Consider the following 72,089-nt stretch of genomic DNA (forward strand, 5'->3'; position numbering starts at 1 on the left):
CACTGTCACTGTCACTATCATCCCATCGCTCATCGATTTGTTCGAACGGGCACCAGTAATGTCTCCATTGTGAGACTTATTGTTACTGTTTTTGGCATATCCAATATGCCACGGGTAGCTTGCCAGGCTCTCCGAGAGGGGCGGAGGAATCGAACATGGGTCGGCCGCGTGAAAGGCGAATACTCTACCACTGTGCTATAGCTCCAGCCTATGCAGGAATATAGTACAAATATTCACTGAATGAGTACCTCACCAAGAATACTCTATCAGCTAGATTATCATTCATGTTTGAAGGAATGATACAAAACGTTATGGACAGGCAAAAGTTCAGGAAATTCATAACCTTGCAACTAATTTTGTAAGACGCGTTAAAAGAGTTTCTCTAAAGGACAAGACAAATTTTCCAACATGTGGCACTGAGTATGGCACTCACTAATGGTGCATATGGTTGTCCTCTACACGATTAAGAACAAACCAATAGTTTGCTGCCCACAAGAGACTCACTTTGACATTGGTTGATGCTATTATGGTAGCGCAATCTGGTTACTGATCTCAGATAGTCAAGATGGAAAGCAGAGAACCAAAGGCGAGATGACCAAATTCAGTAGAAACTTCATTTGAAAAAAGGAAAGGAAATGGTAGGGAAGTTGGAGGCATACAGTTTGGGTAAGAATGCCTGGAAAAGGTAAAAAGTCTTCTTCTTTAATATCTTCTTAACTAGAGGAATAGAGAGATGGATGAACATCTGTACATTGGGTTTAAGATGTCATACTAGAAAAATCATAGGAAAAATTGAAAAGGGGGCTTTTACTGGCAATGAAACAACTGAAGTTGGAAGGATGTCCACCAGCACAGGGTGAAGAACTGCTTCAAAGAGAGGGAGCAGGGAATCTGCTTCTGTGACCAGCGGAGATAGAGTGATGTTAGAACTTATACATATTCTAGTAGGTTTTCAAGAAACTCATACATATTCATAAGGAATAAGAGTAAGCACACATAACTGAGGAATAGACAAAGAACATATGTCACATGTACAGAAACATCCTCTCTCAGAGGTTTAGTTTAGCACAAGAAGATTAGCAGTTGAAATGGGTTCTATTGCACAGTCTCCACCGGCAAGCACTGTCAGGGCCAGAGTCCTGGCATCCTTAATCAGCACAAAGTGTTCTTAAAGTTCCACTTTGGGGGGCTGGAGCTATAGCACAGCGGGTAGGGCGTTTGCCTTGCACGCGGCTGACCCGGGTTCGATTCCCAGCATCCCATATGGTCCCCTGAGCACTGCCAGGAGTAATTCCTGAGTGCAGAGCCAGGAATAACCCCTGAGCATCGCTGGGTGAGACCCAGAAAAAAAAAGTTCCACTTTGGCTCCATCAGAGCCAAACAGAGCCAATGAATGCAAAGGGGCAGCTTTTCCCAGGAGATATTGTCACACCCGCCAAACCGCAAGCCTCAGACTAGTCCATTTTAGCTTTACTAACCCAGAGTGCCCTTCTAATTTTGGTGGGGGCAAGATAAAGGACAAAGTTGGACAAAAGCTTTGAAAAAAATATATACAAAGTGGTTAAAAGGGGTTGGGGAAAAGCAAGATGCTTGAGAGACTGAAAGAAAAGATGAAATTGTGAAACTTGCTGCTACATGGTTGGATCTGCAGGGTCTGTGCTGAGTGAAGTTAGGAGAGTAACAGACATATATTGATACCTCTCACACGCAGGAATATTAAAAAATGTACACTGGTGAAGGTGTTGGAATACTGTCTGACTGAAATACAATCGAGAACATTGAAATGACTTAATTTTTTTTCTTTTTTGGGGGGGGTCACACCTGGCGATGCACAGGGGTTACTCCTGGCTCTGCACTCAGGAATTACTCCTGGCAGTGCTCAGGGGACCATATGGGATGCTGGGATTTGAACTCGGGTCGGCCGCGTGCAAGGCAAACGCCCTACCCGCTGTGCTATTGCTCCAGCCCCTGTAATGACTTAATTTTAAAAATTAAAAAAGAAACAGTCTCCAAATACCTAAAGGCAACAGAAATTGGAAACAGATTGTCTAAAAAATATCAAATAAATTAAAGTTACATAGTGTTGGGCTGGAGCGATAGCACAGCGGTAGGGCGTTCGCCTTTCACGTGGCCGACCCGAGTTCGATTCCTCCGCCCCTCTTGGAGAGCCTGGCAAGCTACCGAGAGTATCGAGCCCACACAGCAGAGCCTGGCAAGCTACCCGTGCATGTTGGATATGTCAAAAACAGTAACAATAAGTCTCTCAATGAGAGACGTTACTGGTTCCTGCTCGAACAAATCAATGAGCAACGGGATGACAGTGAGTGACAGTGACATAGTATTAGTGTAAAAGCAGATTTTCCTGGGTTAGTGGTTCTTGAGAATTTGGTGAATTATTTGCATACAGAACTCAGAAGGTTAATAAATAAGTTTATTGTACAGTTCAAATAGATGGGTTTGAGCATCACTCCAGTGTCCAAGCCTCTTCTTTTACCCGTGGACGATGTCACCCATCTTGTCCCATGGTGCCCAGTCCCTTGTATGGCCCCTGTTCCTATCATCCCCTTGCCGTCTTTGGCTTGTCTCCATTGCATGATGGTCTTGTCCCTGTTCTGTTCTCTGTCCAGTGTTTGCTCTCCTGGTATTCGACCACAGCCACTGTGCATCCAGGTGATTCCTGTGCTCAGTACCTGTCACAGGCCTCTCTCAAACTGTCCCCCAAGAGTTCCTACTGCCCCAGCTTTCCTAACTTCTGGCTATGGTCATGGTGCTGGAGGCTGAGACTCACATGCTCAGGACCTTGTCATCCTCCGGGCATCCAAGCCCTGCCCGATCCCACTGCCTGCCCGGGTGCCCGAGCCCTGCCTATCACCTGCCTTTTCTCTGGGCACACGAGCCCTACCTGATCCTGCAGTCCAGAGATTCTGGCTGGATGCTGCCTTTTCTCTGCTCTTATTTCCCAGCCTGGAGTGATAACACAGAGGGTTGGGAGTTTGCCTTGCACACAGCCTACCTGGGTCTGATTCCTCCGTTCCTGTCGGAGAACCCAGCAAGCTACCGAGAGTATCCCGCCCGCACGGCAGATCCTGGCAAGCTACCCGTGGCATATTCAATATACCAAAAACAGTAACAACAAGTCTCACAATGGAGACATTACTGGTGCCCGCTTGATTAAATCGATGAACAATAAGATGACAGTGCTACAGTGCAGTGCTATATCCCAGCCATCCCGTTATTATTTTGATTTGGATATCTTTTCAATGGTGAGATTTAAACTGACCAACTAAATTCACCTGGCGCCCCACCCTCCACTCCAGTTATATCAGTGTTAGTGTGAAAGTGAATTTTTTCCTTCTTGTCTTCTTTTCTTTCTTTTTAAATTTTTGGTGTGTGTGTTGGGGGGGGGGGTGCGTCACACCTGGCAATGTTCAGGGGTTACTCCTGGCTTCATACTCAGGAATTACTGCTTGGGGGACAATATGGAATGCCAAGACTCGAACCGGGGTCAGCAGTGTGCAAGGCAAATGCCCTACCCGCTGTACTATTGCTCTGGCCCACATCTTACATGTTCTTGACCTGGTATCTGGCTAGCGGAGAGGAACGCTACCAGCGAGCAGGGGCTCTGGGTCTCTCTAGGACTGTACCTTCACTGTTCGCTACTGTTCTGGCTTTCCTGAATCTATGACCAAGGTCATGTGCATGTAGATGAGGTTCCTGTGGCTTCGTACCTTGCCACTGTCTGGGCCTGTTTGGGTTCTGCTGTGTATCTGGGTGTATGAGCCCTATCTGGTCGGCCCTGCCAGCTGGCGAGGTGTGGGAGAGTGGGCGAGGAGAGAGCTTTTTCTTCCTGTTATTTCTGTGTGTCTGTGTGCTCTGTTCCTGAGTTCCCTTCTCTAGCTAGAATTTTCTTTCTTTTTTTTTTTAACAATGTTACTCATAATTGAATTTGACTTTTTAAATTTTTAAAAATATTTTTTAACTGAATCACAGTGAGACACGCAGTTACGAAGTGGTTCATGACTGGGTTTGAGTCATATAATGCTCCAACATCTATCCCTTCGCCAGTGTACATTTCCCACCACCAATGTCCCCAGTTTCCCTCCCACCTCAACATCCCACCCCGCACCCCCATGGCATACCGATACTGAAAGGTTATCAGGCATATCCCTTTACCTACTTTCAATACTCAGTTCCTGTCCATAATGATCATTTCCCATTATTATTGTCATATTGGTCCCTTCACTGTCCCAACTACCCTTCATCGCCCATATACTTTTGTGAACATTCTTTTATCTGCTGTTTTGTTTTGTTTTTTCCCCCCACTCTAGTCACCCTATCATCTATTCTTGATTAAATACCTTTTTGGATAGTGAAATTAAAATTACTGGCTAGATAGGTTAACTAGATAGATTAATGAGCTTATCTGGGGCTCCACCCCTCCGCCCCCATTGTATCAAGAGTCAAGGGAGCTACAAGTGGCCGAAGCTAGCAGAACTGGAAAGTTGGTCTGCAGAACTGAGCTTGGGGGTGGGGCAGAGGGATGGGAGTGAGTCTTGGGGACATTGGTGGAGGGAAATGAATGCTATAGTGGTGGGTGTGGTGTTGGGACAAGGTACGCAGGGAACTATTAATAGCAGTGCTGGAAATCCTGGTACCTGGAAAAAAAAAACCTTTTTTTTTTTTTTAAAGATGTTTGAGAATATTGTGTTCTGCATATCCCAAGTCCACTATCCTGACATTTCAGACAGGGAAATTCTTTCTTTAATAAGGCCATATATTTCTACTCTTACCCTATGGGTCTTCTTCCTGTCCCTGTATCTCTCCATCACTATCAACTATGAGTGTCTGTGGCCACTCACTTGGGCCTGTACTACTTGTGATTTTCTGACTAGGCCTAATGTTGTGGACGAGACTTGGAAGGCTCTGGGGGATGGGGAGATCAGGGAGATGCTCCCAAGCAGTGCCAGTGAGACTAGTGATGCTTAGGCATACTGGGTGGGCCCGATGGTTAAATTCTCAGGCCTGGCAATGCATCACTGTTTGTGCTTCACCGTGTGGGGCCTAAGTGTCACCCTGGAGATGTTTGGGAGACACTAAGGCCACATGTGGAAATACTCTGGGCATCATGTGGTGCTGGAGAATAAATTTTAGGCCTTGGCACGCCAAGCATGTACTCCCAGACTTTGAACTACCTCTTGGCCCCTCCTGGTTACTATTATTACAGTAAGGAGCATTTCAGCAATGGCAACAACCATCAAGCAAGAGAGACTGCGAGGACACATCTAAGATTCTGCCTTCATAGGTGCAGAGTGTCTAGAGTTTCAAAGATTCTACTTTTATTGATGATTTTGAAACCTAGCAGTGAGAAGTAAAGTGCAGAAAGGGAGAAGCCAAGTTTCTGAGTTACTTATCTGGGTGAAATGGGGCGGTCTTTCTAAAAGAGGAACTCCATGGGTGGGGCTGCCCGGCTCTTTTATCTAGTCCTGGAGCTGGCAAAGTGTTTGTGTCTTTGAAATGGATAGCTTAGAAATCAAAGGCTTAACATCAGACACTTACACTACAATGAGAAAAAATATATAGCTGCCAGGGACTTAAAGCACAGATATAAGGGAATGAAAGTAGAAAAATATACTCCAAGAGAACGAGGCGGGGGAGGGGGCTGGATGAGGAAGTAGGAATAGTTATGTGTAATTAGATTTAATCCAAAGATTGTTATAAGAAAAAAGGAAGGTCATTATGCCACAATAAAGATGCAAACCCACTATCGGATATACCATTTATAAATATTTATGCACACAACATAAGCACATAGGAATATATAAAGCTATTAACAGACCTGAAGGGAGAAAGAGAAAGCACTACAATAATAAAAGGGAACTTCAATATCCCACTTTCAACAATGGATAGATCACCCAGACAGAAAATCAATAAGTAAAAATTAGAGTTGAGCAACATGTTATATCAGAAAGACTTAACAGATATTCATAGAACACTCTACCCAGCAGTAGCAGAATACAGATTCGTCTTAAGTGCATAAAACAGTCTGTGATATGCCACATGCTAAGCCACAAAACAGTCTCGATAAAGTTAAGAACATTAAAGCATGCTCTTTTCCAGCCACAGTACCATACAAATAGGAATAAACTACAAGAGAAAAAGTAGAAAACATGAGAAGTATATGAATATTAACATTAAGCTGAACATTCAATGGATCAAAGAACAAATCAAAAGAGAAACTAAAAAAAAAATCTTGAGACAAATAAAATGGAAACAAAGCATACCAAAGCTGCAGCAAAAGTATATTAAGTGGGTAAGTTTATAATTTAAATGCCCACATCAAGAAACAAAAAAATTCTCACATGGCCAATCCCAGTTCAATCCCCAGTGTTCATATGGTCCCCTGAGCACAAAGCCAGAAATAGCCCCTGAGAACTGCCACTGTTAGGTTTAGACACTCCCCCAAAGCCCCCCCAAAAAAAGAAAAAACAAGAAAAATCCCAAACAAGCAATAAAACTTTCTACAGCAAGGAATGAGAAGAAAAATTAGCAGAAGGAAAGAAAGCACAAAGATCAGAATAGAAATAAATAAAATATAAACTAAAGGGACAATGAAACTGAGAACTTTTTATTTCATTTCATTTTTCCTTTATTTAAATACCGTGGTTTCCTCTTACAGGGTATTTTGGAATTCAATGCTCCATCACCAATACCACTGCAGTGGGACCGTCACTCCACCACTGTCTTCAGTTTCCCTCCTCCCCCCACCCCTAGGCCTGCCCCCTTGTCAGGCACAAAATAATTTATTGTATATTGTTTGCTACATCAAAATAATAAGTGGAATTACCAAAACCTAGTTCAGTAAAAGAAAATTTGTGGAAATTGTTATAGCTCACAATGGTGTTATTAAAGTCACTATCTGAAGATTTATTGAGCTGTTTGTTGCTAGTTGTGCCCTCTGAGTTATTGTTTTCGCTTATTGAGTTTACAGGGATTCTGTGCGACGTTCCCACCAAATTTCTTGTTCTCCTACTGTGATGTCAGTAGTGTGGAATTTCGAGGTGTTACGGGATTGCATCTGGGCTTCAGGAGCTCCAGGAATCATAGAACTGGGATGATTCTTGACCTGCTCCCTTCCCTAGGGGGCCCCAGAATTTTCGTCCCCAAACCGGGGTACCCACGAGTTTCATCAGCTTGGCATTTCTCCCAAGATTACTTGGTGAAGCTGAGAAGCTTGACCATCTATATAGCAGCAGCTGTGTGATGTGGTTGTGACTGCCCAGGCATTGGTAGGGCAGGGACATAGCTGGCCTCCTCCCAAGCCCCACCCCTTATTTCCCGGAAGTATTTATTTATTTATTTATTTATTGCTTTTGGGGTCACACCCCATGATGCTTAGGGATTACTCCTAGCTCAGCACTCAGAAATTACTCCTGATGGTGCTCAGGGGACCATACGGGATGCTGGGGATTGAACCCAGGTCGGCTGCATACAACGCAAACACCCAACCTGCTATACTATGGCTCTAGCCCCCGGAAGTTTTTATTTTAAAGATAAAACATCAGATAAATCTTTCGACTATCAAGGAAAAGATGGAGATAACTCAAATAAAATCAGAAACAAAAGAAAGATCAAATGAAAGATACCAAAGACAAAGGCTTATTGGTGATTACTACAAATAATTATTCACCAAAATTGAACAAATTAGAAGACAAGAGGAGAGGGGGGGTGCATGTCAGTGTTAGAGATCATAGCTTGCACATAGGAGGCTCTAGGTTTGATCCCTGGTACCCCTTCCTGCCCCCTCCAAAATAAGTAATTTCTAGAAACATACAACTTACCAAAACTGAATCATGAAGAACTAGACAAGCTGAACAGTAAATTATAACTAAGTTGGTTAAATCAAACCAAAACACTCCCAATAAACAAAATTCTAGGACCAGATGGCTTAATGCTCAATTCTACCAAACATTTAAAGAATTAATACCAATCCCTCTTAAATTTGTGCAAACAATAAAAAGAGGGTATTCTAAACTGATTTTGTGAGGCTAGCATTACTCTAATACAAATAATAAAAAAAAACATAAAATTGTAAATATTTCTGAAGCTTATACATGTGATATCTCTAAACAAACTATTAGCAAGTTAAAAGCAACAATCGACTTAAAGGATCATACTGTGAGTAAGTGGATTTTATTCCAAGGATACAAGGAAGGTCCAACAACTGCAGATCAGTTTACATAATATACAATGATATAACAGACCACATTAACAAAACAAAGGATAAAATCATATAATCAGTTCAATAGATGAAGAAAAAAAGCATTTGGTAAAAATTACCTACTCTTGATAGAAATTGGTATATGTTACAAAATGAATACAGACATAATGGAGGCCACATAGGACAAGGCCTAACATCTAACACTTAACTACCATGATACTTAACAGTGAAAACTGATTTTCCCCCCTAAAATGAGGAGCAAGACAAGGATGCTCAATTTTATCAGTTTTATTCAACATTGTATTGGAAGCCCTTGAGAGAGCAATAAGGCAATACAAAGAAATAAAAGGCACTCAAATTAAGAGGAAGGAATCAGCTTAACTCTCTATTTTTCTCTCTCTATCTATATATATAAAACTCCACAGTTTTACCAAAACAACTATTAGTGCTAATTAACCAAATTCAGCAAGTTATAGTATATAAATCCAGCATACAAATATCAATTAAATTTCCATAAATTATTAACTATCTATTTAAAAGTACCTCAGAGAACAGCTCTATTCACAATTATATCTTTCAAGTATAAAATAGGAATAAATTTAACTAGAAGGTGAAAAATCTATACACTGAAAATATAAAACATTGATTAAAAAACTGAGTGCATAAGTAAATAGAAAGTCTCTGCTCACGGACCAAAAAAATTTTCTTTATGTTAAAATTTCCATACTCTGAAATTAGTCCTATATTGAGTTCCCTCCAGGCTGTGGAATTTTTTTTCTTTACTTTCTTCTTGTCAATAAATCTTTCTATTTAAGATCCCCCCCGATATTGCATAATGCATTTGCTCAAGGCTTACTCCTAGCAACTGTGTTCAGGGAATCACTCAGGAGAGGCTTGGTGAACCATATCGGGTGCTGAGGATCGAATCCAGGTCAGGCTTTGAGGATCAAACCCAGGTTGATTGCATGCAAGGCAAACATTCTAACTGCTGTACTATCATTCTGATCCTCTTCCCCCATCCAACAAGCAGTATTATAATCATAGCAATCAAAATAGTCACTGTCATCGCTGTCATTCCGTTGCTCATTGATTTGCTCGAGCAGGCACCAGTAACGTCTCCATTGTGAGACTTGTTGTTACTGTTTTTGGCATATCGAATATGCCACAGGTAGCTTGCCAGGCTCTGCTGTGTGGGCGAGATACTTTCGGTAACTTGCCAGGCTCTCGGAGAGGGGTGGAGGAATCGAACCCGGGTCATCCGCGTGCAAGACAAATGCCCTACCACTGTGCTATTGCTCCAGCCCATCAAAATAGTACAGCATTAAAATTAAAACATGCTCAGAGAACAATGGAAAAAAAATGCATTGGGCTAGTCTCCTTGATATTAGTCTTAAAAGGAGTTTTTGTTTTGTTTTGACACCGAATGCAAAAGCAAGAAAAAAATAAAGAAGCAAAAAAAAAAATGGAATAGCTTTTTCTCCAAAGAGGATATACAAATGGCCAGCTGCTTTAATGGGTGATCCTTAATCAAGCAGGCTGAGACAGTCTATGGTGGAAGAACAAGGAGGACTTTATTTACACCGATTGATCAAACTGGTGGGTCTAGGCTAGGAAAGTACCTGAAACCTTAGATAAAGGTCAAGGTTCTGAGCTCTGATAAAAACATGATAACTGCAAATATTCATCAGAAGTAAGTTTTATCTGTTATTGTGATTGTTTCGTGAATTGCCAGTAGAGGAAGAGAGAGAGAGCAATCTTTCAGTAATTAGCCCTTTTGTGTAAATTAGAGTCTTTAGGAACAATTAAACAGATGTGTCCTAGTAGGTTCATTTAAAGGCACCCCATGGGGTCCCCACTCTGGAGTTGCTTATTTCTGAGGATCAACCAGAGTGAGCCACAACACCAAATCCATAGCATCTCCTCAGTCTTGGAATAGCCAGATGCCACAGAGGTCACATCCCGGGAGCTGCTCAGCCTTCAATGCACAAGCTTGAGGAAAGAAGCAAGTACTACAAGCCAAGAAGTGGTGCATATCTCTGCAGCGCGCCGGCACTGACTGGGGCTGTTACATTAGCCCCACTGCTGGCGCACAGGACTGGTGGCTGATGCCCCTGAGAGTTTGAACTGGGTAGAAAAGACTGAGTCATGACCTCATGTCGTTAGCCCCCCAGTTTCAATTGACGTGGACTGGACTAGCAAGCTCCTTAGTTCTCTGACTGCTTGACTTTCTGGTTAGACCCTATGCCTTCTGTTAAACTGGTGCTTATGCAGAATCATTACAGCTCTGTTTTGTTGGCCAAATATGTTGAGGAATTCATGATTTGATATCTTCCTAAAAAGAGGGGAATGTTAGGATGGTATCTTTGGTTTTCGTAATTGATTTATAGCATGTACTCTAAAGACATGACTTTGCTTGTGGGTGGAAAGCTTTAAAAGATGCCCACCCTGTCTGCACTTGCCATGAACTTCCTGAATTCAAGATTTTTAAAAAATGCTGATTGGAGGAAATTTCTGCAACCATACTTATAAGATACCATGATGTGTGTGTGACCCCGTGTTGCTTTGAGCATGAGGCAAAGTAATGTTGAGTTTGCAGCCACGCCCTGTGAAAACAGCCTCTTGGAAACCTGAGCTTTGGCTAAGCTTTCAGGAGTTTGCCCAGCCTAGACCCACTGGTCCGATCAGCTGGTGTAAAAATGACTTCCTCATTGTTCTATCACCACGAACTGTCTCGGTGTGCTTGATTAAGCAAACATTCATTACAACACAACAGATAAACCAAAAGGTGCTCAACATCACAAATCATCAGGAAAATATAAGTCAAAATCACAATGTCTCACATCAGTTAGATTGCTTGTCATAAAACAGCAAAAAAAAAAAAAAGTAATTAGAGTGACCAAGGATGTGAAGAAAAGAGAAATCTTTTACACTCTTGATGGGATTGAACTATTTATACAGGCACTATGTAAAAGAGTATATGGTCCTTCAATAAATAAAAATAGAACAAACACAATACAGTAATGGTACTTAAGGATATTATTCAAAGGAAATGAAAACAGAATATAGAAGTACTTGTATTCTCATATTAATTGCAGTGTTATTCACCATAGCTAATATACAGAACAAACCTAAATATCCACCAACAGATAAATGAATAAAGAAGATATATATGTGTATATCCAATGATATTCAGTGATGAGAGGATAGGAATTCATAATTGTACCAACAACATTGATAGACACAAAGGCATTATACTAAGTGAATAAACTATAGAGAAATGCTATATGGTATCACTAATGTGTGTGCACGCATACTATATATATATTCTCATAGAAATAAAGAACTAAAAAGCAAATTTCAGGGGCTGGAGAGTTGGGAAAATAGAGGTTGGTAAATGAGTATGAATGTATAGCTATAAGTACAGCTATAATCTAAGTGTCCAATGTAAATGTGGTAACTCTCGTTACAGCATTATATCACTGTCATCCCATTGCTCATCGATTTGCTTGAGCGGATACCAATAACATCTCCATTGTGAGACTTGTTATTACTGTTTTTGGCATACCAAATATATCACGGTAGCTTGCCAGGCTCTGCCATGCAGGTGAGATACTCTCGGTAGCTTGCTGGGCTCTCCGAGAGGGACAGAGGAATGGAACCCAGGTCGGCTGCGTGCAAGGCAAACACTCTACCTGCTGTGCTATTGCTCCTAATTAAAATTTTCTATGGGAGTAGAGCTTACATATTTTCACACAAACAAAAGACAGTACCCTTGACAATGGGCAAGGAGACACCTCATTGGTGTTGTTGCTCTTATGTCAGTCAGGAGCAAAGCAAACGGTCCTTTGTTCATCTTAGCTCAATGCCCAGGTTGGTAGCCAGAGCCGTTTCATGCTTAGGGCACATAAGTAAAAAATTTTAAAAATAAATAAAAATCAGGAAAAATAAAAAAGAAACAAACATATAAAAAGAATCAAAAATAAATATGCATCAACTAGGTGAAAGCAAATTCAGAATGTATACATTTATAAAACTGCCACAAAGGAGCAGAGAGATGGCTCAGTGGTTTGATGCTCTATTTTTCAAGGGAGGGCCCAGGTTGGTCCCCAGACACACATTGTCCCTGCACACCACCAGGAGTAACCTTCCATGTCCACAAGCACAAAGCCAAGAGTGGACCCTGAACACCAAAAGGTAAGGCCCCAAACAAAATCAAACAAAAAAGTTCCCCCAAATTATATAATTTTAATAGCTTAATATTTTTTCTTAACAGTTTTATCCCAGTCACTGTCACTGTCATCCCGTTGCTCATCGATTTGCTCAAGTGGGCACCAATAAATTCTCCATTGTGAGACTTGTTACTGTTTTTGGCATATGGAATATGCCACAGGTAGCTTGTCAGGCTCTGCCCGTGCAAGTGGGATACTCTCGGTAGCTTGCTGGGCTCTCCGAGAGGGGCGGAGGAATCAAACCTGGTCGGCCGCGTGCAAGGCCAACACCCTACCCACTGCACTCTCGCTCCAGCCTTCACCAGGATGGCTGAGTGGTTAAGAGGTTGGACTTAAGATCCAATGGACACATGTCCACATGGATTCGAACCCCACTCCTGTAGTTGCCATATATCCCAGTAAATTTAAAAAATAATCATGCATTCATGATGAATAAGTACATTCAGAGAAAAAACAGAAACATTGACAATGAAGATTACTCCAACGAATGACCACTGGTTGTCAAAGTGAAGAGAATCATAAAGATAACAAATAATAATATAAAAAGATCTCAGTGAAGTCTTTCACTTTTCAAATGAAGATCTGTGGCTTTGTTTCATCCAAATAACATCAAGGCAGTGCTATATATTTTATTATTTTATTCCTTGAATGTGTAGATTATCTTTTATTTTATAATTTTTTAGTATCTACCATCTTGATAAGATTTACCATATTTAATATATACGTGTATATATACATATATATACATATGTATATATATATATATATATATAGGGGTGGTTGGGCCACACCTTGCTGTGCTTGGGGCTTATTCCTGGGCTCTGTGCTCAGAGATCACTTCTTCACTGCTCAGGGGACATATACGGTGGTAGGGATCAAACTCAAATTGGCCACATGCAAGACAAGTGCCTTAACCCTATCGTATCTCTTTAGTTCAAACATTAGACTTGAACCAGGTACATAGCACAGTGGATAGAGTATTTGCCTTGCACACAGCCGACCCGGGTTCGATTCCTCCGTCCCTCTCGGAGAGCCCAGGAAGCTACCAAGAGTATCCCACAGGCACAGCCGAGCCTGGCAATCTACCCATGGCGTATTCGATATGCCAAAAACAATAACAAGAAGTCTCACAATGGAGATGTTACTGGTGCCCACTCGAGCAATAACGATGCTGGTGCCAGATGTTACTGGTGCCCGATGAACAACGGGACAACAGTGCTACAGTGCTACAAGTAACATTATATTTTCCTTATATTCAGATAATCTGTTAACACTGGTGCCTTTTATTACTCCTTAAAGATAAGTCATTTCTTAAGTTGATGAGATATTGTACTAGGACAATGAAATAAATATCTGCACCTGTGTTTCACATTATAAGCCATTATAAATTTCAATTTGCATGAGAGCATTTGGATTGTAAATAGTTGTAACTAGGGATGTAGGATTGTGGCAAAAGTTCCTGTTTCATAATTCGCCTTTGCCCATTACCAACTTGTAGAAAATAAGGTTTAAAGAAATCAGCTGGCGTGGCCTGCTTTCCACAAAGAGAACTAGGGAGGCAAGGTCGTATGAGCTCCAACCAGAGATTCCTCCTCACTCTGGGGCACTCAAGGCAAGGAGCTACAGACTGAGAGCAACATCTGTCAGCTTGGCCAAGGTCTGCTCAACAGTAAGATCATCTTCCTCAGAAAAGGAAGGGTCCCTTGGCTCTGACATCCCGGCCCAGACTTCAATCTGTTTTCACTGTAAGTTCATGAAAAAAGAATTCATCATTTAAGAAGCATTTGTTTTTTGAAGTACCAACACTGTACTTACTAATTAATTTTTAAATTTTTTTTAGAATCACAGAAGTATGCAGGCCATGATCTCAAAGACATTTTGAAGCACCTATAGGAAAGCTATCAGCCCTCAGGAAGAGTGTGTTGAAGGGGAAAGTGAGACCAACGCAGGAAACTGCGGCCAGGGAATAACATGGATGAAGAGGAGGAAAAGGAGAATATCCAAATCAGTTCTCAACTCCAAAGTAAGGATGGTTTTTTTTGATGTGAAATGTGGTCATATATGGTTTCTAAATAGATGACATAAGAATGAACAAACTATGGATGTAAAACAATTTAGCTTATGACTAAACTATTGTCTTTGTTACTATATGCTTGTGTTTTACCATTTCACTTTTGTGAGTTCCTCAGAACAGATAATGGTGCAAAAGTCCTTACCCAGAAGTGACTATTGAGTAATTGTATTCATTTTAAAATACTTTTGCAACTTGTTATGTGAAATCACAGTTGCATAAAAGTTGCAGAAAAGTCCATTTAAAGCTATTAAAGAGATCAATTATATTATCTTCAGATTGGAGTTTTTTTAGACCCTTTTACTGTTACAGAGAATATTCTGTTTATATGCTTTAGAGTGACCAGTACATGATAAACTCCAGGCCTCTTAACAGCAATTATGCCAATATGTCAGTGAAAAGTTTCCACTTAATTAAAATGTGGGCTAAAATAAAAATGCAACTGAGTCATCTCATGAATGTAAGTAAGTAGAGGGAAATTTAGCTAATACAAAACAGTACAATTTTCATAACTTATTTTCTATACCTGTGAGCCATGCACAGAAAATATGTAAGCTTATAAGAAACCTGCTATTCTCCGAGTTATTTGTTGCATTTTTCTGTTATTTTTTTTTATTTCTGTATTTATTTATTTATTTATTTTTCAGTTTACTTTTTTTATTGAATCACTGTGAGACAGATCCTTACAAATCTGTTCATGATTAGATTTCAGTCATACAGTATTCCAACATCCATCCCTCCACCTTAGCACATTTCCCAGCACCAGTGTCCCCAGGTTCCCTCCCATCAACCCTTCTCCCCACCCCCAGTCTGCCTCCATGGCAGGCGCTTTTCTTCTGTCTCTATCTCTGTCTCTGTCTCCGTCTCTACTTTTGGGCATTGTGGTTTGCAACATTGATACTGAAAAATTATCAAGAATATCCCTTTACCTACTTTTAACATTCAGTTCTCTTCCAGTGTGATCATTTCCAGCTATTATTGTCATACTGGTCTCTTCTCTGTCTTACCTACCTTCTGTCCCACACACAATTGTGGTTGATTCCAACCATTGACCAGTCCTATCCTCTGTTTTCTCTGGTCATGGGTCTTAGTCTTCTACTATGTATTTTTCTCATATATCACAAATGAATGCAGTCATGCTATAGCTGTCCCTCTCCTTCTGACTCATTTCACTCAGCAGGATACTCTCTGTGTCCATCCATTTATAGGCAAATTTCATTGACTTCATTTTCCAAACAGCTGCATAGTATTCCATGTGTAGAAGTACCATAGTTTTTTTTTTTTTTTGGTCTATTCTTGGGCACTCTGGTTGTTTCCAGATTCTGACTATTATGAATAGTGCTGCAACGAACATAGGAATGCAGATGGTGTTTCTGCTGTGTGGTTTTGGGTCCCCAGGGTATGTTCCCATAAGTGGTATTGCTGGGCCAAATGGGAACTCAATTTCTAGTTTTTTTTGAGGAATGTCCATATTGTTTTCCAGAAGGGCTGGACCAGCCTGCATTCCCACCAACAGTGAAGGAGAGTCCCTTTTTCCCCCCACATCCTCACCAGCCTTGGTTGCTCTTATTCTTTCGGATGTGTGCCAGTCTCTGTGGTGTGAGATGGTACCTCATTGTTTTGATCTGCATCTCCTTGATGATGAGATACATCAATACACCTTTAAATACACCTTGATACAGAGCATTTTTTCATGAGCCTTTCAGCCATTCAAATTTCTTCTTTGTGAAAGTTCCTGTTCATTTCATCACCACATTTTCTGATGGGGTTAGATGTGTTTTTCTTGTAGAGTTCAACCAGTGCCTTATGTATCTTTGATATTAATCCCTTATCAGAAGAGATTTGGGTGACTATTGTTTCTCATTCTGTAGGCTGTCTTTGTAGTCAGTTTCTTTTGAGTGCAGAAGCTTCTTAGTTTAAGGTAGTCCCATTTGTTTATCTTTGCTTCCACTTGCTTGGTCAGTGGTGTTTCATCCATGAAGAAACATACCTTTAGCTTCAATGTCATAGAGGGTTTTGCCGACCTTTTCTTCAATGTACCTTATGGATTCTGGTCTGATGTTGAGGCCTTTAATCCATATTGATCTGACTTTTATGCATGGTGTTAGATAGAGGCTCATTTTTTTTTTTTGCATGTAGCTGTCCAATTTTGCCAGCACCACTAGTTAAAGAGGCTTTCCTTGCTCCACTTCATATTTCTTGCTCCCTTATCAAACACTAAATGAACATATATTTGAGAGTGTGTGTTAGGATATTCAAACCTATTCCATTGGTATGCAAGTCTGTTTTTATTCCAATTACATGCTGTTTTAATTATTCCAGCTTTGTAGTACAGTTTGAAGTTGGGGAAGATGATACCTCCCATCTATTTTCTGCCAAGAATTGCTTTAGCTATTCATGGGAGCTTATTGTTCTATTGCTTTTCTACTATTAACTCATTTTGAGTACATCTTTCTAATTAATTCCCAAGGCCCACACTTTCTAATACCATAAAATCAAAGAATTTTAATATGACTTTCGTGGGATACAAACTTTTGGTCTATTACAAAGGGTTGGAAACTGAATTCACTGGTGATCTCTATCGAGTAATCATAAAGACTTTGAACTATCTTTTAAATTTTACTTTATTTAAATATCATTGTTTGCCAGGTTGTTCATAACACACTTGTTACAGTCATTCAATGATCCAGCACCAATTCCACCACCAGTGTGACCTTCTTTTCCTCCCGTTGTTGCCATTTTCCCAAACATCTCCCCAAGTCTACCCTTTTAGCAGACACAAAACAATTTATTTTATATTGCTTGTTACAACTAAATGGCTAATGGGATCCGTCACTCTTGGATCATTGAGTCTTGTCCAATGGCTTACAAAGTTGTTCCTTGCTTGTTGAAACTTTTGTGCTACTGTTTGTGTTTATTGAGCTTAGTTGGTTTCTATGTTACTTCACATCTAATCTTAGGTGGCTCCTACTGGGATAAAACTTTGCATTACTGAGGTACATATTTTCTACCTAGAAGTAATTTAATATTTAATATTAATATTTAATATTGCTATATTAAAATACTAAAATCTTTAAATTAACATATTTTACTTTGAAAAGTCATATGCCTCCATAAATTATATATACATGTATGTATATATAATTGGTTTCGGGCCCACACCTGGCTGTGTTCAGGGATCACTCCTGGTTCTGTGCTCAGAGGACACTCTTGTGTGCTTGGAAACCATAGACAGTGTCAGGGAACAAGCCTGGATAAGCTATATGCAAGAAAAACACCTTCACCCCAATACTATCTCTTCAGACCTATAAATTATATAAATACTGCTTTTTGGGTCACATCTGGTGATGCTCAGGGGTTACTCCTGGCTCTGCACTCAGGAATTACTCTTGGTGGGGCTTGGGTGACCATATGGGATGCTGGGAATTGAACCCATGGGTCGACTGCATGCAAGGCAAACACTCTAAATGCTGTGCTTTCACTCTAGCCCCTATAAATTATATTTTATGCAGAGAAGTCTTTTGCATAAGTGTTTGCTTATAATCCTGAAAATATTTTTCTCCCTTATAAACTAGTTAGACTGTTAATAACATTATGGAATTTCACTGGTATAATTTAAGGTTTCTATATGTATATAACATGTGCTACACCTATTACCAAAATTCTATTAGGCACCTCACCAAAAAGACCCCTCTCTGTTCCTTTTTTCCGGCTGTTAGCCAACCACCAGAGAGGAGTTAGGGTTAGTTTTACAAGTTAGTTTTGTTGTTTCTTGCAAGGTTGGCTTGCTTTGGTCCTTCATATACTATATATATTACCTTCCTGTAATTTGTCTTTTGGGACTGGAGCGATAGCACAGCGGGTTGGACGTTTGCCTTGCATGCAGCTGACCAGGTTCGATTTCTCCGCCCCTCTCAGAGAGCTCAGCAAGCTACCAAGAGTATCTCGCCCGCACTGCAAAGCCTGGCAAGCTACCTGTGGTGTATTTGGTATGCCAAAAAACAGTAACAGCGAGTCTCACAATGGAGAGAATCCATTACTGTTGCCCGCTTGAGCAAATTTGATGAGTAATGGGATGACAGTGACAGTGAATTTGTCTTTTACCTCCTTATATAACTTGGGATAATTACCTCAGGTTCTATCTAATTTGTCCCAAATGGCACAATTTTATCTTTCTTTGTAGTAGAATAATAATGCACTGAGTACCTTATTCAATAAGGGATCTAACACAGTCTTCTTACTCAGTTGATGAATACTTAGGTTAATTTATTTTGGGGTTATTTTGAACAACGCTGCTAGAAGCAACAGAATGACATGACCTCTGCAAGTCCTGATATAATATTGAAGCAGAAGAGAGCTTATAAGAGAGAACATTTATGTGTTAACTAGTCACATGCTTTTTAAGAAATCATTTTATTCCTTCTTAAAGGGATTTTTAACTTAAATTTTAAGTTCTCCAGTTCTGTAAAAGCTTATCCCAACAACTTAATAAAAAAAGCAGAGTCTGTCACTGTCATCCCGTTGCTCATCGATTTGCTCGAGTGGGCACCAGTAATGTCTCCTTTGTGAAACTTGTTACTGTTTTTGGCATATCAAATATGCCACAAGGAGCTTGCCAGGCTCTGCCATGTGGGCAAGATACTCTCGGTAGCTTGCCAGGCTCTCCAGGAGGGGCAGAGGAATCGAACCCAGATCGGCCACATGCAAGGCAAACGCCCTACTGCTGTGCTATTGCTAGACTATAGTGATCAAAGAATTATTTGCAATGATGGAAGAATTCTATTTTGCACACTGTCCAATATATTGCACACCAAGAAATATTAGTTGTAGCAGCTATCAGGCATTTAAGATGAACTCATGAATCAAGGAACTGAATTTTAAAATTTTATCTAATTAATTAATCTTTTACACACAAATTCAGCTCAGGACATACTTCTGACTCTGAACCTGAGAATCACTGCTGGTGATTCTGGTACTGGAGATCGAATGTGGGTCAATTGTGTGCAAGGCAAATGCCTTACCTATTGTGCTATTTCTTGCATGAGGAACTGCATTTAAATGTTTGTTTAGTTTAAAATAATTTTAGCTTAACTACTATATGTAAGGGCTGGAGCGATAGCAGAGCGATAGGGCATTCGCCTTTCACACAGCCAACCCGTGTTCCATTCCTCTGCCCCTCTCGGAGAGCCCAGCAAGCTACCAAGAGTATGGCGCCCACGTGGCAGAGCCTGGCAAACTACCCGTGGCATATTGGATATGCCAAAAACAGTAACAATAAGTCTCACCATGGGAGATGTTACTGGTGCCTGCTCGAGCAAATCGATGAGCAACGGGATGACAGTGACAGTGACAGTGACAGCTATATGTGCTATTGTGATTGACAGTGCAGATCTCGGTGATGTGTCAGGTGTGGTCTGCTGAGCACCATTCCCTTAACCCCATTTCTCTCTTCAACAGGATTGAGAACAGCTATTCCTTAATATATGCAACATCATTTACCCAGCAGCATTGCAGATAGAGAAGAAATAAAATATAAGTTACATGAAAATAGCAAATGTTAGCAAGGAGGTGAAGAGTACTTCTATATTGCTAGTATAGCAATATGCAGCCAGTGTAGAAATGGTATGGCCATATGACATAGCTATAAATAATGATGGCATGTAACTATCCTATCCATAAAACTATGCTTTTACATTTCTACTTTGAATATGTACCTCTCCCAACCAGACACACAAAAGAAAGGATAGAAAGAGGAATACTATTTAGTCTTTACCAAAAAAAAAAAAGGAATTTTGACATATGGTTGCACATGATAATAAACCTTTGAGCCATTTGACTAAGTGAAATGAGCCAGTCACTAAAGTAAAAATCCCATTTTGCTACTTATATGAGGCATATAGAGTAGGCAAATTCACATAAATAGGAAACATCATGATGGTTCCCATGGGTTACAGGGAAAAAGAATGATAAGTCAATGTTTAATGGGCTCACAGGTTTTCCCCACTGTATGGAAATGAAGACTTGGTATCACTTGGTATTTTTAGGGTTTGAGAACACTATTACAATTAATTGATAGGGATTTTTTAGCATGTCCAGAGCCACAAAATAACCTAACAAATAAGATCATTCTATTCTTAGATGATGAGGAAAATATAATTTTTGTTGGGTAAAATGAAACAGTTCTGGAAATACTGATAATTGCACAACAATGTGAATAATAAGGTAACTCATTATTTAAATTAAACTTTACACTCAAATTTACACTTCAAGATGTTTATTTGTTTTATATTTTTATTCATTTATTTTTTTGGGGGGCACCACACCTGGAGATACTCAGAAGTTACTCCTGGTTTTGCACTCAGCAATTACTCTTGATGGTGCTCAGGGACCATGTGGGATACTGGGGATTGAACCCAGGTCAGCCACACGCAAGGCAAATGCCCTACCCTCTGTACTATTACTCTGACCCCATACACTTCAAGATGTTTAAAGTGGCAAAATATGTTCAGGGAGAATTAGCTTGGACCACACTCAGCTATGCTCAATATAGCTTATTCCTGGCTCTTTATTCAGGGATCATTTCTGACTGGTGTTCAGTGGATCAAACACAGACCCAGGGATCAAACTGGGATCTACTGCATGCAAGGCAAGCTCCTTAAACTCTGTACTATCTCTCCAAAACCGGAAAGTTTTCACCATACGTATTTTATCATCTTATAAAGAGATAGCTTCAAAGCGTGTCAAGCAAGAGGTCCGTGAACCAAGCATTGACAAGAAATAGCTGTAGGTGATTGCTACTTGGAATAAACATATAAAATGATGATTTAGAGAGGAAAATGACATTGGAGGAATTTCCCCCGAAGGAGTGGCTGTGTTTAGACAGCCTTCCCATCCTGAGAGCTGATACAAGGCACAGATTAGGTAGGGTATACAAGATGATTCATACAAGGGACAAGCCCTAACAAGGCAGTCATGCCCCTCTGTAGGGGCGTAAGTCACTATTTCATTTGGGCTTTTCTGTAACCTAAGATCCTCATCGGTTCTCTGCTAAAAATTCCAAACTGAAGGCAAGTGCCAATCCCTCCGGAAGAAATCTACAAAACAAAGAAGATATATCTGATATTCTAGTTGCTGTTGCTCAGATCAAGAAAACTCAGGTCGGGTCAGGGGCTGGCTCGATAGTACCACAATAGGGCACTTGCCTTGCTCACAGCTGACCAGCGTTTTTTTACCTGGCACCTCTCATGGTCCCTCAAGCCTGGCAGTAGTAATTCCTGAGCACTCGGTGTGCAGAGCCAGGAGTAATCCCTGGGCACTGCAGGGTGTGGCCCCAAAACCAAAGGGGGAAAAACCCTTCAGGTCAGGGCTAGCACAATAGTACAGCGGGTAAGGTATTTGTCTTGTATCTTTTGACCCAGTTTTTATTCCCTTTAACCCTCTTTATGAGCAATGTGACCCAAACAAAACAAAACAAACAAATATAAGTCTGGATTATCTTACTCTCTTATAGCACTGTAGCACTGTACTCCCATTGTTCATCAATTTGCTCAAGCGGGCACCAGTAACATCTCCATTGTGAGACTTGTTGTTACTGTTTTTGGCATATCAAATACGCCACAAGTAGCCACAGGTAGCTTGCCAAGCTCTGCTGTGTGAGGGGGATTCTCTTGGGAGCTTGGCAGGCTCTCGGAGAGTAATCGAACCAGGGTTGGCCATGTGCAAGGCAAATGCCCTACCCGCTGTGCTATTGCTCCAGTCCACTCTCACTTAAAGAGAGAATGTAAATGACGCTTTTGAAGCAGTTAACAAGCATTATTTTAATGAATTGAAGGTTCTAGAACATCAAGAAATTGTTGCAGTCTTATAATTACAGACATTCAGTTGGAAAAATATATGTCAGTTTTAAGAAAGTGGCACAATTTCTTGATCTTCTAGAACCTTCAACTTATTAAAACTATGCTTGTTAATTGCTTCAAAAACGTCATTTATATTCTCTTTCCTCTGCTTTCTCTATTTAGATGCCAGGCCTGTTGCTCTTATTTCCTTTGCAAAGATCCTCAACTTGTCCTTTCTCCTCCATCACATTTACCTGGCAGCTCCAAACACTGGTTATATCTGAACTTTTCTCTAGTTCTTGAATGTTTGCTAAAATGTGAATGATTTTTTTGGTTTGGGTCTGGGGACCACACTTGGAGGTGCTCGGAGCTCACTTCTGGCTCTGCACTTAGGCATCACTCCAAATGGTACTGGGGACCGAACCCAGGACCTGCATGCAAAGCATATGTCTTACTTGCTGTGTTATTCTCTGTCTGACTCTTTAATATGAATCAACTCTGTAGTCAATATCATAAACAAAATAAGTCAGTAGCCAAAGGGTAAAGATTATATAATTTCATATATATGAGGGGTCTGGAAAAGTCAAATTTGAAAAGACAGATAGCAGAGCTGTGGTTGTCCGTTCTAGGAGGCAGAGGAAACGGGAAATTAGTGTGTTTCCTGGGTTTTCCAGGCACACAAGTGGGTGAGTGAGATTGGTGTGAACACACCACTACTCTGACTTCCCTCTATCGTCGTGATCCTGGTCTTTAAACTCTATCCAACAGTTTGACCATATTTTTTAAGTCCATTTATTTTCTCCCGATGCTACTTCAAAATTTTTCCTCTTTCCCACAAATCCTCTCAGCGAGGCCTTTGCTTCCTTGTTGCTTAAACATGTTCCTGCCTCCATATTCAGCAACATCTGTGCTCAGACATGCTCCTAGCCTCCTTTTCTCAGGGGGAAAAAAAAAATCTACCTCCTACTTAATCCCATCCCCACTTGTTTACTGAGGGCATTACACCAGCAATTTTTCCGTTTCTCTCTTGCATTAACACTTTATTTATTTTTAGGGTTTTTTTTTTTCCGCACCCAGCTCTGAGCAGGGATTATCCCTGGCTCTGCATTCAGGGAACAGCTCTTTGGTGGCACAAGGGACCAAATGGGATATGGGGATGGAACTCAGGTCTGCTGTGTGCAAGGCAGGTTCCCAACCCACTGTACTATCTCTCCAGCCTCAACACTACTTTTCTTTTCCTTCTGGCTCATGCCCGCGAATATACAAATAAATATAACCTCGGATTAAAGAAAAAAAAAAACAAGAACCATCCCTTAACCATTTCCCCATTCCTTTGTTTCATTATCTTTTAACGTTTTCTTTGGGCCTAGTGTAAATAGGTTTCAATCGCTACACACTAACCAAACTCTCCTTATTTCTTCCCTTTTATTTTTGTATTTACTTTTTATTGAATCACTGTGAGATACATAGTTGCAAAGCTGTTCATGATCAGGTTTTAGTCATATAATGTTCCAACCCCCACCCCTCCACCAGAGTACATTCCCCACCACCAATGTCCCCAGTTTCCCTCCCTCTACCCACCCTCCCCCAGGTTGGGACTTTTCTTCTTTCTCTCTATCCCTCTGGGCATAAGAGTTTGCAATACAGATACTGAGATGTTATCATGTTTGTACCCTTAACCTACTTTCAGCAGTTCTTATCCAGAGCGATCATTTCCAGCTATCATTTTCATAGTGATCCCTTCTCTCTCCCAATTGCCTTCTCCCTCAGCACCAGAGGCAGGCGTCCAACCATGGCCCAACCCTCCTGGTCCTTGCTTCTACTGTCCTTGGGTGTTAGTCTCATTCTACCAAACTCTCCTTGTCAAGTTTGCCCTTGGTCACCGTCTGGTCAAGGCCATTGCTCAGTTTTCAGTCCTAATTATTCAACCCCCATTACTTAATAGAGTGGATCTTGAAACTTATTTTTTTTTTTTTAGCTTTGGAACCACTATTGTTACTTTTCTCCTTATTGCACTTTACCAAATTTTCACCATCTTGATGTCTGAATTTTAGAGTAACTGTCCTCAATTCAGACTTGACACACCAAAATTCTTCCAGACAGGAGAGCTAGTATAGGGCTGATGGCACATGTCTTGCCTGAGACCCACTCAAGTTCCATCCCATCTGTATATGGGCGCCTGAGCACCACCAGCTGCAGCATAGGAGGCCCCTAAGCATCACTGAAGTGGTCTTAACCAGTGTATCCCCAGGTTCCTGCACTGAATACCCAGACCATATGGCCACAAATCACTGGGAGGGACCCCCAGGCCTCCTAAGCATCACTTGAGAGATACCAAACAGCCCCCACAAAATTCCATCTGTCTAACAACTATAGACTGAGGACTTCCAACGGAGGTGCTCATCCTAGATTCACCTAGCCGACCACTTTCCTGTCAGTGTCCAAAATAGAACCCTTAATCCACAATAATCTTTTCATCTCTTTCCTCACCCCCTACAAACTGCTTCTCAGTACAGATTCCCCAACTCAGAAGAAGGAACCACTTTTTCTTCTCAGTTGCTCTGAGTAAAATATGTTCATCCTTCAATCTTTTTGCTTTCCCAAGCACTTGACTACAATTCATTTGCCAAATCCCGTTAGGCCCTCTCTCCCTGTGGACATATCCAGAGCCTGCCTGGTTCTTCGCAGTTCTGTGGCTTAGCTTCCAGCCGTCAGAGCTCTCCAGAGAACAAAACAATTTCTCCTGCATGTATAATATGATGTGTATATGTCCACATGGAGAGACATGATATGGGATTGACTCACGAGATCGTGAAGAAGTCCCCAGACCTGGAGTTGGTGAGTTGGCAAAGGGAGCGAAGAATTCCTGTAAGAGAATTCCTGCCTGAGCCTGAGGACCCGAGAATCAGGATAATAGTGTCCGTTCAGTTTGATAGCAAGTGCAAAGACAAGAGGCAAGGGAGGTCCCAGCTTGAAGACAGAGAGAAAAATCCTCCCCTACCCTAACTTTCGCTCTGTCTAGGTTTTCAATATCTTGGATGAAGACTCACCCATAGAAAGAGAGCAACAGCCTCTACTCCTTCTCCAGCTTTAAATGTTAATCTCCTCCATGGACACACCCAGAAGAATGTTTAACCAAATACCTGGGCACCAGTGGCCCAGTCAAGCTCACACCTAATATTAACCACCATAATAGCTTCCTAACTGGTTGGTCTGCTCCCATCCCCATCACTTAAGCCACTCCCCAATATGACAATGAATTGCAAACAACAACTTAAGAATAGACACAGTTCACTTTATCACCGCTCTGCTAAAAATTCTCCAGTGTCTTCCCTTCTCGATCAAAGAAAAATGCAAAAGCCCTCCTGACCACAGAGCATGATGCCTTGTGTGCAAAGAAGCCCCGACACCCACACTTCTCCCCTCATTCTCTTCCACCCGCAGCAAGGTTACAGCAAGCTGCCAGGCCTGCTCTTGTCTCAACAGATCTCTCAGCCTGAAATAGGCTTACTACAAAATCCACATTGTTTTCTCCCTCATCTACTTAAAAAAAAAAATTAGCAGTCTTTGTAACTCCCCCCTCTTTAAAAAAAAAACTCCCCCCTCTTTATTATATAATATCTCTTACTTTGCTTTACCTCTAAAATTAGCCTTTTGAAAAGGATTCACAGAAAAAAAATGTAAAGATAGTAGCATTCCCATAAAAACCTGTTCCTCTTTCCCCTGTCATGACTATTTTGTATTCGCATTGTAGACTATCACAGCTAATACATCAGTCTTCACACTCTACTAGCAGCAAGTCCATCTTTGATTCAGCAGTCCTTTGGGACTTGATTCAGCAGTCCTTAGCTGTCTGTTTTGGTTTGTTTGCTAGTTTGATCATTTTTTTGTGTGTGTGCCACACACAGTTGAGCTCAGGGATCACTCCTGGCAGTACTCCGGAATCTTATGAGGTACTAGGAATCCAACAGGGACGGCAGGCATCTTACTCTCTCTACTATTTTGCCAGACCTGCCATCTGTAGTTTTCTGTCATTTTTCTGTCCCAGGAATCCCATACCAGACACCACATTACATTTTTTGATTAGTACTTCTCCTTAGATCATTCATGGCTGTGACAACTTTTCAGATTCTGCTTGGTTTGAATATTCCATTGACAAGTCAGAGAACATTGGTTAGGGATGTCCCAACACTGGGGTTTGCTTATTTGTTTGTTTTCTTACAGTACTGTGGCTTTGGGGGTTAGGGAGATAGTAGTGCTTAGGGCATTTGCCTTGTACGGGACTGGCTAGAATCTGACCCCAGGCACCCCAGATGGTCCCCCAGGTGCCACCTGCAGTGATTCCTGAGGGCCCAGCCAGGAATAAACCCTGAGCACCATCGGGTGTGGACCCAAAACAAACAAAAGACCCGAACTATAACTGTACTTGGGGAACACCACAGAGGTAAAGGGCCATTGTCACGTCAGGAGCACATGCCATTTTTATGATTTATGGCTGTTCATGTAAACCTTGGTCATCCGGTCCAGTGAGTGTTCATTAAGCGTCCCCAGTGAAAAGGCACGCCTGCACTTTCGGGGAGAAAATCAATTTGAGCTGCGTACACTTTTCAAAAAAATTTTTGAGGCATACTCGGCTTGCTGAGGGGTGCCTGGCTCTGCACTCAGGAATCACTTTTGGTGGCACTCAGGGGACCACACGATAGAACCCAGAGCTGCCTGTGCAAGGCAGATGCTTCCCTCTGTGCTACGCCTGGCCCAGTGCAGTACAGAGACTTAAGGAGTGGGAAGTTAAGGGGTTTCCTTGAGAGAGTGTCCTCATAAAAAGATTCAGAGTTCTGTACTGGAGATCAAGCTCTTCGCCACCATTCATTCAATTATTTATTTATATTGTTCAGAATTTAGCGTCTCACCCCCCATCCCCACACCCTACAGTTTGCAATTTAATCCTATTTTATTTGTTTCTGCAAATTGTTCATCGCTGAGATTGGGAAGATTTTTCACTTATCTCCCTTGAGTCTTGGGCAATACCTTTAATTCCCCCGACCTCCACCTTTTTTTTGGGGGGAGGGTGCACACCTAAAGGTGCTCAGGGTTTACTCCTGACTCTACACTCAGGAATCACTCCTGGCGGTGCTGGGGAACTGTATGGAATGGGGGTGCAGAGAAATCCAAGCCGGTCAGCAGCAGGCAAGGCAAGTGCTCTATCTTCTGTATTATCACGTGGGTCCCTACTCCCCCCTCCCCACCCTTCTTTTTTGGGTGGAGGGTGGTGGGTTGGAGTTGCCATACTAGAGATGCTGAGGGTGGTGCCAACCTTGGAACCTTCCCTGGGGGCGGGGGAAAGGGGATATCATGGTTCTGGCCTGCAAAGTGCTCTCAGGCCTCTAAGCTCTCTCTCTCTCTCTCTCTCTCTCTCTCTCTCTCTCTCTCTCTCTCTCTCTCTCTCTCTGTTTCTCTCTCTCCCTTTTGTTGTTTTTTTTATTTTTATTTTCATTTTTCAAAAGTTTTTAAATTTTATTGAATCACCATGAGATAGTTACAAGCTTTCATGTTTGGGTTACAATCTCACAATGATCAAACACCCATCCCTCCACCAGTGCACATTCCCCACCACCAATATCCCCGGTATACCCCCCCTTCCCATCCTCCCCCTGCCTCCATGGCAGGCAATATTCCCCATACTCTCTCTCTCTCTACTTTTGGGCATTATGGCTTGCAACACAGACACTGAGAGGTCATCATGTTTGGTCCATTATCTACTTTAGGCATGCATCTCCCATCCCAACTGGTTGCTCCAGCCATCATTTTCTTAGTGATTCCTTCTCTATTCCATCTGCCTTCTCCCCTCCGCTCATGAAGCAGGCTTCCAGCTATGGGACAATCCCCCTGGCCCTTGTATTTACTTTCCTTGGGTGTCAGCCTCATGTGATGCTACCCTACACTCCACAAATGAGTGCAGTCCCTCTATGTCTGTCCCTCTCTTTCTGACTCATTTCACTTAACATGATACTCCCCATGGCTATCCATTTTTAAGTTTCCTCAAAAAAGACATACAAGTGGCCAAAAGGGACATAAAAAAAAATACTCCATATCACTGGTGGCCTCGTGCCCTTTTGGGTGAGCATTTTCTCACATTTAAGCTCAGCCTTAATCTCCTTTCTTTAGAATGCCAGCAGGCCTAGGAGGGGAAGTGCCAGCAGTGTGAGGGGGTGGAAAAGGGATGTTACTTTTGGTCAAGGGAGCACCCGTGGCTCTTGACCACGCGCTCAATGGGTGCTGTTACCAGAATGACTGACCAACTGACTGAATGAATGAATGAATGAATGAATGAATGAATGAATGAATGAATGAATGAAGCCCAGGTGTGGATGCCCAGGAGCACCGTGCGTCGTTGGTTCTCTCCGTGTGCAGGAAGACGGTGCTCAGCCTCGTGGAGCCGCTTTGTCCATCCCCCCCACCCCCGGCCGCCTGACCCGCCGGTGCAGGGCCAGGTTCCCGCAGCCCCACGACGTCACCAGCGCCGCGGGGATTCCCATGGAAAGTCCCACGCCGCGGCGTGGGGCGTGGGGGCGGGAGAGGAGACGTCGAAGATGCTGCTGCGCCCCCGTGGGAAGGCCCAGGGGCCGCGGCGGGCGCGGGTCCGGGGCGCTGGGCGGCCGGCGGGGCGGGGACGGGCGCGGCCGTCCCGGGGCGGGGCCTGTCCCCAGCTGCGGGCGCTTCCGACGCGGCGGCGGCCGGGGGTGGCCCGGCGCGTCCAGATGCGGCGGCGGCGGCGCGGAGCTCGGGCGGGCGGCGGCGGCGGGAGGCGCCGGGAGACGCGCGGCAGGTGTCCCACCCCTCCCGGCGCCGGAGCGGGGACGCGGCGGCTCGCACGGTTGGTCTGGTGCTGGGGGGCGTTTCTCTCCCTGCTGCGCCCCGCGGGGGTGCGGGGACTGTGGGGGGCGGGCGGCGAGCGCACTGGGTGTGTGTGTGGTGGGGGACACTGCAGGTGTGCGGGAGCGAGCACGTCGGGGATGAGCGCATCCTCGCCCTCACACCTCCGCCCCGCATCCCCGGGAGCACATGCTGGATGGCTCAGAGCAGAGTGATTTTTCCCCCTCTTTTCCCACCGAATGGGCGAGGTGCTAAGGGGCCACCTAGGAATTATTTCACAGGAACTTCGTGGACTTGGACCAAGTACCTAAGACTTCCTTGCATTTCAAGTTGAGAAGCTGGAGAATCTCTCTCTCTCTCTCTCTCTCTCTCTCTCTCTCTCTGTTTCTCTCTCCTCTCTCTCCTCTCTCTCTCTCTCTCTCTCTCTCTCTCTCTCTCTCTCTCTTTCTTTTTAATTAATGGGGACATTTCTCGCGCTCGATCACCCCTTCACTTCCTATGAGGTTGCACTTTTCATCAAAAAAAAAAAAAAAAACCAAAAAAACCCAAATTTACCCCTCTTGATTCGAACTTGTCATTATGACTCAGGAGCCAGGAAATACAGAACCCTTGATAGCGCCTGCAACAACGGTTCCTAACAAACCCACATGAGAAAGTTTCTTCACTCTTTTTTTTCTCTCTCTTCTTAGAATTGCCGAGACTAGAGGTGGTGGCAAGTGTCTCTGAGAGCCTCACCTGGGCCTGCTAGGGAATTCTCGCCCCCTTCTCTCTCGCAGAGGACAGGCTGACTTCCTGTGGTTCTCAGGCTCTTGTCTAAGCTGCTTCTCAGCAAAGGGAGGAGTTGTTATTTCCACACCCGGTATCCAAAAGTGAGTCACAGGGTTCCGCTCTTAATTGTGTGATTCGGTTAATGAACTTTCTGAAAGGTGAGGTTGGCGTTTTTGCCTGTAAGGCAGTGGGGAAGTGATGGAACAGGCGTTCCTGCCACGCTGAGGTGTGCGGAAGTCACAGTTCAACTTTTTCAGTTTCCACGGGGCCTGATGGTTCCACATACCAGCAAGGGTCACTAGGCTGATGGGAGATAACCAATAAAATCATGTGCTTTGCCACAAAGGCACAGAAAAAATCAGCTTCATGAGTCAATAACCAGTTCGATATTACTTGCACTGGTATGCTAGAAAGATGTCATTGCCACTTTATGAGCAAATGTTCCGTTGGAGCTTGTCTTTAGTAAATAGTGCTAAAAAGACTTGATTGTATCACTGCCACTGTCATCCCGTTGCTCATCGATTTGCTAAGGCGGGCACCAGTAACATCTCCATTGTGAGACTTGTTGTTACTGTTTTTGGCATATCGAATACGCCACAGGGAGCTTGCCAGGCTCTGCTGGGCGGGCAAGATGCTGTCGGTAGTTTTCTCGGGCTCTCCGAGAGGGACGGAACAATCGAACCCGGGTCGGCCTCGTGCAAGGCAAATGCCCTCCCCACTGTGCTATTGCTCCAGCCCAAAAAGACTTAAAAAAAATTTTTTTTGAAAAGGTGGATACCAAATGAAACTGGGAAGTGAAAATGTTTAAGGGGCGTTCATTGGTGCTCTACAGAAGCTCTCAGGAAGAGATGACAGCTCACCTCCCAGTGACTCACAGGGAGCCATTGGAGCTGAGGTGAGCTGAGTTCATCCTAACACACATTTCTCTGGCACCGTCTCTTAACTCTCCAGTGAATTTTGGGTAAATAATAGCGAATAAATCAGGATCCTGCCAGCCTGGATCCATACACTTTGTGATTGATTGCCCGTTGGAAAATTCAATAGGAGAGAGAGCATTTCTGTCTGGAGGGCACTGCCGGCTCAGATGAACAGATGCTTCTGCAGATCTAGGATGGTTTTTAATCATTTTTCTCTTCCTTATTATTGTTAGTTTATGACATTAGAGAATTTCCAGGAAAAGTAGGCTTAACACCATCCTGGGTAGAGGATCGATGACTCACCACCAAGTTCCAGGCCATCTCACCCCCCAGACATGCCCTCTCCTCGGTGCCCACTGCTAATCACCGGAATTTTCACTCAGTCTAAGAGGGAAATTTGTTGGGTTTTTGCTGGCTCATTTGCTGGACTTACTCATATTCCATATGTGAATGAAGCCAATGGTAATTGTCTCTTTATGTCTTTACCTATTTCACTTAGCACAGTCAAGTATACACTGAAATATACACTCATCACCCTGAATTTTGTTTCTGAAAGGCACAATCTCATCTTTTGACTTCTTTATTTTGTGGTGCTGGGACTCAAGCCTGGAGCCACATATGAAATGTGTGGTCGGCCACTAAGCCACATCCCCAGCCTGTTAAACGGGAAAGGAGTGTTAACACTGATTACGTATGCCTCACCTTGTCTATGGGCATTTATGTGGATCCGTGTTTTTGGCTATTGTGAATAATGCGTCTATGAATAGAGGCATGCAACTTCCAAGGTAGTCTGATTTTTAATTTGGCTTTGTGCCACACCCAACAATACTAAGGTTTCACTCCTGACTCTCCACTCAGGATTCACTCCTGGTGGGTTTGGGGGACCATATGGGATGCTGGAGACCATGTGTTATGCCAGGGATAGAACCCACATCGGCCATGTGCAAGGGAAAGGCCCTGCCCTTTGTACTATCATTCCAGTCCCAAAAGAAGTATGATTTTTATAGCAGATTTTATATTGTGTAACAGTCATAAAATAAGATAAAGCCAGCTAGTTATTACCCTGAGATAATCACAGACACTTTTAGTCGTGCCCTTTAAAATTGGTGAGTAGCAAGTGGCTTATAGCTTTATACTTTCATATTGAACAAGCACCTTTCTTATTGTTCTTATGGTTTGATCAATATTTTCTTCATTCTAGCATATGAATCAAAATGAATAAGTCCACAGTGTCACAATGTACTGTTGGGATGAAAATCTGTTGAGTTGCTTTTGAATTACATGCTCCAGTGGGTTTGATCCCTCTGATTGTGTAGGCAACTCGTGATGGAAACCATCCCCAACCTTGAGATTTCGTCTCAATCCTGTTTTGTTTTCTCTCTCGAGAGCTTCAAGTTTTCTGTGAGAAAGAAAGCTTCAAGTGTGTTCTTTCTTCTTGAACACCCAAAACTTGGCACCAGCATTTCTCCTAAGTGTGAGGAAATATTTTGATAAAATAATGAGCCTTAGAGGAAGAGGTGGAGTTGTCAGGCCGTTGGAGGGCGAGGCAAACTCCCAGAAGGCCCGCCCATGTGATTGGATCGAAGACCCAGTCTGGGAAGTGGGAGCATAGGGAAAATGCTGGAATGAGGCTGGGTGGCGGGTGGGGGGGGCATGATCACACGAAACCCAGTGTCTTCTGGGGCTTAACCCCCCTGCCCCCCACACACTCACCAGCTGTGCCATAGGACTTGAAGCAAATGAATGATATTGTCAGATACATGATTTTTAAAAATTGTTTGTTTTGGGGTCACATCCAGCGATGCTCAAGGCTTCCTCTTGGCTCTCTACTCAGGGGTCACTCTTGGCAAGGTTCAGGGAACCATGTGGGGTGACAGAGATGGAACACAGGCTGGCCGCGTGAAGGAAAGCATCCGACCTGCTTATCACTCTGTGGCCCCAGATGAATGTTTGTAAAAGACAACTTAGGATCATCCCTCGGGGTGGGAGATGTGTGCTGAAAGTAGATAAAGACCAAACATGATGGTTGCTCAGTATCTATATTGCAAACCATAATGCCCAAAAGTAGAGAGAGAGAGTAAGAAGGAAATTGTCTGTCATTCAGCAGGGGGTGGGGTGGGGTGGGAATGGTGGGAGGGATACTGGGGACATTGGTGATGTACACTGGTGGAGGGATGGGTGTTCGATCATTGTATGAGTGAAACTCAATCATGAAAGCTTTGTAACTGTATCTCACAGTGATTCATTTAAAAAATAAGAGAATAATAATTTTTAATAAGACAGCTTAGGATCCAAATGGAGAATAGAGTGAAAGATAATGCCACAGGACTTAGGGAGGCATGGAGAAGATTGTTGTCACATTGGAGCCGAGAAATTAAGACTTGAGTCCAGCAATGACAATGAGTGATAGGAAAAGAGGAAGGGAGCTGGCCAGTGTTTAATAGATGGAACGCGGTGACATCTTTAGGAAGGGTATTGAGAGAGAGGGAGGGATTTAATGTGATTTATGCATTCCTCTTTAATGATAGGATAGAAGAGTGATTGGAAGAAGGGTGGGTTTGGGTCAAAGAATGATGCATTTGTGCAGTATTTGACACACAATCAGTATTCAATAAAGGCTAAATTAAAATTTTTTTTTGCGCTTTTAGGTCACACCTGGCAATGCACAGGGGTTATCCTTGGCTTTTCACTCAGGCGGTACTCAGGGGCCATATGGGATGCTGGAAATCGAATCTGGTTCGATTAAAATTCAGGGTTAGTACTGACAGGGTCTGAAATTGACACCAAGTAACAGGTTACAGGGTTTGCATTCTGAACTATTCATATCCAGTGTTCTGGATGGATGGATGGATGGATGGATGGATGGATGGATGGATGGATGGATGGATGGATGGATGGACGGACAGATGGATGGATGGATGGGTGAGGTCTTAGGCATTGTCTAAAACTTACACTGGAGTCACTCTCCTAATATCCACTCTCTCATCTAAGAATAGCCCAGTACAGATACCATGCCCCAACCCTTATGACTCTATATGTTTCCTGAACTCCTCTCTCCTCCTCCACCCTTAAAACTACTTGGGTTTTTGTTTTATTTTAATTTTTTAATTGAATCACAGTGATATACACAATTATTCATGTTTCAGTTTCAATCATACAATGTTCCAACACCCATACCTTCACTGGCGTACATTTCTCGCTATCAGTGTTCCCAATTTCCCTCCCACCCCACCCCTGGCCCACCTGCCTCTATCCCGCCTCACCCCTGCCCTGTCTTCCTCTATGGCAGTCACTTTTCTTCTCTCTCTCTCTCTCTCTCTCTCTCTCTCTCCTTTTGCACCTTATGATTTGCAGTGAAGATACTGAAAGGCTGTCAGGTGTATCCCTTTACCTACTTTATTACTTGGTTAATCTAGTAACAAAGTCAGCTAATAAAAACATTTCTCTTGAAAATTAAAAAGAATTCTTTGGAGTCACACTTTTTGGGTCACACCTGAGATTTTTCAGGGGTTACTCCTGGTTCTGCAGTCATAAATTACTCCTGGCAGTGCTCATGGGACCAGATGAGATGCTGGGGATTGCACCCAGGTCAACTGCATACAAGGCAAGTGCCCTACCCCCTTTACTATTGCTCCAGCCCCCAAATGTCAGCCACATACAGATTTTTGGTTTTGTTAATGAGCCACACCTGCCTCTGCACTTAGGCATCACTCCTGGCAGGTTCAGGGGACTATATGGGATGCCAGGGATAGAACCTGGGTTGGCTGCATCAAGGCAAGTGCCCTACCCACTGTACTGTCTCTCTGGATCCTGGACATTTAAAACTTTTTAATGGACACTCATAGTAATGAAGGTACCAGGAACCACATTAACTACCTGCTCCACCTTTGATTCTTAAATGCACACAGTGCTTTATTAGCAGGATCTAGAGCCGCTGAAGGGAAGAGAAAAAACTGGCCAGGGGAGAGAAGGTGAAAGAATCAGTGTTTTAAAAAGTGCTGCAGGTATATAGCAACTCCAAGCCAAGTCTTCCTGGTTTAAGATCTGCAAACTGAGATCAACTTAGGCCTAGTTTCCCAGAACCAGGTCCCTCATGTCTTGAACTTCCAGAAGCAGAGCGTACTATGTCGTTTTTTTGGTTTTTGATTTGAGCTGAATGAAATGATTCCGGTTTCCTGGGTTCAGAGCCTCCTTTCTACTTGTGGCTTCCAGGTAGATTCCCTTGTTCTGATAAATATACTTAAATGAAAAAGAATTTTTTCGCACCCTTCCCTCTATTGCTGTAGTGATGTCCAGTGCCCACATGCATGCTTGGTTGTGGTGCTCTCTGGGGCTTGCACCCTTTTAGTTGTGCTGCTTGCCCCCACCCTGCTCCCCAGGTGCTCACATACATGGTCACTGGAGTTTGGACTCACTTGTTTATATACACTTGGATGTGCTGTGGCCAGAGTCACTTGTATATATGGATCACATACATACAAGTGATTCTGGTCTGAGTTGCCAGGATCATGGTCTGAACATGGGGTCAGCAGTGGGGGTCAAACTCACAGCCTGACAGTTTTAAGTTAGTGCCTTAGCTGGAGTAATAACGCAGCGGGTAGGACGTTTGCCTTGCCTACCCAGGTTCGATTCCTCTGTCCCTCTCGGAGAGCCTGGCAAGCTACCAAGAGTATCTCGCCCCCACGGCAGAGCCTGGCAAGCTACCCGTGGCATATTTGATATGCCAAAAAATAGTAACAACAAGTCTCACAATGGAGACGTTACTAGTGCCTGCCTGAGCAAATCGATGAGCAATGGGATGACAGTGACAGTGACAGTAGATTACTAATTACCCCACCCCAGCCCCCCTCCGCCATATGACCCCAAATTTTCACTGTTCTTGGTGTTTCTCTTTTCAGCCTTCTCTGATTGTGTTAATACACTGAGTTGTTTGTTTTTTTTTTCCAGCAAGTCAAGCCTTGTCTTTTTTCTTGGAATCATTTAAAGATTAGACACACCAAATTAATATCATAGCTAAGTTGAATCAGCGAACCTCACTTGAAGTTTTCAAATGTTTAAACAGTCCCAAAGAGTTTTAGAATGTTTTCTCAACTCATAAAGGAAGTGTCCCATTCAGCCTTTCTTCAGATTTACCATGAGATCAAGATATTTATAGTTAGTTGCCCATTATATGAAACACACACACAGTATTCTGGGATCATATGGCGTCCTGTGTTTCTTCCTGGGTCTGTATTCCTAAATTTCTGTCTGTAATTCATTCACTGCTCAAGGAACAAGAAGAGGAAGATTTTGGGTTAATATTTTATGGGGGTTTGCCTTGTCTCTTCATTTGGCTGCGGTTTGCAGTAAATGGATAGATTGGGGGCTCGCAGCCTCCCCCCAGTTTTAACCAGTTGAATTCTGCTGCTGATGCAAGAGGCTGTTAGGGGAAGTTATTTGCTGGCCTCTCCTTCTGAGGCTGTGAATACCAGGCATTATTTGTGAATCCGCACTCAAGTTTTTTTGTAAGACTCACTAATTGGCCACTTCTTAGTGGGAAGCAGCTTTAGAATTGGTAATTTCCATTTATCCTTTTTGACCTAATTGGATGTTTTTGATTCAATGAATGCATATTTGGCTGTCGTTACCAGAAGCAGGAGGCCGGGGGTGAGGGGACGCAGGAGGAATGTGGAATTAGTGCTTTTGTTGTGTGGCGCCAGGGAGGGAACCCTGAGCCTCGGTCCCTGCCCCTGCTTTGTGGCCTGGGTTCCCAGTCGCTGCCATAGCAAGACTATAATTAGCTGCGTAGAAAAAAAAAAAATCGCCCACTTTGTCTACCCACTTGTTTCTGTTTGAGTATGTAAAATGACATTCCATGACTCATTGTGTGACTTGGTGGGTAATAAGGTGAATTCTGACTTTCCGAAGCTCCACTTGCATCTTCCTCTGGAAACAAAGCAAACAGACCCGGCTCTGTCTTCTGTTTCAGTTTCGGGATTGCGGCCGTGCACGTCGCACCTCACGAGGCTTTGCTAACTTCCTACTATTGTATTGGGCGAATTGTTTAGTGACACTAGTCTGTGGGTTTGAGATAAAGTGCGGCCGAGTGTGTACACTGAATTGTATAATATTAATAGTTCCCCGACTTCCTCCTCTCCTCTTCCCTGCTTTATGGCAAACCGTGCAGTGAGGAAAGGGGCATAAATCAGAGGCACTGGGACATCAACGGGACCCACCTTAAGGACTGAGAAGGCCCTTCAGAATGGTTCCGCCACCCTGAAGCCAGGGAGCTGGTCATGGCACTCCCCAACATCCGGCAGCCCTTGAATGTAGGCCGATGGGTTGCACCCAGGTAAAAGGTGTAACCTGGGGTGAAGCAGTGCCTTCCAGCCAAGGGTAGTTACGGAGCTGTGAACCCAGGGCAGGGAGGTGGCCAGAGGGGGGAAGCAGGCTTTGGTCTTAGGAGCATGCAGTAGCCCAGCAGGCAGGCACTTTGTATGAAGGAGGGCCTGCTCTTTTGTAACAACCTCGCATCTGTCCCACACCAACCCTCATGAGCAACCCTCGGTCCAAAACTCTGAAGGATTTAGAATAGTTGACGGGTCAGCAAGAACACACAGTAATCTTCCTCTTGGGCAGGCTGAGAGCAGAAGACGGCCTGGGCCAAGAAGGATGGGCTGCCAGGATGACAGTGGAGGTGCTGAGCCAAGTCCACAACTGCCTACACCCAGAATGAAAGTATAACACTAGCTGGTCTTAGCTGCAGTTCCACATTTTAACATTGTCAAAACGATCAATCAATAAGCTGCATTTTCTTTCCTCTTTTTTTTTTTTTTGGTGGTTGTTGTTGCTGTTGTCTATAAGCCCTTGAAAGTGAATCTCACTGTGTAGCTGGTGGACTATAATCAGTCAGAATTAACATTTAGAGATTTTCCTCTCCACCCCGTCAACCCCAACAACAACAACGAAGAAAAGAGAGACAAAAGTCTAGGGCCATGCTGGGGATCTCCTGGAGCAGAATCGTTAGGGGTGGAAACCCTGGGCTGACATCTTCAGTCAGTTTTCCCCAAGTGACTGTGATAGATGCTAGAATTTGACAGCCATTGCCCCACCATGCCCTGGATGGTAACTGAGCCTGCTGAGATTTCTCACATTCTTAAGAGGTCATGGGAACAGGAGATGACAGAAGAGTGTCCAGTCTTAGTCTTAGAAAACTTGATATCATATCATCCTTCCTTCATCCTTCATAGCAGATTCCTCCTGTGACCAACATAGACACTGGCCCAGATTCCTTAACTGCCTTCAGACCAAGATTGGTGGAGAGAAGCTCACGGGTATCTCTGACTTGGTGGGTAGGAGATGTCAAACTCCTTGAAACAATTATAAGTGGAAGTGGAGGGTGCAGAAAGTCAATGAATGTATAGAAAATCATCAACTTATTTTTTCCTTTGCTACCCCTGGTGGTATTAGGGGGCATTCCTGGCTCTGTGCTCCGGGTTCATTCCTGGCAATGCTTGAGGGATTATATGTGGTGCCAGGGATCAAACCAGACTTGGTCACATGCAAGGCATGCACCTTAATCCCTGTACTGTCTCTCTGAAAACTAGCCAAGTCTCTAGGAGAATAAGACAGTTCCAGGAAATCTCATGCCACCAGATATAGCTTGGAAGTGCTGCCATAAAACTGGAACAAACAAAAAAAATGAGAGGAAAAAATATGGAAGAAAAAAAATCAACATTCCTAAATGTATGAAAATACATGATTCAATTCAACAAGATAGGAAATAATTCTTTTTTTTCTTCCCAAAAGGAAAGGAACTTTTCAGCCTACTGTTTTTTTTTTTTTTCAGTTTGATCCTTGAGGAAACATTGAGGAAACCTAAAGACTAATCTGATAAATTTCTATGGTGTTTTGTTCTGTTCTGTTTACTCCTGCAGCACCACATTCCGATGATTTCTTTACTGTCAGTGTTTCCTGCCTTCATTCAAGTTCTCTCTGCTTTCATGATCTTCTCCTTCTCCTTGCCCACACAATCCTATTAAGCCATCTAGAATCAGCTCAGACAGATTTGAGGAGGCCATCTCTTTTCTAGAACCAGGCCAAGTTTGGTATCTTCTCAAGATACCAAAAAGTATGAAACTCAGAAAGTACTTCCACTGTTATTGTCTGTGGTAGCATTTTTCTCCCCACTAGCCTACGGGTACTCTGCATGCAAGGGCTATCTTATCTTTGAGTGTAAGAGATCTAATCTTATCAAAGATGAGCTCAGTGTCTGCATTGCAAGCCATAATGCCCAAAAGTAGGGAGTATGGGGAATATTGTCTGCCAGGGAGGCAGGGGGAGGGTGGGAAAGGGGGGAGGGTATACCCCGGATATCGGTGGTGGGGAATGTGCGCTGGTGGAGGGATGGGTGTTTGATCATTGTGAGATTGTAACCCAAACATGAAGGCTTGTAACTATCTCATGGTGATTCAATAAAATTTAAAAAAATAAAATGAGCCCAAGAAATAACCATTCTCATGAGCTGAGATAGTCAACAAATACTGTTTGAGAAACTTCTCCAGACTTGGACGCCCTGGAGTGCATGGCAAACACACCAGTGTGGCAGAGTTTATGGCAGGTAAAGAAGTGAGGTAATAAAACACTTAACACCAGACAGTTAATAGTAAATATTAACATGGTGATGATTTACCCCTCTTTTGAAAATTAAAATCTTATTGTTTGATCACTGGTTTTCAATAATGCTAAAATTTTAGGAGTAGAGCTTTAACACCTCTACACATGTATAATGCCCTATCACTATGCAATATTATATGGCTAAAACTTAACGATCAATAACTTTGTAAATCACAGTGCTTTAATTTAAAAAATTTTTTTCTTTGCTTTTTGACTCACACCTTGCAATGCACAGAGGTTATTCCTGGCTCAGGCACTCAGGAATTACTCCTGGCAGTGCTCGGGGGACCATATGAGGTGCTGGGAATTGAACCCAGGTTGGCCGCATGCAAGGCAAATGGCCTACCCACTGTGCTATCGCTCTAGCCCCTTAATTTTTTTTTTTAATAAAAAGCTTCAAGTGTTATTTTTGTTTAAAAGAAAACTAAAAATAAAAGGCTTTGATGGTTAAATGAAATGGTTCAAATGAATTCCTCCGTTTGAAAATTCTCTTCAGAGAATCAAGCATGTTCCTTAAAGAATCAAAATTGTATAGTAGCATTAACTTATCTAAAGATGAATTGTTGCTAGAGGAAAATCCCATTTAGTCAGCATACTTTTGTCACCATTTAATTGAAACATATGTCATTATTATTTGCCCTTTGCTGAAATTGGGAATACAATAGATATTTTTGTCTTTTCTGATATCTAGATAGCTATACCTTCTATTCAGCAGTATAGAGACAAATATTTCATCCTTTCATCTAGTCCTAGTAACTAAAACATAAATAAATCTTAAATACAGAATTCCCCCTCACTTTTGGCTAAATGAATGAGTGCAAATGAGAAACTTATTTTATATTTGTATTTATTTTCTGAGTAGCTATAATTAATATGATTTTTATTTGAAAATATCTCCTATGATATTTTTATGATATTTTTCTCAACATTTTATCACCGGGATCTGGGGAGAGTGTACCGGGGGGGGGCGGGGGGCGGGGGGAAAGGGCACTTGCCTTGCAGGCAGCTAATTTAGGTTAGATTCCTGGAACCCAATATAGTTCTCCTGAGTCCCACCAGGAGGGATCTTTGAGCTCAGCCAGGAGTTAGCCCTGAGCACCACTAGGATGTGGTCCCTATACTAAACCAAAACAAGCAAAACAAAGCACCACATTTTACCATCATATTATTTTCTTATAATTTGACGTTTTCTCTTCACACAACATTGAGTAACTCTATGCTGTTTATTATGTTTATGCAACACTTTTTTTCCATTCCTAAATCTTCATTTTTTTGTGGCTGTTGTTGTACAGGTTTCAAATTTGATTATATTTTACTTTGAAATTCTTCCACGGTCTCAAATTTCACATTCAGTTATTACAGTACCATAAATATTCGGCTTTCCTTCTTTTAGAGCTCCTGTTACCGTTTATGCATTTTTAATTCTCTGAGGTCCCTGAGATGTTAATATTAAGGGGTCCACAGTCATAGTCTTACAAGTCAGTTTTACAGGCCCGGTTGCTTATATATTTTTTTCCCTCCAGGATTATTTTTGCTACTTTCATTTCTCATCATTCCCATCAGTGTGGTCGTTGTGGTGCTCTCCCATTTGGGTTCACTGGGGCTCATGCAGTGCTCTCCAGGGTTTGTGGTGTGTTAATTGTGATAGTCACACACCCCTAGCTGTGGTGAGCCTGGCAGTCACTACAACACCAGGGATCACAGAACCATGCTGACAGCATCAAGGTCAGTGAACGTGGCTGCACTGTTCTGAGTCATTCTTATTTTTTTTTTGATGACGTAAACATAAATTACCCTTATTTATATAATCTGTCTGTTCTCATTGTCCATGTGCATTTGCGTAGTATTTGTCTTTGAGCAAGTAGCATGCTTTTAATCCTTATGATATTCACCAGGGCCTGTTCTTTTCAAATTATAAACGATTTTTATAATTGGTTATTTGAATTTTATTTTAGGCTTATTTCCTCTTTCAGATCTTTTTTGAAGCCCCAGTGGGAATTTTGCTTTTCAGTTCAGTTAAAAATGAATTTCAGTTGGGAATAATCTCAGATCCTATTTGTCAGTCTATATAGAAGTGTTAATTCTATAGTGGAATTTGAAAAGGGATGTTTGTACGTGTGTGAGAGAGGAGCTGGAACAGTAGGTAGGCATATAGACAGATAAATAAGATGGAGAGTTTCTGGGTATCGCCAAACCAAAACTCAAAGCATGTTCCTTGGTCAGTGTCTGGGACTTCTAGAAAGTGTGTGTGTGGGGGGGGGGGGGGGCTCGTGTATGTGCACTCGCATTGCACACATGCACATCCACACATGTATATGGCTTTTTTCTTCCCTTTCTCTCTTTAATTTTCAGATTTGTTAAAATTGTGCATTTGTGATTAAACAGAACTAGTTCTCTAAGAAATTTAATGAAAAATTAAAGTTAATTAAACAGTAAGACCCCTTCTGTTCCATTTGCCTCATTCCAAAGACCACTTCCAATCATATTTGCCTGTATTTTTGTGTTACCTCTAAACACCATGCTTCTGGTGACCTTCTTCTCTCTTTTTCTTTCTTTCTTTCTTTCTTTCTTTCTTTCTTTCTTTCTTTCTTTCTTTCTTTCTTTCTTTCTTTCTTTCTTTCTTTCTTTCTCTCTTTCTTTCTTTCTTTCTTCCTTTCTTCCTTTCTCTCTTTCTTCTTTCCTTCCTTTCTTTCCCTCTTTCCCTTTCTCTTCTTCCTTCCTTCCTTCCTTTCCTTCTTTCTTTCCCCTTTCCCTCTTTCCCTTTCTCTCTCTCTTCCTCACTCTTTCTCTTTTTCTTTCTTCCTTCCTTTCTTTATTTCTCTCTTTCTTTCCTTCTTTCCTTATTTCTTTCCCTCTTTCCCTCTCTCTTTCTTTCTTTCCTTTCCTTCTTTCTTTCCCTCCTTCCCTCTTTCCCTTTCTCTCTCTTCCTCTTTCTTTCTTTCTTTCTTTCTTTCTTTCTTTCTTCTTTCTTTCTTTCTTTCTTTCTTGCTCTCTTTTATTAGTTTTAGAGTCACCTATTTACTTCTCTAAGAAGTTTGATGGTTTGGCTCATTCCACCCTCTTCTCCACAGTAATTTACCTACCTTTTCTGCTCTACCACCTTTTTTGCTTCCAACACAGTGATATCTTAACTTGAATTAAGTATTCAGTGACTCTGTATTTATGGTTATGAATATACCAATCACATCTGTGTCATGTATTATATCATGATTACTTTCCCATAATATCCCATAGTATTTATTTGTTTCTTTTCTTTAAATTGTTGGGTTTTTTAAATTTGTTTGATTCATTTAATTTGCATTTATAATCTACAATTGACTGAATCTTTCCTTAGGAAATACCAGTCTATCAGGAATTCCACCAATTTCATCTCTTGGAAGAAATCTCTTTTGTAACCTTATCACCTAACCAAGACAGATGGTCTTTACAGTCAAGTTCACAGCTGCCCCTCCTTTGAATCTCCTGTTGGGATTCTTTATTCTATGCCTCTTTTTTTTCTTCATTTCCTTGTTTTGTTGGCATGTATTCCCAGTCTCTTCGTTAGGAAGTGGTCATAGGAAATAAAAACCCTGGAGACCTTGTATATCTGGAAATGTATTCATTCTGTCTTCAAATTTTGATTGAGGATTGGGCTAAGTATAGAAGTCAGCGTTGAAAATACATTTTCCTCAAAAGTTGAAAGGCATTGTTCTATTATGTTTAAGTTTCCAGTATTGCTGTTTAGATATCCAAGTGTTTTGACTTTTGACTTTATTGTGTAAAACAAATATACATAGTGTTCATTTTAGCTAAAGGAATTGATATATTTTTGTTGTAGTTTTAAAGCATTACTAATGAATGAATACTGAACAATAAGTAAAGATAAAACTTCATTTTAGCTTAAAGAATTGATATATTTTTGTTGTAGCTTCAAAACATAACTAATGAATGAATACTGAACAATAAGTAAAGATAAAACTTCAGGTATTTAAAAATGTTGATTCATGTTTGCTGGGAATTATTCTATAAAGGGCATTAGTAGTTAGGTCACAGAAAATACGTTGTCATTAGTTATTGAATTTTCTGCAATTTTGGATGGATTGAAAGTTATCTTCTAGATATTAACAATACCATTGCAATAATGCAGCATCCCTGTTATCTAAAATAGAAGCTGCTGTATAAAAGGAATTTAAATTTCTGTTAATATTAAAATGTTCATAAGATTACTTTTTATTACCATACATTTATACATGCCAGTTCTACATAAAGTCCTAAACAACACATCTGCTATATGGAATATAAGAGGTGGGATAAATGTATAAAAATGTGGTCAGCTTCTGCTCTTCAGTTTGTTGACTTGAAGGAGCTGGGTTGTGGTTTTTGGGGGGTATTAAATCTATTATACTTTATTTGCCTGAATATTCACCACTGTACATCCTTTCCTCAAACATTGACATTACCTTATTTTTTTCTACTTCCAATCTGTTCAGTGACAATAAAATGATAACCCAATTAACCAATATCCTCAACTAATCTTTCCAGAAATTTTCATTTTTTGAAGGAACAAAACTAGAAAACAGGTTCAATTGAAGGATCCTGAAGATGTGATTCCAAATTACATCCTAGAGTTAGAATATATTTTACCCATTTCTAAACATGAAGAGCATTCAGCATGGAAAGATGCTCTGAGTAATAGCCCTTGGGCCTCTAATAACCCCGTTCTTCCGAAATAAAATGAAGTACGTTATATTGCACTAGTAACATAGAATGAAGCACTAATACAATTTAGAAAGAGTTGTCACTAAAAGATATTTTCCCCCTTTGTCAATCTTGATGAGAGAAAAAACATTCAATTAGAATACTCATGTGCTCCTGAGTGGTCTATTTAATTGAAACTTTATGGTATTTCACTTAAAATACATAAATTTATTTTTCACTTCTTGCAATTAAACATTGCTTTTCTCACATTACCATCAAGGCCATAGAGGGATTAATTATATTAAAAGCCTACTTCCTGCTTTTCTTCCTTCAGTCCACTATAGGTCATAATTGTTTTTGAATATAATATATACTTTGTCATAATCAAACATACATACAGTTTATCTACACCTATACTTGACTAATTATTTAGGAGCATAAAAAAACTATATTCAATTTCGAGTCTTTTCCAACAGCAATAGATGTTGAATTTATTACACATATATTAAGAGCTTTTAACGTTTAGTTAAAAAAACTTAATCTGTTATATAACTATTTTAATTAACATTTAAAAATTATTATAGTTGAGATAACATTGCAATAGTGTGTTTATTTGACCTTTTCATAGGTATGATGTGAGACTTTCAGCATAATAAAATATTTATTAATACAAGTGACTTTGGTCTTTTGACTCATTCTCAGACAGTGAATAAAAGGCATCTGATTCATACTTTCCCAAGGTTTTGATTGACTATTGGGCATTTACATCTAGTCTTTGAAGCTACAGGAATAGCAGAGAAACAAGAATAGTAGAGATAAGAAAAAAATTGGTTTTACTGGGTCATTTTAGGTCCTGTGGTCTGCACATGTTTCTTAAGAGGAGATCAGGCGTGTCCTGGGTGGTAGGACTGTAGACTGCATATGTTTTTTAAGGAGTAGCACTTGTTTCCATTGAATATACTTCTTGGTAATATTTTTTTTATTTTGGATGACAGTTGTACAAAATATAGATTCCTAAAATCAGGCTTGTAAGTATATCTCAGATTTTCAGTGCGCTTTTATATCCCTTATAGTATTTAATGACTAAAGCGCACAAACCACCCGAGCTTTATGAGATAAGTACTGTCATTGCCATTGTACAGATGAGGAAATGTCTTGCTCTCCTATATACAGCCCGAGAAGGAAATAGCAACAAGACCAACGACATTTGCTTTCTGGACATAGGTCAGATGAGGATCAAGACTTCTTCCCTCGAGGCTCCTGAATGCAACTGGCAAACCAAACTCACAGGCACCAACCACCAGGTCTTACAACTGGGGTCGGATGCAGCACGGGGCTGACCTTGACAGGACTTCTGAGGGGATTTCAGAGGATGTGTACTGAATTAAAATGGTGATATTTGTTTCTTCTGACCCCCCCCTTCACTTCCCCCTTTTGCTGCGGTTGTTTTTGTGATGACCAGGGGTCATTTGGTCTTGGTGCTCACCACAAAGAGCATAGGTTGCTTTAAAACTCATAAAAGCGACATTTTTCACAATGAGAATGGGGGAGGGGAGGGAGAGGGAATTATTTCAACACTATACCAAATGGGTGACGTCGGGTAACCCACTGAAATTAGTGTTCACTTAGGATTCTGGATGGAATGGGACACAAACTACTAGTGGTGTAGTAGCAGGGATGCCACTTATAGTAATTGATACTCACGAATCACGAAATCCCGTTAATCACCGATTTCTCGGGCTCAGTAACATCTTATTTCATCCTTTCCCTGAGATCTTAGAAGTCCATCTCCACTTGGCCCTCTTAACGATGTTGCACTGGGGGCTCTTCAGGGTCAGGGGAATGAGATCCAGCTTGTTACTGGATTTTGCATATGAATACACCCTGGGAAGCTTGCAAGGCTGTCCCATGTGGGCAAGAAACTCTCAGAAACTTGCCAGTTTCTCCCAAAGGGAGAAGTAGGCTAAAGAAGTAGGCGCTTCTGAGAGCTTGCTTTTAAGTCTCTCTCTGAATGTTGGCCATTGATGGGATTACACACACCTGGGTTCCTCTGCCGGTACCTTCATGCGTGAGGCCTGTCCAAACATGTGGAGAAGGGCCTCGAGCATGGCTGTAGTTAGGTTCCGGTGGTCTTCGGCTGCCGGGAGCTCTGCTCGGGGTGGGGAGGGAAGCTGGAGCCCATCCCCTCCGAGGAGCCCCAGGGAAGACAGCCAGGCATGCGGGCAAGAGACTCTCTGTATTACTTTTCAGTAATTGTTACTGAATACATTAATTGCTAGATTTTGAGTCAATTGAAATTACAGAAACAGATAACCTATAGAGTGGTATCCACCAGGCTCTATTTTAAGAGGGCTGCATATATATAACCTCCTTTAATTTTCTTCTCCAACCAATTGTGGTAGGGAAAGGAAGGTACAGGCATAGGAGGATAAGGGAGAGAGGAATTACTCAAAGCACACATGACAGGGGCAGAGTTGAAACACTCAATTATTAGGAATTAACCTCTCTCTCTACTGTGACCAGTAGGGCCAGCCAGGATGATTCCAAAGCTGGCAGAGTAGGATTTGGATACGGTTCCACAGGCCTCCCCAGGCCAGATAGTCTTACCTTCCTTGGTAGATATAGAATCCTAAGAGTCTATAATCTGAAAAAGGAGCATCCTAATTGTTTCTTAACACTATGAAAGATTACTAGGGCCATAGTTATCCTCTGATGTTCTTTAGAAAATTCATTTTTTGCTTTAATAGCGAGATAGCGCAGCAGGTAGGGCGTTTGCCTTGCTCGCGGCCGACCCAGGTTCAATTCCTCCATCCCTCTAGGAGAACCTGGCAAGCTACTGAGAGTATCCCACCCACATGGCAAAGCCTGGCAAGCTACCCGTGGCATATTTGATATGCCAAAAACAGTAACAACAAGTCTCACAATGGAGGCATTACTGGTGCACGTTTGAGCAAATTTATGAACGATGAGATGACAGTGACAGGACGACAGTGCTATGACAGTGCTACAGTGCTACAGTTAGTAGCGAGAAGCATCCTTGGTCCAGTCTTTGGTGATAGACAGGTTGGAATATGGCTCATAGAATCATGCTAGGAAGTTGCATTCTGTCTCTCCACCGTTCTTTATTTAGGTAATCTGAAGGATCAACAGAAGATACACTAAATACTGTTTACCTCTAGGGCTGGGGATGTAGCTCAGTGGTAAAGCACGTGCTTTGCATATATGAGGTTTAGTCCCCTGAACCAAACACAAAACACAGAAGCCTAAGTACTTGCATTTTAAAACTGGCTCTTCAAGTTCTCAAAACCACTTATCAAACTGAAACTCAGCCAAGGTTCAAGCTGCACAGAATCTCTCCTTTCTGTCCTGCCCCCACTCACTGCGCAAGAAGGCCCAGTTAGCACCCGGCCTAACCAGCAGCTCTCACCCAGCCCGTCTTGTGGACGCTTGGTTGTGTTCGAGGCAATCTTATTTTAGCATCAGTTCTTTTTTTCTCCTCACCATAATTATAACCACAATCCTCAAAAGGAGAAGAAGATCGACCTCAGCCACATGCGCACGTTGTATCAGTGTTTGCACACAATCTGAATGGCACAGTAGAACTTTATATTACGTTCACACCAAAGTAGATATAATTCAGTCACAGTCGCCAGTCAGGTTGCATAAATTATTGGGCCAAGGAACTGCAGGACCCGCTGCTTCTGTGTATGGTTTGAAGTTGTAGCTGTACCCTCTTGTTTTACGTGCATGAGGATTTCCTTTCCTCCCCCAAATTTGATGTAGCAGTTATTCCCATTATTCACCTAGATATTTTTTAAAGAAAATACAATAGAGGGGAGAGGGGAGAGGCCAGAGAAGGTATTACCACCACCACGCCCTGCCCATTTCAGTTTATTTTTTTATGGTTGTGAGGATGAACAGTTTCTGGCAGGAAGTGAGCAGGTGAGGGTGAATCTTCCTCTCCAATCACCTGGACTCAGCCACACAGTTGCAGGACTGGCTTCTCTCTCCCTCTGTGCTCTTCCTGCAGGACAAACTCACCCGAGTTCCTCAGGGAGTGGCTGCAGTGTTTGCATTAGTGATAGAAAGCAAAGCCCCATGTGCTGATGTTATTCAAACCTCTGCCTGCAAACTGTCAGGGTCTTATGCGTCACTGTATCACTGTATCACTGTCATCCCGTTGTTCATCAATTTACTCGAGCGGGCACCAGTAACGTCTCTATTACACTCAGCCCTGAGATTTTAGCAGCTTCTCCTTACTCGTCTTTCCCCACGATTGGAGGCTCCTTCAGGGTCAGGGGAGTGAGACCTGCCGTTACTGTTTTTGGCATATCGAATCACTGGCAACAATCTTGTCAGTTGTTTTGCTATTCCAGAATATGGGTCCTTTATTCTGGGTCCTTCTATGACCGTTTTCTGTCATTTTCTTGGTTTGTTCTTATTGCTTCCTCACTGCTTTTCACTAACAGCCTGCTCCTAGAGAAATGCTGAGTGTTTTTGATGTGTTTTTTTTTTCTGATAGCAGACTATTTCTAGTATATCACAGACACATTTATTTAATTGAAACTCAACAATTTCAGGGGCATGAGCAACAGTGACTTATTGTTCCCATGATTCTCTTGATTGAACACTCCTTCTGTTGGTGTTTCTCCAGCCTATGGACCTGGCTGCTTCCTGCTGGTAGGTTAGCCGGGGGCTGGCTCCGCTGGGCTCACTGATCTGACCGGGCCTCATCCACCAGGCTGCTGGCCTAGGCTTCTACATGTTTATTATACTGGGGTTCTTAGCAGGAAGTCCCTTCTCACAAAGGGCTTTTAAAGGATAGTGCTTTTAAAAACTTCGTTTTCTGTTGTATTTACTAATAACCTATGGCCAAAGTCAGTCCCAAGATGTAGCTAATTATTTATTTTTCAGTTGTAGGAGCATGTATTATAAATATTTTCTCCTTCTTCAAGGAGTTTGGACAAAATTGGGGGCAAAGTATAGGGCATTTGTGTTCATGATCAGAGTAGATATAAATTAATGGTTATCACATCATAGACATAGTTGACTTGATGTTTACACTGTTCAGATAATTTACAATACTGTAATAGTAAAATTGGTAGCTCTCTTTATTGAAGTTCCAATAGCAAAGTGCCCATGTATATTAGAATTCCATATTCTTTATTTACTTGTATCAGGAATAGCTCATTTATTCTGTGAATTTTTTTTCTTCCTACAAATAATCTTTCTTCCCTCATTAGTAGATTGCTTAAACACAACAACCTTCTCTCTCCTTGCCTTTAAGTTAATGTGCAAGGTAATCATTTGAGCCTTTTTCCATTTTCACCCTGTCTGCTTTTACTTAGCATAGTTTGGGGATGGGCTGGAGCGATAGCACAGCGGTAGGGCATTCGCCTTTCATGTGGCCAACCCTGGTTGATTCCTCCGCCCCTCTAGGATAGCCTGGCAAGCTACCAAGAGTATCCTGCTTGCATGGCAGAGTCTGGCAAGCTACTCGTGGCATATTCGATATGCCAAAAACAGTAGCAGCAAGTCTCACAATGGACACGTTACTGGCTCCTGCTCGAGCAAATCGATGAGCAGCAGGATGACAGTGACAGTGACAGTTTGGGGATTCCTTGAGGAGTCACCAAGAGTAACTTATTGAGGAAGAAGAAGGAATAAGAAGTTGGCAGCCAAAGTGTCATCTTTGTTACTGATGAAGGCTAAGTTGGAAGTTGCTATTTCCTCTGCAGGGAATTGTGCTTTATGCTCCAAACAATCGCCATGAGATGAGCTTGTTCTGATCTCTCTCAGGCCTGCCCAGCCTCAGAGCAGAGCGTGTAACTCCCTCAGGGTCTACCCGCTTTCAAGAAAAAGAGAACCTTCCAAAGGGCACCAGCCTACTGTGCTCAATTTCTCCTTCCCCCTCCCAAGCCACCAATCAGGTCGAGACTAGCAAGCCCCTTGACAGAAAGAGGTGCAGTAAAGGCATCTCGTGGAAGGAAATGTCAAGAGGTGGGGTGAGTGTTTCATCCTCACGGCGGTGGCCCTACAGACGTCCATTCTGCACACTCCACTTCACTGCAGTACTTTGTGAAAAGTCTGCACCGTGGATTTGCATCTATGTGGGCTTCAATCATAACCACCGTGGATTTGCATCTATGTGGGTTTCACTCACTAACAGAATAAACCGGATGAAAATCCTAACTTTCTGGGCTCTAATGGTTGGTCACTGGAAAATGGTTTCCCCCCTCAGAATTATTGTGAAGATTATTGCATGAGCAACACAAAAATCGCCACATAGTATATACTGTATTCCCCTCACGTTATTTTTCCTTTGCGTTACATAGAAGGCTGCTGACCTTGTAATACATGCTGGGGTTTTCATCTATTTTCTTAGGAATTGAGAGAACTGTGAGCCCTGTACATAAAGTTCGTTGATGTAAGGCTTGGTGTTTTAACCCAGAGGGAAGAAGATCATTTTAAAGCAAACAAAACTGCGTCAGAATGGCAGTTGGAACTGCATCACATAATGACAATCTGAGTCATCAGCCAATTATGTCCAGCAGCCTCAAGGAAGCAATGAAGCCGATCATTGATTTCCGAAGAGAATTTCCAACAAAACTGAATGAAGGCTCATTTTCACACGCGAGGGGAGAGATTTCAGTTACGTAAAAGTCACTTACGTGAAACAATCCATGCTTCAGTGATGCTGGGTAATTGACATTTTTCTGCCCTCATGAAAAAAAAATGTCAGTTCCAAATAATCATGAGTTTCTTTGAGAACGGGAGAGCATAAGTGGTCAACAAGATTAGAATCAGTGACTCAACGAACATTGTTGAAAGGAAAGAGAGAAAGATAAAGGGATTTAAGCATTTAAACAATATCTGTGACTGGCATTATGAGTTGGAAAAGAAAAATCCACTGATTCTTCTGGAAGCTCTATTGATTTCTCTGTTTATTTATTGTTTTCTATTTGCAGTGCAAGGGATGTAACAGAGCCTTGCCTGTACATGCAAAGCACGTACTCTACACTGAGCACACTGGCCCTAGTTTTTTTTTTTTTTAAAAAAAAAAAAACTATGTTTGACATGTGGCTCAGTGGTAGCACATGTCTTGAATGTGTGAGACCCTGGAATGAGATCCCTGGCACTTCGAACTCACATGCACAAGCGCGCGCACACACACACACACACACACACACACACACACACACACACACACGCACACACGGAGACCCTATGGAACATCTATAAAAATAGAACTTTTAATCACAGGTATTCACCTTTTCAAATTCGGATCCAAAGCCAAGTCAGATGCGTGTTAGGATAGTTGGGATCCAACAGGGCTGTTTTGGTTTGGAAATGCTAATACATATAAGGTTGGGAAACTTGTACGGTGAACCTTGACCCTGCTAACCAGCATACTTAACTCTCTTCCTTTCTCACTTAGCAAATGAATCAGCTGGCATTTCCTCACTTCTCTATCCCTGAGTCTGAAGCTTGTATCAGCGCTTTATCATCCCTTGTGTCATACTGTAGTCTTATCTACAATGAATCTTATTTGTAAGAGAACTATTTATGAATGATTTTTGTGGGTTTTTGGAAAGTGGTGAGGAGCTACTAGGACTGATTAAATGCTCTAACAATGAAAATTTGGTGGTATTGGGAAAACTCAAGTGTGGAGAAATTATTATGGAAAAGAAGACTCTAGTAATGCTAAACATATTTTGTGTGTTCATCCAGATCTCGGTTAAAATGAAGTTAAAAAATTTTTAAAAGCTTCTGCCTATAAAATGAAAGCCCTGTTCTGAGTGTTCGTGTGCATTTCAATGCTTATATTGAGGTAATAACCCTGGGTGGTGGTGCTGGGAGGTGAGCTACTTGAGGAGATATTTTTGGTACTTGATCTGCATCTGCTGCTGACCCAAGTTTATAAAAGTTAAAAGTTAAACGAAACCTAAAAGCTGTTTTCCTTTTCGCTGCCTTGTTTTTAAAGTCAGGAGTTGGAATAGACTGCTGACTGTTACTCGGCTGGGCGAAAGTGTGATTTATGGATGTGAATCAGTCTGAGAAAGCGCACTCCTTGCCCTTGAAGGTTGAATTGCGTGGTGTTTCTTAGTAAGCCACTGCTAGATTCTGGGACACTGCCCCTGAGGGACTTTCTGGCTCCTGCCAGATGTTTGTGGGGAGGGAAAGGGATGGTGATAAAGGTGAGTTTGGGGTTGGTTGTGGGGCCGCCACCACCCAGAGAAAGGCGCTTTCTGATCTGCATAAAGATGCCGTATATTCCCTACATAAAGGCTCATTCAGACACTGTGTGCGCCAGTGGCCAACCGAGGTATAATGACTCCCTGTGATTTATAACTGTCATTTTCTTTTAGCCATCTTTAAACATTGTTATATATAACACCTGAAGTTAGCATATAATAGATTATAAAATTGGAAAATCCGGACATGGATACTTTGTGAGTTAAGATAAGGGAGTCACTGTTTGAAAGTCTTCATTTGGAACATATATTGGGGAGACAATATCTTTTTGATTGCACTAGTCTCTAAATACATATACACCGTGTGTGTGTGTGTGTGTGTGTGTGTGTGTGTGAGTCCTTGTAAAAAAATGCCTTCATATAATTTACTTCCTTCTGAAGCAAGAATACTAAACTTTCTGAACCCACAATTTTAGAGGAATAGTCTCTAGAATATTTCTTTGCTATGAATGCTGAAAATCAGGTTCTCCCATGGTCTGGGTATGTTTCCTCCTATAATCTACACGTTGATCTCCATAAGAGACCTCAGATTCTTACCCACCTATCCATCATGTAGCCCATGACTGAACCTTTTCACTCCTTGTAAAAATGCCTTAACGTACATAGGTGAGACAGGAAAGTGTTTTATTTCCTGGTGGAAGACAAAATTGTGTTTAAAGTTTAATCACATTGGGTATTCTATAAAGATCCTCTTTGATTTAGCTGTCTGAAAAAAGACTGATCCCCAAATATAATTATGTTCTGAGATACTGGCTTAACAATTATGAGCCTTTTTTTTTTCATGTTTCCCTTAGAGCAAGTAGGTACAAAGTCTCTTTCGTGATCAGAGATATGACTGCATTGTGTTTATAACTGGTTCCCTTAGAAGCAAGGAATGAACAGTGCCTCTTACGGAGGCTCTTTGTAGCACTCACTGAATGGGTTATTTCTCTCATTCATCTTCTGCATAGGTGCACACTGGTTTCCTGAATCTTTCTTTTCTGACCTGACAGAAAATATCAAGTTTTTAGGTGCCAAATACATGAGGTTCTTGACCGCAGGATTCAGTTCTGTTATCAGCATATCTAATTACTAGAGCATCTCCAGCCTTAATGTTTCAAATTAATTCAGGTACCAGAAGGTGTCTCAAAATAATTAATCTAATCCATTTTCCTCATATTTCCTTTTGGTAAAGGCCTTTGACAATTGCTTACATCCACCCTAAATCAAGGCAGTTGGAATAAATTCTCTCTAAAACTCTTAGTTACTCTGCCTTCTAGATTTCAAAAATTATTTTTATGCCTCACTAGACTGAGAGTGAGGTCTCTGTGTATCTTGATTTCTTACCCAGGCTCCATGCCAGCCTGTCCAGAGGTGGTTAGAAGCCAGTAGTATTCCCTGCTGGTAGCTAGGATTTTCTTCTATCAACCGTTATTTATCAAAGTTGGGTCCATCCTGAGGAATACTATCAGTTGTCCAGAATTGCAGAATATTTATGAGTACAAAGCTACTACATGGATGAGCAACCAATATGTGTGCACTAGAATAACTTGAAGATCATCCTAGACCTCCTGAATCAGAATGCTCGAGGCCCAGGTATCCATAATGTTCGAAGCGCTCCAGAAGATTCTCAAGTTGGGGAGCCACTGACTGCCAGAATCTCTTGCTTCTGTCTTTTCTCTTATGTGGAATCTTATTGCCCAATGAAAGAAGCGTTATGTAAATTCCTCTTCCTTCTGTGTGAGTTAGTTCTCGGTGGAGACGGTTTATATACCTGAAGAGAGAACTAGAAAGCAGAAATTTCTGGTAGTTGGTTGTACAACATTTTTGGTTTTTGGTCCACACCCAGCAGTGTTCAGGTCTGTCTCCTGGCTCTGTGCTCAGGGATCACTCCTGATGGGGTTAGGGGACTATATTGGGTACTGGGGATTGAACCTGGGTCAGCTGCATGCAAATCACCCTGTCTGCTGTACTATCACTCCAGCCCTACGTACAATTTTTTTTAAATTCTGTATGTGCCTATTAATCAAGTCAGAATTTAGACCACTTTATGAATATAATTTACCAAGGAAAATATATTTATTGAAGTTTTTATTACATTTTAAATCACAATATGTCAGAAAAGCCAATAGATTTATTTGATTTTTATTACATATTTACTACAGTGTCCTCTTTAGCATCTCATAGTGTCTCATAATTTTGAGGTTCTTCCAGTACTTATATTTATACTTTGGTATAAATTCTACAAGGAGGGGGCAGGAGCAATAGTCTAGCAGGTAGGGTGCTTACCTTGCATGTGGCTGATCTGGGTTCCATCTCCACCATCCTATATGGTCCCCGGAGCCCACCAGGAGTGATCCCAGAGCAATGAGCCAGGAATCAGCCCTAGCACCACCTGGTGTGGTCAAAAAAAAAAAAGAGAGAGAGAGAGAGAGAGGGAAAAAATTAACTACTACAAATGATTTACATTATTTATAATGGTAATTTGCCAATATTATAGAGTTTCAGAGATATAATTTGGTGCCTGTTTATGTGTATGGATTTCATAGCACCACCAGAATCCCAGTGCCATCGTACTATACCAAGACACTCCTGGAGCCAGCGGCTAGGGCACTTGCCTTGCATGCAGATCCCTGGCAGATTTGACCTCTGGCACCCACCCTGGCCCGCTAAGCCCTGCCAAGAGGGATCCCTGAGCACGGAGCCAGGAGTAAGCCCTGAGCACAGTGGGAATGGCCCCCAAACAAAAACCAAAACGACCCCTCTCCTCACTCCTCCTTTAACCCCACTGCTTTCCATCCAGTTAGGTTTAGTTTTCTTCTGATGTAGTTTTTAGTTTGCTTGCTTTACTCTTTCACATTCTATGTATCAGAGAAATATCCAGCAATTATTTTTCACTTCCTTTTTTTTAATTTCACATAGAACACTTCAGGTTTTATTATTCTGTCCCCAAAGCAACAACTTCATCTTTCCTGGCAGTCGTATTCCATTTAGTATATAAACACCTCAGATTCCTTATCCATCTATTGATTAGCATTCAGGTTGATTTCACGTTTTTGCTATTGTGAGTGATTCAGTTTGAACAAAGAGGTGTGAATATCTGTTCCAATTAGTTTTTCCCCGATATACTTTGGATAAATACCTAGGTCTTATACTGTTGGATTATCTGGAATTTCTGGAGGATTTTTTTCTTTTGTTTTTTTGGTTTTCTTTCTTTTCTCTTCTTTTCTTATTGGACTCTCAATAGTGGCTGTGCCCAATTTTCATTTACACCAACAATGTACCCAGAGTTCTAGGATTTATAAATCTTCTTTATAAAATTGTATCTTAGTCACTGTGATTTACATACCGCTAATAATAGGGCTTCATGCATACAACGTTCCAACACCATATCTTCTGTCAGTGTCAGCTGCTTTTCTCTTAGGGTCCCCCTCAAACTTCTTGACTAGGATTTATAAATCTTTTGGAGGGGATAGCTTGAGCCAGGGGCAGGAGCGATAGCACAGTGGTAGGGCATTTGCCTTGCATGCTGCCAACCCGGGTTCGATTCCTCCACCCCTCTCGGAGAGCCCAGCAAGCTACCAAGAGTATCCCGCCCGCACGGCAGAGCCTGGCAAGCTACCCATGGCATATTCCATATGCCAAAAACAGTAACAACAAGTCTCACAATGGAGACGTTACTGGTGCCCGCTCGAGCAAATCGATGAGCAACGGGATGACAGTGACAGTGACAGCTTGAGCCAGACCTGGCAGTGACCATGACTTACTGCCGGTCCTGTGTTTAAGCATCCTTCCTGACAGGACTTGCTGAATATATGTGGTGCCCGGGGTCAAACCCGGGTCTGCTGTGCCAGTGCAAGGCAAGCCCCCTACCCACTGTTCCCTCTCTGGCCTCTATAAATCTCATGTGATTTACCTTGTCATTGTCTTTGCCTCGGCAAATTTGGTGGGGCAGTGGCTGGCCGGGATGGGAGGCATCAGATCTTAAAATTTTAAGTATGCTAATCCATTACCTGCCCTACATTGTTGTTTTCTCCCAATTTTTAATTTGTTTTTAAATTTTGAATGAAAGTGAAGAAATAATGAGATAGCAGGGAATTTACACCATGGAAAGCTTAGTTTTTGTCCAAACAAGGTACTTTTTCCCCCTACCTCTTGATTCAGCCTTTAGGAAAATCACCTTCCTCAATGTGTACAAAGCCTAGTATTGATTTTTGTTACCAGATAGCAGAAATGGCATTTTAAGCAGGATAACTTATATTAAAAATCTCCATAATGGAAGAAAACTTTTGCTTAATTTATGCAAATAATGATCAGGGAGATGAAAGGCCATAGTTAATATTTCACTGTTTCCCATTTATCACTAAATTCAGCTTGTCAGTATTCCATTAGTGGTTGCTATAAAATTAATTACTTCAACTTGAGAAAAGCTTTTAATTTGAGATTAAGATCCCTGATAGATGGAGCAGCCATTAAGTGCCTCTGTTTTCCTCTGCTTTTTTGAAAATTATATAGCAGAAAGAAAAACCTTTCTAGCTCCACAGCTTGTGTGTAAAGAGCAAAATGTACATTAGTTTCACATGTATACATGCCAATAAAAATGAAAGTTTTTCATTTCACTGGAAAAAAAAATATGGACAGAGAGAACATTAATTTGCCTTGCTGAGGAGAGACAGGATCAGAACCGCCCTTAGAAAAACATGGAATTTCTGTTGGAACTGCCAATGTGTTTCAAAAAGCCATTAAAAGTAGGCAAATAGTGCTGCTGTGTGAGGGATAAATGGGAGTGTGTTATATTTTTTGTGTGTCTATACTAGCCTTGTGTAGGGTTGAAATTTTCCATGTTAATTTATGTTTTAAAAGCAGCTTTGCTAACGTTCCAGACCTTGAGAAAAACTGTAAAGCTTTTATTTCGATTTTCCATCTGCCTACAATTCCTACGTAGATGCATGATCTTTTTATGCTTGCTTCCCTTATTTGTTCAAAGCATATTAAATATGCAACTTATTGCAGACTTAATTTCCACATCACTGTCACTTTTCATATCTCTCATCCAAAATATTATATATTGCCCCCCCCACACACACACACATTCAAGAAATAAATAGTTTTAAACCCTGAGAATTCAATTCAAATGAAAGGATCAAACTTTGTATTAGTGAGATGAGTCAGACAGGCTAGGAAATTTCTACTTTCAAATTTCATAGTTTTTTAAATTAGATTTTGGCCTTTATTTTGTTGCTGTGCTTCAAGCACAGGTTACTTTTATAACGTTTTAAGAATAAGCTTTTAAACCATGATGTATCTGGAAGCGACTTGAAGACCCCTTATGCCGTACTGGGTAAGGAGGCGCCGGGTGCTGTAACAGACACAAAACAGCTAACGCGCAGTTAGCCCCGGAGCCTTGTAAATTTCCTTCTTTTACCATCATTATCGTTGCCTTTTCTTTCCTTCTCTTTTCTTTCCTTCTCTTTTCTTTCTTTATATCCCGACCTCTCCCCTCCCCCCCCACCCCTCCACACAGAACCACCACCACCATCACCACCACCGTGTCTTTTGATTTGTGGTTACTGGCAAACACAAAGGCAGAAAAAAAAAAAAAGAGACTGGTTCCAAATGCACTCAAAAACCATAAAATTGCTCGTTGCATTTTGGCGTCTGATAAAAATGAACCGCAGATGCCGGCAGGCAATAAAATACGGCTGCAGCCGTGACTGTCATTCACCTTAGTCCAGCGTGGCCTAAATTTGAGGCGCATTTGGTAAGGATTCCTTCCGTGCAGGAATTAGGAATTGCGGCGGCGGGCTGGGGATGGGGGGTATGCATCGCAGGCAGCAGTTTGAAGCCTCCTCGAGGTTAAGCCTGACCCTCCCCGGAGGAATTTCATTAACTTGCGTCCCCTCTGTCCCTCCCGGCAGGCAACATGAAGGACCGGCTGCCTGAGCTCCTGGAGCTGAGCCGCCACTATGACCTGCAGTATCCGGACGAGGACGATGATTTCGACGCGCCCCGCGAGGACATCGTGTTCGAGACCGACCACCTCCTGGAGTCCCTGTACCGCGACATCCAGGAGCTGCAGGTGGAAAACCAGCAGCTGCTGGCCGACGTGAAGCGCCTGGGCAAGCAGAACGTGCGCTTCCTCACGTCCATGCGGCGCCTGAGCAGCATCAAGCGGGACACCAACTCCATCGCCAAGGACATCAAGGCCCGCGGCGAGGGCATCCACCGCAAGCTGCGGGCCATGAAGGCGCTGAGCGAGGCGGCCGAGGCCCAGCACGGCGCGCACTCGGCGGTGGCGCGCATCGCCCGCGCGCAGTACAGCGCGCTCACCCGCGCCTTCCAGCGCGCCATGCACGAGTACAACCAGGCCGAGATGAAGCAGCGCCACAACTGCAAGCTCCGCATCCAGCGCCAGCTGGAGATCATGGGCCGGGACGTGTCCGGGGAGCAGATCGAGGACATGTTCGAGCAGGGCAAGTGGGACGTGTTCTCCGAGAACCTGCTGGCCGACGTCAAGGGCGCGCGCGCCGCGCTCAGCGAGCTCGAGAGCCGCCACCGGGAGCTCGTGCGGCTGGAGAGCCGCATCCGCGACGTGCACGAGCTCTTCCTGCAGATGGCCGTGCTCGTGGAGGAGCAGGCCGACACCCTCAACGTCATCGAGCTCAACGTGGAGAAGACCCTGGACTACACGGGCCAGGCCAAGGCGCAGGTGCGCAAGGCCGTGCAGTACAAGAAGAAGAACCCCTGCCGGACCATCTGCTGTTGCTGCTGCCCCTGCCTCAACTAGCTGGAGGCGTGGGGGGGGGGGTGTCCACCCGCGCATCCCCCCGAAACGGGAAAGGGCTAGGGACATGCTAGGAGAGATGGGAGGTTGGGATGGGGGTGTTTCTGTACTGGGCAACGAACGTGTCTTAGCCCCGACGGAACTCAGCCTCGAAGAAACGTGATGGTCGAGAGTTATTGCACCCCTCCTCGCTGTGGTCCAAGAATCCCAGCCCTTCTTGTCCTAAATGTTTCTTCGGACGCAGCCCCCAGTGAAGTTTTGGGGGATTCTGGTGTGGCACGTGGCACACCGTTCCCTCTGCAGAAGCCAAAGAAAATCGCGGCCGGGGCTGGAGAGATAGCACAGCGGGTAGGGCGTTTGCCTTACACGCGGCCGACCCGGGTTCAAATCCCAGCATCCCATATGGTCCCCTGAGCACGGCCAGGGGTAATTCCTGAGTGCAGAGCCAGGAGTAACCCCTATGCATCGCCAGGTGTGACCCAAAAAGCAAAAAAAAAAAAAAAAAAAAAAAAAAAAAAAAAAAAAAAAGAAAAGAAAATCGCGGCCTTGGTTGCTAGCCGTCGGTAAAAATGGTCAAAGCAGATTTCTTAACGAAGATTCTAGGAGCCAGTCACGTGAAAACCTCGTTTCCTCTTACACCGACGTGCCTTAGCCCTGTATAAGGTCGAATGAAACTGACCTTGGGAAAGAGCCGTTTTTTGGTCTCTGAGTCTTCATCTCATTTGGGTTGCTTCCCGCTGAGATGTATGCACCTTTCCGCTCACCTTCCTGACTTGTTCGAATCACAGCCAGCACTTTTCCTTCTTTCTTTCAATTTTCATACCTTCTGTCAAAATTTATTTTGGCTTCCCCCACCCCGATATTTTAAAGCACTGAGTATTGAACAAGCACTCAAATGGAAGTTTCAGTCACATTCCATGTATTTTTATTAAAATAATTTAAAATTCATCTTCTACTTGATAATTGTAGATACCTATATAAATGTAAAATACTAATTTTTACTAACATATACATAACGACCAACTGTTTTAACTTTACTTTTGTCAATATGGTGTAGAAGAGTCAAGAGAAATACTTTTACTGGTGTTTGAGTTTTGCTCCCATCTGCCTCTCCAAAATCCAGTTGAGATTGAAATTTTATTTTGAACACCTATTTGTTGGTTGTGGTGACAAAGACAGATGTCAAAGGAAGCTAAAAAGTCAAACAGAATTACATAATAAAATACCATTCTTGCAATATTTTGTTGTACAGTAGATCATTTTTAATGCACTGAAATGGAACCATTTCAATTAATCCGATTTTCTAAATTTGTTTAATAAATACATTATAAATGTCTTCTTTTATTTCTTTGTGCCCTTTTGTTTTATTTTGGGGTCAACACCCAGCGGTGCTCTGGGGTTACTCCTGGCTCTGTGCTCAGGGATCACTCCTGATGGTGCTCAGAGGGCCATATGTGGTACCTGGAAATCCAACCTGACTCAGCAGTGTGAAGCAAACACCTTCCCCACTATCTCTCCAGTCGACTCTTTGTGTCTTGACTGTATTTTAGTGTATCTTTTCAACTGTTGTTTTAGAGCTTTCTACTTGTTGCTTGAGACTGCAACATCTGGATCAAACTCTGCATTGAGGAAGAAAATGAAAATTCAGAAAGTAGTTGGGAGTGTCTTGCTTTCCATTTTAAGTTGCAATAGTTCAGTAAAATCATCAGATTTTAAAGATTTAATTTAATTTGTGAAGTTGGTGATGCCTTACCTATATTCACCATGCTTCCTTTCTTTCTTTGGAGTCATTTTTTTTTTACCCTTTCTACTCCTTATTTAATTAATGGTTAAGTTTACTCAGCGGTCATAATTCTCAGGTCCTTCAGACAGTGAAATTTTTAAAGGAATACAAAGACAAGTATGTGCACTCTTTGGAATTCCCTGACTAACCTGTTTATGACCATGAAAATCTAGCCCTGCACTAATTTTAATTTCATGGTTAAATATGAGAATTGTGGAAACCAAAGCCCATCACCCTATTCTCAGATTTCTCCCCATGTCTTTCTCAGCTAACTCTAGGGATTTCTCACTTTTGAACTAATGCCTTTTTTCTGAAAAAAAAAAAGAAAAAAGTCTTCAAACAATTCCACAGCTCTAGCTTTCATACAGAAGAGACATTATAAATATGGATTACGAAGGGTCAGGAATTCGACTTGTTTTAACCCAGGAAGCATTTTCTATGCTTGAAACTATTTCTAAAAGCAAACAAAATCTGACTGTGTAATTTTTAATTCTGCATACTTCACATAGGAGAATTGGTTAAAAATTGCAGTTTGATATATCAAGAGATGAGAAAACTGTGAAAAGTCAAGCATTTTTTCTGCGTGTTTTTCAGTGAGTACTGAATGTGGCAGAGTGACTTCTGGCACAATTCAGAAATCATCTACTCTGATTGTGCCATACACTAACTTTAGAACTGGGACACAGAATTAACCTTGCTGTGACTCAGTTTCCTCATATGAGGCGCCAGAGTGATAGTACAGCAGTAGGCTGCCTGCTTGTCATATGGTCAACCCAGGTACGATCCCTGGCATCCCATATGGTTGCCCCAGCACCTCTAAGAGTGATTCCTGGGGTCAGAGCCAGGAGTAACTCTTGAGCATTGCTGGGTGTGGCCCCAGAAACTAGTTTCCTCATGAGTAAATTAGAAATAATAGAATCTACCTCCTAGAGTTGTGAAAGTGAAGGACTAACAATGCTAAAGCACTTGGTGCCCAGCATATCTTAAATGCTTTGTTTATTATTTTTATTACATAACTTTCTCCTGGACTCTTACTGACAAGTTTGCTAAGTTTGTGAACAACCTTTAACACAAATAAAAGAAACCCAGATACCCTGTTGTTAGAATATTTTTCCCCCATACAATAAAAAAAAACCTTGTTGTCACAATGGCTTATTTCTATGCTTTCTTATATCCAAACATGTTCTGAAAAATAAATGAGCTAGTCCATCAGAAAACAGTTACGCAGGAAGCAGCTGTTCTGCTCAATTTGGCAAGGGTTTTCCCCTGATTCTTCCCAAGCTCTGAGTCAGAAAGTCCTAGAAAGAGTCCAGTTGTGGAGCCAGATTACAATAGATTAAAGGGAAGGATCATTTGGCTTTCCCCACATCCTGCCTTATTTCCCTAAAGCCCTGGCCGGTGCTGACTGCCAAGTAATGGGTGAGACGGGAGCTTTTTCCCAGGAAAGGTGCGCCAGTGCCCCCCAGAGGTGCTGCTGAGTTGCTTCGGCAGGATGCTTACTCGCCACCGGGCAAAGGAGGATGTTGGGCAAAAGGGAGATTTTGTGTGGCCAAGCGGCAAATTCGTACAACCAGTCACCAAGAACAAAAGATGCTTCAGGGGCTGAAGGTAGAGATGTTTTAGCTTGTGCGATGTCTCCTTTCAATTAGCGACATGCCAGGCCTTATGATCCTGAGAATAGCAGAAATGGGAAAGGTATGGGTCAGCCAGTTACCCAGCATAAAAAGAGAAGCTTTAAACACGCTAATCAATAATTTAAAAATGTTGGCGCTGTGCCATCACAGGAGGAAGTTTATTGTCCTTAAAGAAAAAAGGGAAAGCGAACAGTGTTCTTTTCGTACTGGTGCTTTATGTTTATTGAAAAACAGTTCCAGTGCTTTATAGTTGAACATGAATTAAATGTTGTATGCAAATGCTTCTCCAGCCATCTTGATAGGAAATCTCTGAAGATGATATATAACTACAAACTTTGTTTTCTTTGGGGTTTGTTTTTTCAAAAACCTCTCCCTTCCCTCTGCCCCCCCCCCTCCCAGAGGCCATTCAGGTTACCTATGATCTTGGAATTTAAGGAAAATTTCTGCCATCCTAGATTCTACCCCATATATATATCACTGTGTCACTGTCATCCCGTTGCTTATCGATTTGCTCTAGCGGGCACCAGTAACGTCTCCATTGTGAGACTTCTTGTTACTGTTTTTGGCATATCAAATACATCACAGGTAGCTTGTCAGGCTCTGCCGTGCAGGCAAGATACTCTCGGTAGCTTGCTGGGCTCTCCAAGAGGGAGGAGGAATCAAACCCGGGTCAGCCATGTGCAAGGCAAACACCCAACTTGTTCTGCTATTGCTCCAGCCCATATATATATAAGTATACATATATATAAATTTTTATTCAGAGCCAGAGTGATATTCCAGTGGATAGGGCTCTTACCTTGCAGATAGCTCACCCAGGTTTGATCCCTGATACCCCATATGATCCCCTGAGCACAGCCAGGTGTGATTCGTGAGTGCAGAGCTAGAAGTAATCCCTGAGCACCATCAATTGTGGCTTAAAAATAAAATAAAAAATAAATAAACTTCCCTCCAAAATATGCAAGGACTGGAGAGGTAATAAGGAAGGGAGATATTCTCACACACACACCCCCTACAATAAAATTAAATATACAAGTTATCCCCAACTGCAGCAAACATTCCACTAATTTGTAACCAAGAAGATGGTTTAAAAGTTTCAGCTGTATTATTCTTAATAATACAGCTTTTGATAGAATTAAAAAGCACTATAATTAATTGAAATGGTACTGTGGGAAATAGAAAATAGTTGCCAGGAGGAAATTCCACCATCAATTAATAAAATATACATATATATATTCCGAACAGAAAGTATTTAAACTCTTGTGTTTCTGCGTTACTGTCTCCCCTAAAGAAGTAGTCTCCAGTTATCTTCCCCTTTTATCTGCTTGTAGACCCTGGGATATCCGCACTTGAGGATGTAGGTCAAAAAGGGAAAAAAAGAGAAAAATAAAAGGAAAACACCCTCTCTCCACACAAGATACATGAAGAGAGTGTGCATTTTGACTTGATTATTAGTGAACATGATTAAAACATTGATACCATTTGCTGCTTTATTTTTTTCCCTCCTGCCTTTGACTCCTTCTCATTCTCTTTTGCAAATGTCTCTCCTTCTTCCCAGTTTTCATGGCTGACTTTGCAAATGGGACCCCTTTCTTTTCTCTGTCTAATCTCTTATAGCTATTTCTTTCACTCTCAGCATCTCAAACACCTCCCAAATAAACCTTTCTCCGTCCTAATCATTTATAGATCTCCCTCGCCAGACTGATACTGAATCTCCATTCCTGTGTCAGTGCAGGGGATGGGACCCCGGTGTGGATAAGTGTCCGGTGAGCCAGGAGTTGGGTTTAGGGGAAAGAGCTGGGATTAGAGTTAGACAACTTCTTGGGTAGGTAGAAGCAAGTCATCTAGGGGGATGGTCTGAAGTTTCTGAAATTTGAAGTTTTAGTTAAGAAACTGAAGCATTGGGTCAGAGCATGTCCAGAGAAAGAGCCTTTGTGTGTTTTTTGGTTTTTTGGGGTTTGTTGTTTGTTTTGGGGGTCACACCTGGCAATGCACAGGGGTTACTCCTGGCTCTGCACTCAGGAATCACTCCTGGCGGTGCTCAGGGGACCATATGGGATGCTGGAAATCAAACCTGGATCGGCTGTGTGTAAGGCAAACGCCCTACCCGCTGTGCTATTGCTCCAGCCCCGAGCCTTTGTGTCTTATCTTAAAAGTAGGTGCAAGTTGGAAATGAAATTGTAAAATTTACTGTTATCTCTAAGGGATTCCCCCACTTTTGTTTCTCCAACCATAGAAAAGGAGGACTAAAAGAATATTGTTTTGAACAATGTGTCTGCTTATATTTCAATTGTGTATATATATTCCTCTCTAACACAGCATCTATGGAATAATTTGTACATCGTATTTTTATGAGTAGGTTCCTTTCCCCATGCATAAAAGAAGGTTTCCAGTGGTGGCTTTGAACTTGAACCCTAAAATGTCCTCACTCAGTGAAATGACGCTATATGAGGATATCTTAGCATACCTCACTCCATTCCTCCAAGAATGTCGCTTACCTTCTGCCCCCCAACACCTACTCCACTCCATAGGGATCCAGAATGTTTATTCAAAACAAAAACACATTCACCTATGTGTGTTTCGTGCAAAGAAATAACTGCAAAGCCCTTCCTTCACCTCTAAGAGTTGCAGACCCAGGGGAGATTGGAGGTCCCCAAATTCGCCTTTCTCTGAGGTGTGTGCTTGGCTGGAAGGTACCAGCTCCCTGGAGGCTGAAAGCCATCTGGCAGAATTACCCTCCTTTGGCCCTGAACCGAGTACCTCCCAGCTGCCAGCAGCTGGTGCCGCAATTCTTTCAATACATACTTTGGACCCAGTCAAGAAGAGAATCCCCAGAAATGGGTGGAGGTGGGGGGGAGATACAAGGAATGTCACCCCTGGATAAAAAGAAATTATTCAGCTTCCGCGTGACAAAGACAGGAATTTCTCTAGTGCTAGGAATGTTGAACTGGTCCATTCCTCCGCCCTGCCCTGTGGTTTACCCTGAACTCAAGCACCCTTAAAAGGGCAAAACGAAGCAATAGGGTTTCTCTTCATAATCCTCATCCTTGCTTTGTCATCCGGTGCATGGAAGAAGCCTGTCAAACAAGAAATATTACCAACTGGCAAGATGTTAAAGCATGCACTTACCCAGGAGAAAGTCAAACAGAAATGAAAGAAAGTGCCTCTTCTTTTAATGCTGCAACTCAGCAGCGCAGCAGTTTCTACCCAGCAACCCCGGTCAGGCCATTATCAGTTCCCCTGTCCAAAGGGAAACCACAGTTTTATTAGCAAAAGTCACATTTTATTTCATAATGAGATCGTGTGAAGAGTGTGAAGATCAATTCATTCCTTCTTGATAAGAGACACGAACTTTAGCATAGCTGTTCCTTGGGAAGGAATGACCTGGTGGTGCGAATGAAGGTGAGGTTTGAAATAGGAAAGAATGAAGAAGAAAAAAGACACTCTTCTGAAGACGGAGGAGGATTGTGGGGCATGGCTGAAGTTGACTAAAATTAGAAAAGCAAAGCTTAAAAATCCCCAAAAAGGAGACTTTCCTGTGAACTAGCACAATTAATTTTTTTTTTTTGCTTTTTGGGTCACACCCAGCGATGCTCAGGGGTTACTCCTGGCACTGCACTCAGGAATTATTCCTGGCGGTGCTTGGGGGACCATATGGGATGCTGGGGATCAAACCCAGGGCAGCCGGTGCAAGACAAACATCCTACCCAATGTACTATCACTCCGGACCCCTAACACAATTAAATTCCCCTCCTGTAATAACAGAGTTTGGGAGCAAACACTCTAGACCATGCTAATGGGGACAATGGTTATAACTAGAAACTGGGAATTCCCTCTTCTTTACCTCTGGGTATCCCAGTGAGTACAGTTTGTTGAAGTTATACACTGTCGCCTGTGTTAAAACTTTGTTTGGGCTTAAATTCAATGTGGTAAGAGAAATGAAAAGTTTGGAAAGTTCCCATATCTGAAAATCTTTAGAGATTTCTTATACCTTCAGGCCTTTATAAACAAGTGCATATGAATGAGTCTTTTAAATAAAAAATTATTCATTTTCCATAGGTTTATGATACTTAAAGTTTCAAAGATACAGCACCACCCTTCTTGTTTGTTTATTTTTTGAACCACACCCCGCAATGCTCTGGAAGGGGCACAGGTGACCATACAGAGTTCTGGGAATCAAACCCAGGTCAGCTGCATGCAAGACAAGTGACGTACCTACTGTACTATTGCTCTGCCCCATAGCCCTGCACCTTGACATATGTGTGAGTTCCACCGTATCCACCACCCAGTTTCCAATGCTATCACACTATCATCTAAATGAACCTTCTACATCTACTTCCCAGCTTGAGGAAATTTTCACAGTCTAAGGGTTATTTTTGTTGGGTTTTGACAGCTTGCTTGTTTTTGGTTATTTATGTACTGCATAAATTTCACTCAAGTGAGAGAAGAAATCCAGAGTTCCAACCTCCGTCGATGGTCAAGAATCAGTGACACTGTCTCATTTGCCAAGGCGTCAAAAATCAGATGGGCCGGACACGTAATGCGATTCAGAGATGACCGCTGGACTAGAGCTGTTACGATTAGATTCCATGGGATGTCAAAAGATCGAGTGGCCGCCCACCAAGGAGATGGTCAGACTTCTTCGTTAAAACCCTGAATGAACGATTTAAGGCTCTTCCTGTTCCTGGAGCGAGCATATATCACTGGGCTACACTAGCACTCGACACGGACAAATGGAGACGTTACTGGTGCCCACTCGAGCAAATCAAGGATCAACGAGATGACAAGTGATGTACTGCATATAAGAGAAACAATCCAGTAGTTGTCTTACACTTCCTAATTTTGCTTCACATGATCACTTCAATTCTGACCACACTCTGTTGATAAACACAACTTCGTATTTTGAGGTGTTGAGTACTATTCTATTGCATAGATGTATACATGAGTTCTGGGAGTGGGGGGTGAACTCCATCTCAAGTGCTTGAGGAGTTACTCATGGTTGAATGCTCAGAGGTTGTTCCTGGTGGTGTTTCAGGGATTATAGGGTGCCTGGGATTGAACATGGGCCTCCTGCATGCAAAGCATGTCCCAGCACATTTAGTTATCTCATTTAGTTAACTCATTTAGTAATCTCATTTAGTTAACTCATTTAGTTATCTCATTTAGTTAACTCATTTAGTTATCTCTCTGTGTACCATGAGCTCCTTAGCCAAGATAGCAGGTTCTGCCTTTTCTATGTTACTGACTTGAAAATCTTTACTCCAGTCTTTTACTAAGAACCTGTAAGTTTGTCTTATGATCTGATATATAGATTATATATACACATATACAAATGTAAGATCATAAGTTAGTCTTATGATCTGACACATATCTAAGATTATAAGTTTATCTTATGATCTGAAAGAAATTTCTTGTATCTGTGATACAAATGGATCCTTCTATTTTGAAAGAGGGAGCAGCAATTATTGATGCTCACCTATAGTAGACTTGACGATTCGATGTTTGGACCTGAGGTGTAGTGCTTGGGCCTGTTGGTTCCTAGGGACCAACCAGGCCACCTGAGTGGTGCTTAGGCAAGGTGGTTTGGAGGACCATTTGGTGTTAGGGATCAATCTCAAGGTCTTTTCTGTACAAGACATTGTATTCTACCATTGTTATTTCCTTGGCCCAGATCCTGCATTTTAAAAACAAATAAAGTCACTCTGTGTCTTTTGATTAGGGAGTTGAACTCATTATAGTGATTATTGATATATGGAGCTTAAAAATCGTTACCCTGGTTTTTGTTTTCTGTTGTTTTTGTGTTATTAGTGTTTCTTTTCCCATGAGTTTACATCTGTATTTTCCTTGGCTGGTGATTTTTCTCATTTCCTTCCATTTTTCTTCTAAGATTCTTGTTCTGTGATTGTCATGAGATTTGAGTTAATCTATCTGTACCCAAGTTAGTCTTTTTTAGTACTAGTATCAATTCATCATCAATTTTTTTTTTCGGGAGCAGAGGGGCTACACCCAGTAGTGCTCACGGCATATTCCTGAATCTGCCTCAAAGATCTCTCCTGTCAGGCTAAGGGACTGGGACTTAGTCCTGGGTCAACCGCATTTAAGGCAAATCCCGACCTGCTATACTATTGCTCTGGCCCCTCAACTCACCATCTTTAGGATACAGAGGTTCTGTCCTGTTTTTCTTTCCCTTTGATGTTTTGTTGTCTCATTAATGTTTCTGATTTCTATATTACTACGAATCACAACTTATCACCACACTCAGTGTTTTATGTTCTATTGTTTGTTTTCCATAAAAGATCATGTCTCAACATTTCTTGATGTGATGTGGATTACATTAGCTCTGGTTTATCTGTAAAAGTGTTTGTTTCTCCTTTTATTTAAATAATTCATAGTGATTTTGATGAGAAGTTTTTGGTCTTTGAGAATTGTGAATATACCATTCCACTTCTAATTATCAGAGTGTTTACAGAGAAATTTGATAATAGCTTGATTTCCACAATTAATATTTTTTCCTGAAAACTTTTAATATTTTCTTTAATCACTGACTTTTGACAATTTACCAGTGATGTGTCTTGGTGTATACTTTTTTTGCACTTCAGAAGTAAGGTATTTTAAGAGCTTTCTGAATTCCTATAGCTAGATATTTCCTTAGATTTGGGAAAGTTTAGCAATTATTTCTTCAAATAGATACTTTGTCCCCTTCTCTCTCTTTTCATATTTTGGGATACTCATTCTCCTTAGGTAACTTCTTCTAATACAGTTTGGTAGTTCTCAAAGGGTTTCTTAATTCTTCCTAAATTTTTGTCCTCACTTTCATTTGAATCACTATTAGAATTTCAGCACCAATTTCGCTTTTAGTTTTCTTTTTAGTTTATTTAATCACAGTGAGATATACAGTTACAAAGTTGTTCATGATTGGTTTCATAAATGTTCCAACACCCATACTTTCACCAGTGTATATTTTCCACCACCAATGTCCCCAATTTCCCTCTTGAGCCACCCCCCTCATGGCAGGTTCTCTCTCTCTCTCTCTCTCTTTCTCTCTCTCTCATTCTCTCTCTCTCTCTCTCTCTCTCTACCTCATCCACACCTTTTGCCATTATGGTTTGCAATACAGATACTGAAAGGTTATTAGGTATATCCCTTTACCTACGTTTCATTTTTAGTTTTCTCTGAAAGTTTGATTCTGTTTCTTATACTTTATACAGAGATTTTCATTCACTCCTGATTTTTACATCCAGTTTCTCTTTTGGAATTTTTTGTTCTGTTTTGTGGCCACAGTAGGTGGGCCCAGGGCTGACTCCTGGTTCTGTGCTTAGGAATGACTCCTGAGGGAGCTCAGGGGTTCATATGGGGTACCAGACTTCATTGTCTCATAGTCCTGGGCATGGAAGAACAACCTGAATATGAAAATCTTTACTGTCTCTTATCTTGTGACCAGACCTATTCCCTAAATTTACTGAGCCATTCTCTAAGCAGCTGAGCATTTACTGGTTGATAGTTTATTCTCATGACAGTTTTGCCTGGATTTCCATGGATAAGAGAGGGCTTAGCCTTCTGCACTATGCTGGTTCTCCCTCTGCTGCCAGATTCAGGGCAGGAGTTTAGGAGTTTGTGACCCGGAGCTCTAGCAGCCTTAGCCCTGATGGCATTGGTGGGATATAGCAGCTCTACCTAGCTTGCAACGTCTGCTGAAAGCAATGAAACTTTGGACTAATCACAGCCCTTCACTTTGAGAGGAACTGTGGATCTTTTTCCCTATAAAAGAGCTTGCAGGTGTCTTGGAGACTTATAGGTTCTCATTTCAGGCAATTTCTCTGCTTGTATCTCAACTGTAAAACTATGATTCCCCCCCCCCTACACACACACACACACACACATACACACACACACCTGTACTGGGAGAGTTTCAAAGCCCATGTTTCTGGCAGCTGGGATGGCTTCACGTTGTAGGTTTAGTTAGCGATCAGGCTTAGTTCAGAGGGCTCAGTTCTGTGGACTTAGCTCTGTATAGGGCAGAGGACTCAACCTACCACACTTTGTCTGCAAAATTAGCCAGAGTTCAGTGTCCATTCCCTCACCCCATTTCTGGGAACCAAGCCTTCGGCTCTCTCCTCCCACAATAGAAGGACAGAATGGAGACCTGGGGAACCGAGTGTCCCCAAAGCACCGCTTGGTCAGTAATTTGTGCTGCACAGCTCTAGTTCTGTATTTCACCTGGGCAGTAGCTGGAGTTGTAACAGCCTTCCCCACATTCAAAAAGGCAAACACCAGACTGGAGAGTTAATCCAGGGATTAAGGTGTTTGCGTAGTTTATGACTGACTCATGGCTGACCCCAGCACTGATCTGATCCGTGAGCACCGTCAGGAGTAAGAACCTGAATACCCCTGGGGTGGCCCAGATAATACACCCTTTGCCCCCAAATGCAGAGGCTTGACTGATCAGAGTCCTCCGATAATAAGCTTTCCAGCTTTAGGAGAGAAATGGTTGGTTTCCAGTTGTGTTCTAAGGGACTCTTTTCCCCACTACGGTTTATTTCTCTCTGTTTTATTACCCATGTCTTTCTTTTACCTGTTTCTCCAAAAAAAAAAAAAATGAAAAGGGTCTTTTCATTCTCACAGCTTGATAAAGTATAATGGCTACTCTTTTCTTTACCCTGGGATTGCATATTTTTTTTACAAGAAATAAAACTGGGGGAGAGTGATGTTATTCATTCACATTAGGTTGGTGTTTCTTTACCGGGGGTCTTGGTTTATTCAGAATAAAATTTTTAATATGTATATCCAGTTTCAGGTTTTTCAGTCTTTTTTTTTAAAGAAGGAGATACTGCAATTTACACTTCAAATAAAAATCCAATGAATTAAAGGCATGCCATAGAGCACGCAGCAGTTGAATTACCTCAAACTATTTTGCAAAAACAAAACAAAAGAAAAGTCTCAGACATTCAGATTTATATTATGAGTTCCCCTGACTTTTTGACAGGAGAAAAAAGGCTATAATTTGTCACAGGCCACATGTGGGCTTGGTTGACAGCATTTGACTTTCCCAGAGCTGTATCTGCACAACCACACTGCTACAGTGAGTTATCAGATATGCTTGAGACAACTAAGAAAAGAGGAGGCAGGAGATTAGTGCTCCTTGGGGCCTGATAACACAAAAAAATTTACTTAACTCATGTTTTTCCACCTATCAGGTAAGGAGTTAGCTCACACAGTGACATGTGGAAAAGCAACCAATCTGCCCTCTCTCTCAATCCCTTTTAAATGGTCTCCTCAGTTCCATGCCTTTACTGCCTTGTGGCAATATCTCCAAACTCTTCTGGAAGACTGACCACAGAACCCAGACACCCTTTAGTCTGCCTGGCAAGCAGCAAAGCACACAGTATCGACTTCAGTGAAAATACCCAAGAGCTA

The 72,089-nt window shown here is 42.1% G+C and overlaps 1 protein-coding gene and 1 pseudogene across 1 annotated transcript; both read left to right on the top strand.

Moving 5' to 3' along the window:
• Window positions 1-11,985: 11,985 nt before the first annotated feature.
• On the top strand, window positions 11,986-12,126 carry LOC129404713 (small nucleolar RNA SNORA48; annotated as a pseudogene).
• A 16,961-nt stretch (window positions 12,127-29,087) lies between these two features.
• Window positions 29,088-59,586, top strand: STX11 (syntaxin 11). The gene is made up of 2 exons (XM_055136354.1): window positions 29,088-29,227; window positions 58,396-59,586. Exon 2 carries the CDS (start codon window positions 58,401-58,403, stop codon window positions 59,262-59,264), a length of 864 nt encoding a protein of 287 aa, XP_054992329.1. The 5' UTR covers window positions 29,088-29,227; window positions 58,396-58,400; the 3' UTR covers window positions 59,265-59,586.
• Window positions 59,587-72,089: the final 12,503 nt, after the last annotated feature.

Source organism: Sorex araneus, chromosome 4 (genome assembly GCF_027595985.1).
Source record: "Sorex araneus isolate mSorAra2 chromosome 4, mSorAra2.pri, whole genome shotgun sequence".
In the NCBI taxonomy this organism is placed as follows: Eukaryota; Metazoa; Chordata; class Mammalia; order Eulipotyphla; family Soricidae; genus Sorex; species Sorex araneus.

Bases quoted from the DNA above. Each gene is read 5' to 3' on its own strand.
- STX11 (XM_055136354.1), top strand. From the start codon at position 58,401: ATGAAGGACCGGCTGCCTGAGCTCCTGGAGCTGAGCCGCCACTATGAC.